The sequence below is a fragment of the Panicum virgatum genome, chromosome 9N, assembly GCF_016808335.1.
Source record: "Panicum virgatum strain AP13 chromosome 9N, P.virgatum_v5, whole genome shotgun sequence".
Classification (NCBI taxonomy): Eukaryota; Viridiplantae; Streptophyta; class Magnoliopsida; order Poales; family Poaceae; genus Panicum; species Panicum virgatum.
The window spans coordinates 54,010,134-54,079,471 of record NC_053153.1 but is presented as its reverse complement, the minus strand read 5'-3'; the positions used below and the strand labels follow the sequence as shown (position 1 = coordinate 54,079,471).

The 69,338-nt window shown below is 46.7% G+C and overlaps 6 protein-coding genes, 2 long non-coding RNA genes and 4 other non-coding genes across 13 annotated transcripts; 9 read left to right on the top strand and 3 right to left on the bottom strand.

Moving 5' to 3' along the window:
• Positions 1 to 9,089: 9,089 nt before the first annotated feature.
• On the top strand, positions 9,090 to 9,160 carry TRNAG-GCC. The gene has a single exon. It is a non-coding gene; the product is annotated as a tRNA-Gly (tRNA).
• A 7,873-nt stretch (positions 9,161 to 17,033) lies between these two features.
• Positions 17,034 to 17,133, top strand: LOC120693613. Its single transcript, XR_005683072.1, has one exon. It is a non-coding gene; the product is annotated as a U6 spliceosomal RNA (small nuclear RNA).
• A 10,839-nt stretch (positions 17,134 to 27,972) lies between these two features.
• On the top strand, positions 27,973 to 30,300 carry LOC120691872 (60S ribosomal protein L44). Its single transcript, XM_039975073.1, has 4 exons — positions 27,973 to 28,138; positions 29,469 to 29,648; positions 29,786 to 29,860; positions 29,935 to 30,300. The coding sequence occupies exons 1-4, from the start codon at positions 28,136 to 28,138 to the stop codon at positions 29,992 to 29,994; spliced, it is 318 nt and encodes a 105-aa protein (XP_039831007.1). The 5' UTR covers positions 27,973 to 28,135; the 3' UTR covers positions 29,995 to 30,300.
• LOC120693649 lies at positions 29,209 to 29,283 on the top strand. The gene has a single exon (XR_005683106.1). It is a non-coding gene; the product is annotated as a small nucleolar RNA R66 (small nucleolar RNA).
• Positions 30,301 to 32,027: 1,727 nt separating the features above from the next.
• Positions 32,028 to 34,340, top strand: LOC120689117. The gene is made up of 3 exons (XM_039971453.1): positions 32,028 to 32,466; positions 33,694 to 33,740; positions 33,846 to 34,340. Exons 1-3 carry the CDS (start codon positions 32,028 to 32,030, stop codon positions 34,026 to 34,028), a joined length of 669 nt encoding a protein of 222 aa, XP_039827387.1. The 3' UTR covers positions 34,029 to 34,340.
• A 5,543-nt stretch (positions 34,341 to 39,883) lies between these two features.
• On the bottom strand, positions 39,884 to 40,709 carry LOC120689116 (the record flags this gene model as incomplete). The annotated part of the gene is made up of 1 exon (XM_039971452.1): positions 39,884 to 40,709. A coding segment is annotated over one exon (540 nt), but the record flags the coding sequence as incomplete, so codon positions are not given.
• A 563-nt stretch (positions 40,710 to 41,272) lies between these two features.
• LOC120691870 (probable xyloglucan galactosyltransferase GT19) lies at positions 41,273 to 43,215 on the top strand. Its single transcript, XM_039975069.1, has one exon. It carries the CDS (start codon positions 41,349 to 41,351, stop codon positions 42,711 to 42,713), a length of 1,365 nt encoding a protein of 454 aa, XP_039831003.1. The 5' UTR covers positions 41,273 to 41,348; the 3' UTR covers positions 42,714 to 43,215.
• Positions 43,216 to 45,018: 1,803 nt separating this feature from the next.
• Positions 45,019 to 45,089, top strand: TRNAG-GCC. Its single transcript has one exon. It is a non-coding gene; the product is annotated as a tRNA-Gly (tRNA).
• Positions 45,090 to 45,248: 159 nt separating this feature from the next.
• On the bottom strand, positions 45,249 to 47,747 carry LOC120691871 (flavin-containing monooxygenase FMO GS-OX-like 5). Of its 2 annotated transcripts, none has more exons than XM_039975070.1 (7): positions 47,035 to 47,747; positions 46,735 to 46,805; positions 46,503 to 46,655; positions 46,318 to 46,400; positions 46,067 to 46,202; positions 45,780 to 45,953; positions 45,249 to 45,607 (listed from the first exon to the last, which is right to left on the bottom strand). In XM_039975070.1, exons 1-7 carry the CDS (start codon positions 47,558 to 47,560, stop codon positions 45,428 to 45,430), a joined length of 1,323 nt encoding a protein of 440 aa, XP_039831004.1. In that variant the 5' UTR covers positions 47,561 to 47,747; the 3' UTR covers positions 45,249 to 45,427. The 2 variants fall into 2 exon arrangements, with proteins under 2 accessions (XP_039831004.1, XP_039831005.1); XM_039975071.1 differs by having other exon boundaries at positions 46,067 to 46,166; positions 47,035 to 47,704.
• A 1,488-nt stretch (positions 47,748 to 49,235) lies between these two features.
• Positions 49,236 to 50,190, top strand: LOC120691176. Its single transcript, XR_005682128.1, has 2 exons — positions 49,236 to 49,415; positions 49,505 to 50,190. It is a non-coding gene; the product is annotated as an uncharacterized LOC120691176 (long non-coding RNA).
• A 7,174-nt stretch (positions 50,191 to 57,364) lies between these two features.
• On the bottom strand, positions 57,365 to 59,122 carry LOC120687777. The gene is made up of 4 exons (XR_005680833.1): positions 58,457 to 59,122; positions 57,847 to 57,954; positions 57,638 to 57,697; positions 57,365 to 57,456 (listed from the first exon to the last, which is right to left on the bottom strand). It is a non-coding gene; the product is annotated as an uncharacterized LOC120687777 (long non-coding RNA).
• A 2,603-nt stretch (positions 59,123 to 61,725) lies between these two features.
• LOC120690168 lies at positions 61,726 to 65,555 on the top strand. The gene is made up of 5 exons (XM_039972716.1): positions 61,726 to 62,127; positions 62,237 to 62,378; positions 62,598 to 62,687; positions 62,764 to 63,091; positions 63,997 to 65,555. The coding sequence occupies exons 2-5, from the start codon at positions 62,346 to 62,348 to the stop codon at positions 65,142 to 65,144; spliced, it is 1,599 nt and encodes a 532-aa protein (XP_039828650.1). The 5' UTR covers positions 61,726 to 62,127; positions 62,237 to 62,345; the 3' UTR covers positions 65,145 to 65,555.
• Positions 65,556 to 69,338: the final 3,783 nt, after the last annotated feature.

Genomic DNA, 69,338 nt, shown 5'->3' with positions numbered 1-69,338 from the left:
GGCGGCGCAAAGTCATCTTCTTCTTCATCGCCATCTCTAGACATATTCAAGAAGGAATCAGCTGTCCTAGCCTCTTCTTCACCGATTTGCTGGGTGGTGTTGGCTCTCATATCTTCATTTATTGCGTCCATCATGTACTTTGCGGCCGCGGCGTCATCATCGAAGGGGGTCCATCCTTAACTGAAACTGTAAAAATGTATTAGATTATGTGTCCATCCTTAACTGAAGCACGAGAATTCAATTATTTGAATGAATATGTGTGTGTGTTAGTGTGTGTGTGTGTGTTAGAGTCTGTGTGAGTGTGTGTGTGTGTGTGAGTAAGAGAGAGAGTGTGTGTGTGAGTGAGTGTGTGTGAGTGTGTGAGTGTGTGTGTGTGAGTGAGTGTGAGTGTGTGTGTGTGTGAGTGAGTGTGTGTGAGTGAGTGTGTGTGGGTGTGTGTGTGTGTGTGAGTGTGAGTGTGTACAAGTGTGAGTGAGTGTGTGTGTGTGTGTGTGAGTGTATGTGTGTGTGTGTGTGAGCAAGAGACCGAGCGTCAGTGAGAAGGAGACAGCGAGAGTTAGCGAGAGACCGAATGTCGGTGAGAAGGAGAGAGCGTCGGTGAATGAGTGAGAGAGAGACCGAGCGTAAGTTTGTGTGTGTGTGTGTTAGAGTGTGTGAGTGAGTGAGTGTGTGTGTTATAGGGAGAGAGCGAGAGACCGAGCGTGTGTTTGCGTGTTAGCGCGAGTTTGCGAGCTCGAGAAGTAATATAAATGACACCTTTGAATTAAGAATGAAGAATACATGTAATTAAAGTCTTTGAATGACATAACTAAATAATGAATACATGATAATAGAAATTCTCTATTTCCTTCTCAATTTCTCTAATGCATTATACACTCTCTAATTCTCTAATACATTATACACTCTCTATTTAAATAATTAAAAACATTTCTTTCTCTATTTCTCACTATATCTCTATAATTAAAGGAAACACTATATCCATAATTGAATTCTAAGAATATCTCTATAAATCAATTCTACTTAATATACAATAAAGAAAACATTATATCCATAATTGCATTCTAAGAATATCTCTATAATTGAATTCTAGTTAATATCTAATAATGAAAACACTATATTCATAACTGAATTCTAAGAATATCTCATTCTACTTAATATATAATAAAGAAAACACTATATCCATAATTGCATTCTAAGAATCAGTGTTTCAGAGAGACACTACTTCGGGATTTAGCGGGCTATAGCGTACTATACCGGGAATTAGCTGGCTATAGCGGACAATAGCAATATTTTTAGAAACTAACGCTAAATCTTATAGCCCCTTATTTAATTCAATTCTAGTTAATATATGATAAAGGAAACACTATATCTATAATTGAATTCTAAAAGTATCTAATAACTAAATTCTAGATAATATCAAATAATGGAAACCTTATACCTTAATTAAATTCAACAAAAATATCTCTATAATTAAATTGTTGTTAATATTTACTAATAGAAATAATTGATATATCTATAATTCTATAGTAAAAGAAAAAAAGAAAAAAATGGCCGGCGGCCCATACCACGTCGGGGACGACGTACGACGCGGTGTTGGCGTCGAGGCGGGCCGGCGGGTGGAGTAGCGTCGAGGCGGCGGCGCGCAAGGGACGGCGCGGCAATGTCGAGGCGGAGCCTGCGGCGCGCAGGGGAGGAGGCGGCGACGTCGACGGACACGGTAGCGTGCAGGGGAAGGGCGGCGGCGCACAGGGTTTCGGCCGGGCGGTGTCGTCGAAAGCTGCCGGGGGGGTCGAGGCGGTGACGGCGGCGCGTAAGGGACGGGGCGGCGGCATTAAGGTGGAGGCGGCGGCGGCGCACCGAAGCAACGGGCCAAGCGGGGGCATCGAGGAGGCGCGGTGGTAGAGGATGATTGGCGGCACAGTGGACGATGATTGCCGGCGGCGTCGAGATGGTGCGGCGGTGGACAACCGGGCGCGGCGCGGAGGGGCGGTGGAGGATGATCGGCGTCAGAGGGGGCGGCAGACGATCGGGCAGTGGAAGCAAGAAGTGAGGAAGAAGAGAGAACAGGGCACAACCTTATATACCTAAAGGCCTTTAGTACCGTGTGATAAATCCACCCGGTGCCTAAGAGAGCCTAAGGCACCGGTTGGTAAAGCACCCGGTACCTTATGTTACCCATAGGCACCGGTTAAAATATCACCCGGTACCTTAAGGCTCCTACGGGCGGGAACTAAAATATGCCTAAGGCACCGGTTGGAAAGCCAAAACTGGTACCTGAGGCAATTGAAACATATGTATTTTAAACCTTTTTCCGCCTATAGGATCAAAATCATCGAGTAACTCAGTGGTAACCCTGACCATTCTGTGAGCCGCGGCCCGGGTTCGACTCCGCGTACCTCCCTTTTATCCCCACATCTTTGGTACCGGACGAATTTATCAACCGGTACCAATAAGATATTCACAATTTTGTTAAATGCCTAATAAATCTATTAATTGCCTAATAAATCATTTAATTGCATAATAATTTTGATAAATGCCTAATAAATTAGGTAAATGCACAATAATTCCATTAATATCCTATTAAATTATTTAATTGCATAATAAATCTGATAATTGCCCAATAAATTTGGTAAATGCACAATAATTCCATTAATTGCATAATAAATAAGATAATTGCCTAATAATTTTGTTAAATTCACAATAATTCTATTAATTGCATAATACATCATTAAATTGCATATCTAATAATTGCCTAATAATTTTGTTAAATGCCCAATAAATCTAGTAATTGCCTAATATTTTTGTTAAATGCCCAATAAATCTAGTAATTGCTTGATAAATCATTTAAATGCATAATAAATCTGATAAGTGCCCAATAATTCTAATAATACATCATTAAATTGCATAATAAATCAGATAATTGCCATAACAATTAGAGATAATCATTAATCACATGTTCATGGAAAATATTACAAGACATAATCATTCAACTAATGAAATATTAACAATAGTTCGCTTTACAATCGTCCCTTCATTGTGATCCTGGTGTGCGTAGGGAGCCTCCTCTTTGACTAAAAGAATACGTGTGTCAACCTCCACTGCGAACGGAGTCATATCTACAACCTTGTTGTATTCTTCTTCATCTGTGACATCGTCGACTCCCACAATTTTTCTTTTTCTTTTGCCTGCCAGAACTATGTGGCGCTTTGGCTCATCTCCCGCACCTAGAAAACTTGATTTATTTCTAGACTTGTCCTTTCTCGGTTTGCTAGACATGTCCTCCACATAGAAAACTTGAGTGACATCTTTAGCTAGGACGAATGGTTCGTCTCGATAGCCAAGCTCTTTGAGGTCTACCGTTGTCATTCCGTACTCGTCGATATCGACACCTTTTCCTGTCAGTTTAACCCATTGGCAATGAAATAGAGGGATCTTTAGCGGCCATAGTCGAGTTCCCAGATCTCTTCAATGTAACCAAAATATGAGTTCGTTTGGCCACTAGCGTCAGTGGCATCTATACGGACACCACTATTTTGATTGGTGCTCTTGTTATCTTGGGCTCTTGTATAAAATGTGTATACATTAATTTCATATCCTTGGTCCATCAGAATTGAATTTGCCGAACCCCTGACCAGCTAAGCTATCTGCTCGTGAATTTCATTGTTGGCCATGACTTCCTTCTGCAACCAGATGACGAATGTATCGTTATTATGTTTTGTAATCCATGTCTCAGACTTCAAAGGGTACATGCTTCGCACAATTTGCATGTGCTCCTCCATGTATGCTGCAGAATTGTGAGATGTGCTTTACTCAACGTGGCATGATCTGTGGCATTTACTGATTTTCTTCCAACTGTGCCCTTTCCAATCAGCCGCCCCTCGTGCCGTGATACTGGAATCCCAATTGGGCAGAGTTCTTCCACATAGTCAACACAAAACTCAATTACCTCCTCTGTGATGTAACCCTTCGCAATGCTTCCTTCTGGACGAGCCCGATTATGAATGTATTTCTTTAGAACTGTAAAGTATCGTTCAAAAGAAAACATATTATGAAGGAAAATAGGACCGAGAATACCAATCTATTTGACCAAGTGAATTAGTAGATGCGTCATAATATTGAAGAATGATGGAGGAAATATCATCTCAAGACTAACTAAACTTTGGACAACATCCTCTTGTAGCTTGCTTAGACTCGACGGATCGATTGCCTTCTGAGAAATTGTGTTGAGAAATGCGCATAGCTTTATGATTGTTGCTCGAACATTAGCTGGTAAAATACCTCTAAGTGCAACTGAATTAATTGCGTCATCAACACGTGACAGTCATGGGACTTTACGTGTGCGAATTTCTTCTCTTTCAGGTTTAGTAGCCTCTTTATGTTTGAAGAGTAGCCTGATGGGACCTTGATACTGTTTAAACAGTCAAACATATTTTGCTTCTCTTCCTTAGTAAGAGTGTAGCACGCAGGACCTAGATAATGACGTCATTTATCCCTTTTTCTGGATGTAGGGCGGCCTGTTGTTTCATACATTGAAGATCTTGCCATGCTTCCAGTGTATCCTTTGGCTTACCATAGATACCAAGGAAGCCTAGAAGTTTCACACAAAGATTCTTTGTTAGGTGCATCACATCAATTGTGTGGCGGAGCTCTATGACTTCCTAATAAGGTAACTCCCAAAAAATGCTCTTCTTCTTCCACATAGGTGCACATCCATCATTACTCTACACTGATCTGCTGCCAGGTCCTTTTCTGAATACTACTTTTATATCTTTGATCATTTTAAACACTATTTTTCCACAACGGTGCCTAGGTTTGGTACGATGATATGCCTTTCCACCGTAGTGAGCATGCCTCCTCCTTAAAGGGTGTTTGATCGGAAGAAATTGACGATGACCCATATATACATGATCTTCCATCAGTGCTTCAGATACGAGCTGTCAGTTTCTTCTAAACAATAGGTGCATGCCCTATAACCCTTATTGGAATGTCCAGAGAGATTGCTTAGTGCTGGCCAATTGTTGGTGGTTACGAAAAGCAATGCACGAAGGTTAAAATGTTCCTCTGCGTACGCATCCCATATACGAACACCCTCCTCTTTCCACAACAATAGAAGATCATCAATCAGTGGTTTTAGATACACATCTATATCGTTACCAGGTTGCTTCGGGCCGGGGATAAGCACCGGCATCATAATGAATTTTCGCTTCATACACAACCAAGGAGGAAGGTTGTATATACAGAGCGTCACAGGCCAAGTACTATGGCCACTGCTCTGCTCACCGAAAGGATTCATGCCATCCGTACTTAAGCCGAATCTTATATTCTTCGCATCATTTGCAAATGTCGGGAATGTTCTGTCCACCTTTCTCCACTGCGACCCATCAGCGGGGTGTCTCAACATATTGTTTTGCTTACGTTCTTCTTTGTGCCATCGCATCTTTGTGCCATCGCATCAATTTAGCATTCATTTTGTTCATGAACAAACGTTTCAGACGTGGTATTAGAGGGAAATACCACATCACCTTGGCAGACACCCTCTTCTTGACACACATCCCCTCAACGTCGTCTGGATCCTCACGAGGGATCTTATACCGGCATGCGTTGCATACAGGGCATGAATCCAAATTTTCATACTCACCTCGATATAGGATGCAATCATTAGGACAAGCATGTATCTTCTATGCTTCTAATCCTAAAGGACAAACAACCTTTTTTTGCCTCGTATGTTGTCTCCGGCAAGGTGTTACCCTCAGGGAGTAAGTTTTTTATAAGTTTCAGCAACTCTTCGAATCCCTTGTCAGACAAACCATTTGATGCCTTCCATTGCAACAATTTCAATGTGGTACCCAACTTCTTTTGGCCTTGTTTGCAATTTGGGTACAACAATGTTCTGTAGTCCTCCAACATAAGCTTCAGATCTGTCGATTCCTTTTCTGTTTCGCAAACTTTCTCAGCTTCACGCAACATCTGACTCAGATCATCTTCTACAATGTGTCCTTCAGCATCTTCTTCAGGCTCGCCCATTGCAGTGTCAAAAAAAAGGCACCGTAATTGCCTGTAAAGTCAGGAATCCTATCATCTTCTTCTTTATTATTATCTAGCATAATTCCTCTTTCTCCATACTTGATCCAAACATAGTAGTTCGGCATGAAACCACTACTGCACAAGTGACTGTGGATGGTTCTTGATGATGAGTAATCCTTCTCATTCTTGCAGTTTTTGCATGGACAACGAACAAAACCACCGTACTTGTGTTTCTCAGCAACTTTTATGAATTCAAGCACGCCATCAATGAACTCCATTGAATGCTGGTCCGTCATGTACATCCATTGCCGACTCATCTGGATTCACATTTCATTTATAAACATTGTCAACATAAACCATTTATTAATCAATATTGGAAGTAAAAATAATAAATTAAATAAATCAATGATTGATTACGAAACAAATTGGAGTGTCATCAAAATTATATACTATAAATAGTTATATTATGCCTAATATAACAATAAAATAACCCAATTTCTAACTACATCTAAATAAATAGTTATCTTATGCCTAATAATTTATGTAACAATAATATAAAATCATAAAACTAAATCGGGCCCAAAATACATCTACAAATATTTGTCATGTGTACAAACTAAATCAAATGCTAACTACATCTACAAAATTAATTTGCTAAAGTATTGAAAACAATATTACTAACCTTTTAAAAAAATTGAAAAATTTCGCATCCCCTCCATCAATTGCCATGAACAGTGAGTTCACGACAGTTTGGAGGGGGAAGGGGCGGGTTATTTATAGTGACGGCACAAAGGCACCGGTTGGTGTTGAACACCGGTTGGTGTTGAACAACTGGTGCCAAATACTAGGTATTGACACCGATTGACATTACCAACTGGTGCCTTTGTTATGGGCCCCTGGCGGCACTGGGTCATCGCAAGACCCAGTGCCATTGTCAGCGCATTAGGCACCGGTTGGTGCCACCGTCCGGTGCCTATTCTTTCTTAAGCTTTTGATACCGGTTGGTGGCACCACCCGGTGCCTATACGCAAGTTTTGGTACCGAGTGGTGCTTTAACCCGATACCAAAAGACCTCCCTTTGAGCGTAGCTGGCCAAAGGTACCAGCTGCTGTTGCAGCCGGTACTGATGTGTGACATGAGTACCGGCTGCAAAAGCAGCTGGTACTTTTGGGTAGTATCTTTGGCCCATTTTCTAGTAGTGGAAGGGCGGCCCGATAGGACATACGCGATGGAGGACGACAGCGTTGAGATGTACGATCAGGGATTGAGGGTAACCGCGAACATCATCTTCGGTTGTGTCAGGACATTTTGGTGCTGTGAAAGTGTAGCAACTGATCTATTCATGTTTCAAAAATTTTGAGGATGGAAAAGTGTGTGTACATTTGCTGTTTTTTATCAATGTACAATTGCTGTTGTTATAAAGAGTGGTCGATGTAATTGCATTTTTGTGTTGGATAGATGAGTGCCATTTTCAATAGGCAAAATTATGTTCGTAAGGCCCTCCACAATGCACTAGTGATACCTAGAAAAATTGGACCCCACAGCAAGTAAATTGGCACTGGTGCCACAAGAGCTGTAGTGTGCAAAATTTCAAACATCGAAGCTATCTACAGCTCTGGTCCCGCTGGAAGAATAAAGGAAAAAGTCCATTTTTGGCCATCCAACTATTGCCCAAGTTTGATTTTGGCCATGCAACTCCAAAACCGGGTATCCTTGACCATCAAACTCTCAAAACCGGTCAGATTTGGCCATCCTGGTGGTTTTTGGTGTGGTTTCGCTGACGTGGACACCACATGGTGGTGGGGCCCACCTGTCAGCCCTCCTCTCCCCCCTGTCTCTCTTTCTTCTCTCCTCGCCCTCTCTGCTCCTGCTCCTGCTCTGCCACCGAGCTCGACGCCGCCGAGCCGTACTCCTGCCCGAGCTCAGCACGTCGCCGCCGGACCTGCGCAAATCCGACCGCCGCCATGGCCCCACGCCCCGCCGGCGAGGGAGCTCCGCGGGGATCGCGCCGGCGCCATGGCCACGCGCCCAGAGGTCGGCCGCGGCCATGGCCGGGCGCCCCGAGCTTGTCCGCCACCGCCGCCTTGGGAGGGTGCGGGAGGAGGGAGGGGGCGGAGGGCCGAGCCCAAGGTCGCGACCAGGGAGTGGGGAGGAGGAGGGGGCGGAGCTCGAGCAGGCCTCGATCTGGCGCAGCGCGGCCCGAGAGGAGGGGGCTGCGCTCACCGCCGGCGGCGGCGGAGGGAGCAGGCCGCACTGCGCCCCTCCCCGAGCTCCAGCCCCTCCATGTCGCGCCCCACCGTGGCGCGCACCGGCGGCCCTGCCCCGCCGTGGCCGCGAGGAGCCGAGCGGGAGCGGGAGCAGGGGAGGGGTGGGATGGGGAGCCGGGGTGGAGAGAGATGGGGTGGGAGAGGAGAGAAGGGAGAGGGGGGGAGAGGGCTGACAGGTGAGCCCCACTGCCATGTGGCGTTCACGTCAGCAAAACCACACTCAAAACCACCAGGATGGCCAAATCTGACCGGTTTTGAGAGTTGGATGGTCAAGGATACCCGATTTTGGAGTTGCTTGGTCAAAATCAAACTCGAACAATAGTTGGATGGTCAAAAATAAATTTAAAATATTGTTACTCTGCTTCTGACCGTTCCGTCAAAGCGGCAGCACACAAAGGATGAGATAGTAGGCAAGCAATAAATACTTCTTTATTGAATGGGCAAATGCACACCGGAGCTTGTTCTTGCCTCACTCCAAGTTTTCTGAGCATCACTAGGAATTAGCATTGTTGACCACAGCGTGTGGAGTGAAACTCGAATCCTCTCTCTTCTTTTCTAGCATCACTCAAGCCTCACATTGTGGAGGACCCAAGTGGACCACCGTTCTTGTAAAAATTCATATCTCGATTATCCCCGTTAGAGGCCATGAAATGGAACCTTGCGGCACCAGGAAAAATATATTGCATATACGGTATGAGAATAGTGAAAATGATTCTACAAGTATTTCCATCTTTGTGCAGGGTGAAGGCCGTTTTGTCACCGGACTTGAAATCCTTTAACAAAAAAGATTTCACAGAAGCACCAGTGGTCTAGTGGTAGAATAGTACCCTGCCACGGTACAGACCCGGGTTCGATTCCCGGCTGGTGCATTTTTTCTTTATTTTAGCTAATGCCGAAAGTAATATCACCAGGGAAATCTTACTCACCGCATATGCCCGCTCCACACTTTCACTTGCAAAATTGTTTGCTCTGTGATTCTTAAGGCAATGAAGATCAGTCTCGTGTATACATCGAATGATCAATGGAGGTGCTAAACTGCTAATCCCACTCATCGAGATAACTCTCAGGACGAACTGCCATGTTAATCCCATTGTGTTCATCTGCTTCCTCCATTCTTCAATTGGTGGATGGCTGCATTGCTCAGCAAGCCAATCATCATACTCAAACTGCATACAAAGCAAAGATATCAAGGAAATTTCAAATGTATCAACATAGGAATATCAATATGAAACCGTACAGAAGCCATGTCACAAATCTTTTTTTTCCCTATGTAGGAGAACTGCTCATCAATGCTTCCTCACCACCAGATTTTATTATTGACATACATATCTAGGATATCTGGTAGTTTGAAAAGTTATGAGTGTATCTTTTAGGCCATCAACGTGCTTCTAGTTTCGAGTAGCAAGCTTTCACAACTTCCATCATATCTTCTTTGGATGGAAGCACGATCCGCCCCGATAGAACTCTAGCGACCCACTAACTTTGGATTTCAAACAGTGGAAAAGGAATAACCTGGATGGAACAGGGGTCGAAGGTTTTTCTTACGATCGCTAGGCAACTTGCAACATACAAGTGCATCTGAAGTTCTTAGTTCTGAACTGACAAGCAGCAGTTCGCAGCAAAACTGACCTTCCATGGCAATCCAATGAAGGAGTTGAGGAGCCACTTCCGGTGGGAAAACATGCTTGCATAGTGGATCGATGCGGTTGTCATCCACAGTGATAGTGCTGCCATCTCCAAGGAATGGAAAGTCATACAAGTAGCTAGCAAACATTGAAATAGAGGAAACACATGATCAGCTTTAGGCAAAGTACAAGATGGAGCTCTTCGTGGTATCATTCGGGCATCTCTCTCATTCTATGAGCATATTCCCTCACTTCATCACTCATCTATTTGCCATACGTACCTTCTTCATATATGTGAAGTAGTATACTTGACTAACTCAATTCTTAGAAATCGCGAATCACTTTATTTGTTCAAGAGATTTTGACCTTTTTACGTACCTTAACTTTTCTTGCTATAAGGAAATATTCGCACAATATGTTGTATCTATCTATCACATAAAGTGTATATGAAGATTATTAAAAAAACATAACACCAACAAACTATTCTATGGAGGATTTAATGCTTTCCATTTTTTACTAATTATTATCCGCTAACGAAACTAGCTACATTTCGCATGACATCACGCTACATTTTCTTCATCGCAACTTTTCTCAAGAAAAGTACTACCTTTGGTCAAACAGAACTGAAAACTGTTCAGATCTTTTCGCCATAGCGTGCCGTACCTGCCTCTTTTGGCTGTTGGAAGAATGCCAGGAGAAACTACGGCATTGTTTAGATGCATAAAAGTGAACATGTAAAGCACTGTAGCATTTTCGTTTGTATTTGGTAATTATTGTCCCGCCATGAATTAACTAGACTCAAAAGATTCGTCTCGCAAATTACAGACAAACTGTGTAATTAGTTATTTTGTTTAGTTACATTTAATACTTCATGTATGCATTCAAAGATTCGATATAATAGGGAATCTTATAAAGTTTTGTAATTTTGAAAGTAACTAAACAAGAGCTACAGATAGTGACCCTAGCCAAAAACTAAGACATGACGTGGAAGAAGAAACGTGTGCTCCCATTAAAAAAAAATAACTCCTCAATTGCATGGCCGTTGGAGGAACGCCACAAATCCCTCAATTGCCTGCTGTGTCGCCACAGGACATCACAATCAGACAACTCCAACCGTTGTCGACATCAAGCTAAGGTAGTTGCATCATGTCATGGTCATAGAGTCATGAGAGCTGCACCCACTGGTTTTATATTTTTCTAAGAAAAACATTCACTTTTTTTTTTTCTAAAGAGGGTGTGGTGGTGGTGACTATACCAGAATTTTACTGCCATTTTCCCTTGAGAGGAATATATGTATCATCAGCTATTTTTTAGTGAACGCATATGCCTTTTAGTTTTTTTAGTGATTTGTTTGGCGAAATATTTTCTAGTGGATATAACTTTTTTCCTTTATGTTTGGATGTGCCTTTTTTTATGTTTGACTGTACTACCTGTTCATTGTGCACTACTTTTATTTTTGAGAAACTGGGATTATATTCATATAAACTTCTGATAGTTTACATCCCATAACTTACAAAGACAACTCTGAAAGTAAAAGAAAATATAATCTAGTCCTTGCAAGTTCCTCCCGGTTGTCCTCATCGCTGACGGTCGAAGCTGCCGCCTGTGAAGCTGACCACCTTCCCGACGAAGGACATCAGAGAATTTCAGTGGCACCATAGTAGCATATCGGAGACACCAACATGCCTTTTGAACGCTGAACGAACAAGCCGACCAAGATGGCTAAAGGCCATCACATCGCCGGATAGCAAGGGATCTGACGCTTCAATCAACAACAACCCCGGCGCACCAGACGACGAGACATCCCGAGCGGTGGGAAGGAAACAACCAGAAACGGTGGGAAAAGAGAACCAACCCGATTTCTCAAGCTGGTAGACATAACCCGCAAGGGGTATTCCAAACCTCCAGGTTCCAGCAGCCACCATGTCGTTGATTTCAAGTCTGGCAACTCGATAGACATTGTGGGCACAACCATCATCGACACAGACGCCACCAGGAAAATCATGGAGGGACCAAAAGATGATGCCCCTCTTCCAAACGGCGAACGGAATAGCGTCGGAGGTCACTGTCTCCAGAGACCGAGCTGAAGCCGACGTCATCGCCGCGGAGGAAGGAATGGAGTTGGACTCCGCATCTGGAACATAGCTACGGAGGAAAACTAACCCTAACCTAATCAAACCAAACAAACTACATCTATATGTATGAACAATCCTCTCACCAGAGGTCCACGACGTAGAGGTAGTCTCCGCCGCTGGCCAACTCTTACAGGAGCCACGCCGCGCCGGCCAACACCCACGATGGGTAGAAGCCGCATCGCCGTGCAGCTCCCGCAGGAAACGCGATCCGCCGCTGGGCTCACTCCGCGAGGGGCACTCCCCCCGGCCGAGCTCGCCCTGCGTGGCGGCACGCCGCCGGCGGAGCCGCTCCGCGCGTGCCTCGGTGGAGGAGACCATGAATCGCCTAGAAGTCGCCGGTCTTTACTGTAGCAGGAGGAACGACGGTTCGGGAAGCTAGCCATTCATTGTGCACTACTAGTTTTTTTTTAGGGGTACTAAAGCTTCCATTAATTAGGAACAAAGTACGAATTACAAACGCCATCCGGCGGATCGAAGAACCACACATGCCTCCCTAACGAGTTATACAGAGAACTTCTTGCCAAAATGTGTGCGTCTTGATTAGCTTCCCTCCTTTCATGGACGAAGACCATCTCTTGGAAAGAAGCCGCTCCCTCCCTGATCTCCTTTATGATATGGCCATAAGCCCCCAGTGTGGAGCCTGACAAGCTTCTCACTGCATTGCTGCAATCACTGGCCATTTGGACTCGGCGAAAGGAAAGATCATTTGCTAAAGCTAGACCTTCCCTGCATGCCAAGATTTCCATAGTTTCTGGATCAGTAATACCTTCTATAACCACTGAAGATGCTCCAAGAAAATCTCCCGCTCCATTTCTTGCAACAGCTGCTACAGAAGAGAAAACTTTATTTTTTTTGATAGAGCAGCATCTACATTAATTTTCATCAACCCTTGTGGAGGGGGGATCCATCTTGGAGAGCTGAGTACTGGTCGCTCTTTTACTTCCTGTTGTGTCCCTGATAGAGAGAGATCAGATATGAACCTGTCCACAAAGCAACGTGTTGATAACGGACTCTGAAAGGAATTCTCATATATCGCCTTTCTCTTGGCGTGCCAGATAGCCCATAGTGTTACCATTACTCTTATGGTTTCCTCCTGCGGTAAAGATGAACTTGCTGCTACTAGCCAGGCCTTTGCGTTCTGCTCGTGAAGGTTGCACACATATTCCATTGTCTCCTCCTTTTCTAGCGCCCAGACGCACTTGGCCATGTTACATTCAAGTAGGGAGTGCTTCCATGAATCACGTGCACCACATATTTGACAAACATCTTTTGGTGCCATATTCCGTCGATGGAGGATGTTTCCCGTCGGAATCGAATGTTTCACCAGTCTCCATAGGAAGACCCTGATCTTCGAAGGGACCTTGATCTTCCATAGAGAGGTCCATTCCTTTTCATCGGCCCGTACATCTGATCTGCTGGGGATACCCTCTAGCCAAGCTCTATTTGTTTCTCTATTTTGCACCAGCATACGGTAGGCCGAACGAACCGAGAAAATGCCCGTCTTCTCGTAATGCCATGCCCAGAAATCCTCCAGCCTCCTAGTGGTCAAAGGAATAGAGCCGATGATATCCGCATCCATTGGCGTAAAGAAATATTGAAGCTTCCCTCGATCCCATGACGCCGATGTATGGTCCAATAACTCACTCACCATTTGTGGTGGATTTGGCCGTGGGCAGGCCAGTGGCCTGAGGTGACCATCTTTTGGTAGCCAATTCATGCTCCAAATATTCATTGACTCGCCTGTCCCAATCCTTCTAATGATACCCTGGTGCAACACTTCCTTCCCCTCCAAAATCGCACGCCATACCTGAGATGGTGCAGCACCTAGACTCGCCTCCAGGAACTCGCTTCCGGGGTAATAAACTGCTCGCAGGATGCGAGCACTCAGGGAAGCCGGGAGAATCCTCCAGGCTTGACGAGCAAGCAATGCCAGATTGAAGAGTTCTATGTCTCTGAACCCCAGGCCTCCCCACTTCTTGGGCTTGATCATAGTATCCCAAGACACCCAACATGTCTTCCTTTTGCCCTCTTTACTGCCCCACCAAAAACCACACATGATGCCATTTAAGTGCTCACACAATCCTTGTGGTAACTTGAAACAAGACATAGAGTACGTTGGAATGGCTTGTGCAACTGCCTTGATTAACACTTCATTCCCTCCTGCTGAGAGAGATTGTTCCATCCATCCTTGTACTCTCTTCCACACCCTGTCCTTCAGGTATTTAAACGCCCCATTGGTCGAGGCACCAACATCAGAGGGCATACCCAAATATTTTTCGCTAAGAGACTCGTTTTGGACAGCCAAAATATTTTTTATTTGCTCCCTAGTGCTGTTCGGAACTCCCTTGGCAAAGTGGATTGATGACTTGTCGATGTTGATTTGCTGACCCGAAGCTTGACAATAAATATTCATCACATCAATGATCTCCTGAGCACTCGCAATATTTGCTTGAAAAAACAGCAGGCTATCATCCGCGAAGAGCAGATGGCTGACCACCGGAGCTGATGGAGCCACCTTAATACCATTAAGTGCTGATGATTGAATTCTTGAGTTTATAAGGCACGAAAGGCCCTCTGCTGCTAAGAGAAACAAATAAGGCGAGATCGGATCTCCCTGACGGATCCCTCTTGTTGGATTAAAAGAGTCAAGTCGTTCACCATTTAATAAAACTGAGAAAGAAACAGTAGAGACAAGCCGCATTACCATGTTCACCCATAGGCTATGGAATCCTAGGCGGATCATGATAGCACGTAGATATTCCCAATCCACACGATCATAGGCCTTTTTCATGTCAAGCTTTAGAGCACAACAGCGAGACTCGTGCGCTCTCTTCTTCTTCATGAAGTGCAAGCACTCATACGCCGTGATCACGTTATCAGTAATGAGCCGACCTGGGACAAAAGCCAACTGCTCTTCAGCAATAATCATAGGCAAAACCATCTTCAGTCTGTTGGCCACCACCTTTGAAGCAATTTTGTAGATAACATTACATAGACTGATCGGACGGAATTGACTCAGATCATCTGCATTAGCCACCTTCGGGATTAGCACTATTAAAGTGTCATTAACACAGGATAGATCATCCTGGCCCCTCAGCATCCTCAGCACCACCTCCGTCACCTCCCCTCCACAGATATCCCAATGGCGCTGAAAAAAATGTGCCGGAAGTCCATCCGATCCTGGTGCTTTCGTAGGAAACATTTGAAACAAAGCCTCCTTGACTTCCTTCTCCTCAAAAGGAGCTAGCAACTGATCATTCATCTGTGAAGTTACCTTGGTTGGAACCGTGTTCAACACAGTATCCATATTTGTCGTACCCTCTGCAGTGTACAAGTTCTTGTAGAAAGCGTAGGTTAACTCCCCCATCTCTTGTGCCAGCTCAGTTACCTGCCCGTCCGGCCTCTTGAGGCACCTGATCATATGCTTCTTCCTTCTTTGGCTCGCTCTCAGGTGGAAAAACTGAGTGTTCTTGTCACCCGCTGCTAACCATCGGATCCTCGACCGCTGTTGCCACATAATTTCCTCCCTATGGTTCAATTCAACAATGCGGTCAGTAATTTTGATCTCTCTGTGTGTCAGTCCAGTCCTAGCTGGGTCAGCCTGCAACAATTCCAGTTCTTCTTTTAGGCGTTTCAATTCAAGTCGGACATGACCAAAGGTTGTCCTTCCCCACTCGTCAAGCCTTCCCGTCACACCAGACAGTTTCCGTTGCAGGAGCTGCAACGTACTAGCTTTCCCTCCCTCCTGCCAAGTATTAATCATCCATGGGGCAAAATCATTGTGTGATTCCCACATAATTTCATATCTAAACATCTTTTTTCCCCTTGCCTTGCGGCGCCTGTCCGGTCGCCATTTCATGAGGATTGGCGAGTGGTCCGAAGCAGCTGCCGTCAAATGATGAACCACAGCATCTGGAAAACGAGAATTCCACTCTGGTGTAGCTAGTGCTCTGTCCAAACGGACTTGGCAGTAAGAACCACCTGCCACCCTCTTCTCGAATGTCCAGCTGCGACCTTCGTACCCCAGGTCATAAAGGCCGCAGACGTCAACCATCTCACGGAAACCTGCAATTTGGGCGTAGATGCGCTCCTGTACGCCCACATGCTCCGATCGATGTAGCACCTCATTAAAGTCCCCGATGCATATCCACGGAAGGCCTGTCGATGACTTTATATGTTTTAGCATGTCCCAAGTTTTGAACCTCTCACTTGTCTGAGCTTCACCATAAACGCACGTTAGTCTCCATGGGTCACACCCTACTTCTGTTACAATAGTATCAATATGATATTGCGAATACGGTAGAAATTCCATCTTTATATTATTGTTCCAAAAAATTCCTAGGCCGCCACTGCGGCCGTTACTGCTTATAGCAAAAGCATTATCAAAACCCAAAGAATTTTTAAGACCTTCAACACGTGCTTTGTGTACCTGAGTTTCGAGAACACAAAGCACGGACGGGGCAACACTCTTCGCAAAATCACGAAGCTCCTTAACTGTCGTGCTGTTGCCGAGGCCACGACAGTTCCAACTAAAGCAACTCATTGTGATTGGCGGTCCTCCCCGAGGGAGTCCGCCTTGTTCTTGGTCAGAGAAGGAGTTACTTCTTTCTCAGTCGCCTTCTTCATGCGCTTTTTATCCCTTGGTGAAACATACTGCAGAGGGGGTGGTGGGACTTATGACTTCCTACTGTCCTGCGGAGCTGCCATAAACAGCTGTTTCTGTGCCGTAGGAGAGGATAATGAATGTGTCAAGGGCCACGCCACGTAAAGGGCCCGCTCCTTTCCTCGGCACCAAAGCCCACCATCCGTCTCTTGCAAAGATGGGCCGCTCTGAATGATCCAGCCCACCACGCGGGGGCTTGCGCTCGGCCTGCGGAGGCGTTGCGCTTGCGCGGAACGAACAGGTTCCGGAGTTTAGTCCCAAACTTCCGAGCTAGCTCTGCTCAGACCAGCTTATAAACTGGGGCCTCCGCGTCTGCTACGTCTTTTCGGAAACATCCGATAAAATTAGAATGATGTAGAGAAGAGTATGGTTTTTGCGCAAGAATGACACGCACAAATTGAGAAACGGTCCAATTTTTTTTTGAGAATTTGCGCGTCGGTCCCTGGCCCCTAGCCGTCTGTTTTCCCTTGCAAAGATGCCCCTGCCGTATTCTTTTCAGACCCTCGCGAGTAGTGCTCTATTACAGCCTTGTCCGAATTGTTTTGCACATTCACATAGCAGTCCCTGGGTGCTATCTTTTCCTTGCAGATATGCCCTCAGCTTGTCTTTTTGGGCCACTTATTCGCGCTCCTGTCCCCAAATGCGACTTCCCACTTACAAATATGCCCCTGACCTTCTTGTTTTAGGTCCTTTTGGTTCCAAATAACGTTGCAGCTGTGCACATCTCCAATTCAAAACTTTAGGACATTCCCTTTTTATGTTTTGCCCAGAATGAACTGTATCCATGGATACTGACTTCTGTACATTATGGTCCTCCGAAATCAGCAAACAAATTGTGCGCAGCCGCCTCATTTCTTTTTTCTCTTGGTTCTATGCATCCTAATTTTCGTTATGTTTTTCATGAGCAAACACACGGTGAGCTCAACTTTCTTAACACGATTCTGCTCAGAATTTTTTTCAAACTCAATCTTCTTTACACGGTTCTCCTAAATCTTGTTTGTGGTTCATTCTCCTGGAAAGTCGTTCATAATTAGAAAAAATTAAATTCTTCGCCAGTCCAAGTGTTTCCTTATTGAAAATAAGTGCCTAAATCATATATAAACGTGTATAATATATTTCCCTTCAGCAACAGTACACTATGTTATTGGCAAATGTACAAGATTTAATTTCGCATTATACTCGATGGGTGGTGACTATTTCAAGTTCACCACATGTTCCGGTCAAAATTTTCACATGTTCCGGTCAAAATTTTCACAATCTCGAGCGCCGCACGCACTTCATCGGATTGAAGCTGCCATGTCGACGCGCAACCGTATGCATGTGGCTTGAAGCAGAAGGCTTGAGTGAGATCCCAGCCTTACACGTTCTTTGGGACGCATACATCATACAGCACCTGCCCCAGCACCCCATTCAGGCTCAAGCTCTCCACACTTGGCATGTTGAATAGCTCTGGCTTCGGTCCCTCTCACTGCTTTCATGGTACTCCATGGAGCTGGGTAGGAAGAACTGATTGGTTGGATCGATCGGTGACCGTCTTAGCCTGTCGCTAGAGGTTGCAGCAGTTCTTTGGTGATTGGAGATGGACGGAGGCATGTCGCCGTGTTCACTTGTGCAGTTGTGCCCACCTCATATCCCTTAAGTTGTCTTCTGCTCATGTAAAGCGCCGATGCTTTCATGAGTAGCTCAGACACAGCAGCTCGGTATTCCTCAGGGTGATACCTGTAGTGGCCTGGATAACAAGAGAAGAGAAAGTGTTATACGCCAAAGGGTGCTTAGCCTAGCGGTTAAGACACTCGAGCAGCACTCCACAGGTCCTGAGTTCGAATCCCCGTGGGAGCGAATTTCAGGCTGTGGTTAAAAAATCCTCTCGCCGGTCCCGTGTGCCAAAGCACTGGTTAAGAGCCGGCCCAGGTCGGCCTGAGGACCGTGTATGGCCCAGGCAATTCCCAGAGGTTACGATTTCCAGTGTCAGGGCGGGGTTGGGATTCGGGGATTTTCTCGGTCGGGGAAACCGAGGCTTCTTCTTAGCTTAATACCAGTGCGGCGGTCTTTCCCCACCCGACCGAGTTTTTTTTAGAAAGTGTTATACTCATCAGTTGCATCCACATTTTTTAGGCTAGGCATATCAAGCATCCCTATGAAATCTTTTACATGCAGAACATCTGAACAGAGTCATGCCTACTGAAAATTTCAGATAACTGAACTGTTTGATGCCACCAGTACTAACAAACTCTTGCAAGAGGGAGGTCTTATTTATGATATGGGTCATGATTTAGATTAATGAGCCAATTTTTGTGCAACACCTGATTTGCTAGACATTAGTGCATTTAGGGAACATCATGCACAAAATTCTTTACCATTCCGTCTTAAGAAATTTGTAAGAAAGTACAGCAGCGTATCCAGTAGTTCTTAATGTTGATCTCCAGTGAGGGGATAGGGATTGACATAAAGAAATGGGGGAACTCTAGCTTCAAATTGTCAGTTCAACTTCTGCACACGAGCGCAAATATTTTTATTAGACGTACACGAGGTCAAATGTTTCCCCAAACCATATCTTGACATCTGGATAGATGGAAATGAGCTCCAAACAACATGCACAACTCATGATGGCTTTATGACGTTTTAGTTTACAATAGGCGGGGAGTAACGTTTCTTTATGTCTCCAAAGAAACTTGTTTTTCCTATTTCGGAGAAATGTTTTCCCATTGAAACTAGAACATAGCTGCTTACTCCCTCTGTTCTGAAATATAAGTCATTCTGGCATTTTACCAGATTCATTGAACATTCTCTGAATCTAGACAAACTGTATGTCCAGATTCATTGAACATTTTATGAATCTAGACACAGTAAAACACTCCTAGGATGACTTACATTTCAGGACGGAGGGAGTATCAGTCAGATACATAACCAATTCTAGCAAGGTGTACAAGCACCTTTACACCATACATGGTTTCCACCTTTTTATAATAAAACATTTTGCTATGGGTGTTGACAATCAAAATTGGCATAAGCTAGGCTAGACCGGTCTAACAGGTGCCGGTAAGCGGTTTGAACAGTTGGCCCGGTTTCCGATCGAGCAAAATACCGACTGGATTAGGACTCTTAAAGATTTAGATCTGTAAAATGATTCCTTGTGGGATAAGTCCACCCCACCCTATAAATATGAAGGGTCACGGCCGATTGAGGTTATCCAATCGATCAATCAATACAACTTTTGTCTTTTATTTTTCTCTTGCTCTAGCTTTTCCAAGCTACTACTTGTTGTTCCTCCTTCGTCTCTACGTCGATTGAGGGCGTTCTAGGTGGCCTGCCGACCCTAAAACAATCCTGCGTGCACCTGCCCCGACGGGTCTTCCCGGGCTAACGTTCGAATGTTTCGTCACTGATCTCGCCGGCGGCGACCGGTCTGACCTCTCCTTGAGACCGGTCTGACCGGTCTGTGCGTCGGCGCTGCAACGCGCGCCACTGCTCGCTGCACGATCTAGTGCGTCCGTGTGTTGGCCCTAGTTTTGCTCCAACATACTTTTTGGCGACTCCGTTGGGGATAGAATCAATCGGCTGCTAAGGCTGATAAATTTTTTAAACCTAGTGATGATGATGCCGCCAACATCAAAAGGTTGACTGTTCAGCAACTTTCGGCCGAACATCAGAAGGCTCTTGATGACATCCAAAAGAAGATCAGAGAAGAGAAGGAGAAGGAGATCCGGAAGCTGGAGGAAGAAGTCATGAAGCAGTACATCTCACACTTCTCCATCGACCATCAAGGGAAGGTCACACCGGATGCCGTCTTCGATGCTTCACAGTTCGAGGTACAATTCGATGAGAACGAACAGCCTGCTCTTACTTTAGAAATAGCTAATGCTATAGATGATGTTGTTTCTTCTCATGTTAATAATAAGTTTGAATTTAGTGGTCAAAATTTCATAGTATATTTGATGATCGATTTAGCCGGATAGAATTCCATCTTGGTATGAAGCCTATCGGTAGTGATAACAATGCATCTACATCTAATACCGATAGGGCAATGGATGGTTCGGCTAATTGCAAAAGTCCAACTAATAATGCTTTAGTGATTAATTCGGCTAGCCAGCATAACCGAATTAATTATAATTCAACACCTCATGCAAATGTGCCGTATGGAGCAACAAGTTCATTGCATCATTCTACACCGCCGAACTTTGCTCAACATCATGACACACCTATTGTAAATCGGCCTATGGCCGATGATTTTGGATCTGGCAGCATTAAAGATGAAGTGATTAAAATCTTTAGACAAACTTTTGGTATAGATCCAAAAGGAAGATGCCGATCATATAAAAAACCATACCCTGAAGAATATGAGCATGTTGCATATCCACAGGGTTTTAAAATTCCTGAATTTGTTAAATTCATTGGTAATGATAGTAGAACTACATTAGAGCATATCGGCCAATTTATTATATAATGTGGTGAAGCTAGTACTAGTGATATTTACAAATTGAGATTATTTCCTTTGTCTCTATCGGGTGCTGCATTTATTTGGTTTACTTCATTGCCACCCAATTCAGTTCGCACATGGGCCGATTTAGAGCAAAAATTCCATGATTATTTCTTTAATGGTGAAATTAAGTTGAAATTGTCACATCTTACATCGGTTAAGCAAAAGATACATGAAGGTGTTGCTGAATACATTAGAAGATTTAGAGATATTAGAAACGGATGCTATAGTTTGACAATTTCTGATAGAGATTTAGCTGATCTAGCTTTTGCTGGTTTACTTGATTTTCATAAAGAAAAGTTAGATGGACAAGAATTTCTAGATGTTAGTCAAGTTCTGCAAAAGACTATGGCTAATGAAAGATGAGCCAGAGAAGCTAGAAATTTGCAAAAGTCCAATGAAAAGCCTAATCGTCCTGTTTATGTTCTTGGTTGTGAATCAAATTGTTCGGACGATGAAGGCAATAATGTTTATGCTGCTGAATTTATTTGGCCTTCTAATGATAAATCTTGCACTTGCGGTTCTCTCAAGCCGATTCAGAAAAATCGGCAAGATAATATTAAGTTTACTTTTGATGTATCCAAATGTGATCGCATATTTGATGAGTTAAACAAATTGGGATACATCAAATTATCTCATGCTATTCCGCCGCTTGATGAATTAAAGCGGCATGTTATTCCGTCGCTTGATTGCAAATGGCATAATTCGTTCTCTCATGCAACCAATAATTGCAACATGTTTAGAAAGCAAATTCAATCGTCCGTTAATGAAGGACGATTGATTGTTCCGCAAATGTAAATTGATAACAATCCTTTCCTTGTGCATACTGTTGAATTACACAATCCTAAGATTTTAATTCGGCCAAATAAAGCCGAACCAACAATGGGGAAGAATGTGGTCATTGGTGAACCAAGATCTTAACAGAAAAAAAAATCCCTCGAAGCTTCATCAAAAAGTTCAACACTCGGGGGGCAAGATCAGAAGAAGGGTGCCAGGTCTGTACAGACCGGTCTGGTGACCGGTCTAACCAGTCCCTCTGGAGGTTCAGTGCTCGGGGGGGGGGGCACGAGCAGCGAAAAAAGGACGGGTCTGAAAAAATTCTAGAAATGCCAAAAAGGAAAGGCCGCGTTTCAAGGAACTCTTGGCCAAGTATGAGGAGAAAGAAGCTACTCAGAAACAGAAGAAGCGACCAGATGAAGCTAAAGATACAAATCCATCATCGAAGCATCGTGAGCAATCAGCTTCTCATTTGCAACAAGGCAATAATGTTTCTGCGCCATATTCATTTGGTGGGCTGGTTGCTCTATGGTTCTAGTCGTATCCTTACTATTACACACATTTGGATTATAATAGAATGGATATGCGTCCATACTTTATTCAATATTCCTCTACATATCCAAGTTATGGTGCCTCTCAAAGACCGATTGTTGCTAGCGGTAATCTGGTCAAAAGCAAACCTAATTGCAGCCAAGATGGTGAGAAAGATATGAAGCAAGATAATCAGTATTACAATCGAGGTGGTGTCCCTCAGGCTTGTCTCACACCCAAAAGAGAAGGCTACAGCGGATGCGCAAGAAAGAGTCCATGGAACAGCAAGCGGAGGTTGTACCAGCAAGGTCGGCGACCATGAAGCAGGTATGGAGGCCTAAGCAAGGTTTCGTCATCAGCTTGAAGGAGAACCAAGATACGGCCAATAGAATTTATCGCCATTAGAATAAAATATGGCCGATGCATGTTTATCATCGTCCTTCTGATAATTTTGGTCCAGAGCCTTGTTTTTGGCATGCTAGCATCACAAAGAAAATAGGGGGACATATATTGACAACCAAAATTGGCATAAGGTAGGCTAGACCGGTCTGACCGGTGCCCGTAAGTGGTCTGACCGGTCGGCCCTGTTTCGGATCAGGCAAAACGCCGGCCGGTCAGACCGGTCTACCTGGAATCCGAGTAGAATTTGGACTGTTATAGATTTAGATCTGTAAAAAGATTCTTTGCGAGATAAGTCCACCCCACCCTATAAATATGAAGGGTCACGGCCGATTGAAGTTATCCAATCGATCAATCAATACAACTTTTATCTTTTTATTTTCTTTTGCCCTAGCTTTTCCAATCTACTACGTGTTGTTCCTCCTTCGTCTCTATGTCGATTGAGAACGTTCTAGGTGGCCTGCCGACCCTAGAACAATCATGTGTGCGCCTGCCTCGATGGGTCTTCCCGGGCTAGCGTTCGAAGGTTTCGTCACCGATCTCGCCGGCGATGACCAGTCTGACCGCTCCTTGAGACCGGTTTGACCGGTCTGTGCGGTGGCACTGCAACGCGCGCCACTGCTCGCTGCACGATCTAGTGCGTCCGTGTGTTGGCCCTAGTTTTGCTGACGCGTCCGTGTGTTGGCCCTAGTTTTGCGTCAGCAATGGGGAGAGTCATAAATGAGAAGTGTGACAGCAGGTTGACATGGTTCAAATGTATCAACATAGGAATATCAATATGACACAGCACAGAAGCCATGACACAAAGTTTTTTTCTTTTCCTATGCATCAGAACTGCTCATCAATGCTTCCATCACCGCCAGATTTCATTATTGACAGACATCTCTAGGATACCTGGTAGTTTGAATAAGTTATGAGTGTATCTCTTAGGCCATCCACGTGCTTCTAGTTTCGAGTAGCAAGCTTTCACATCTTCCATCATTTCACATCTTCCATCATTTCTTCTTTGGATGGAAGCACAATCCTCCCCGATAGAACTCAAGCGACCCACTTACTTTGGAGTTCAAACAGTGGAAAAGGAATAACCTGGATGGAACAGAGGTTGAAGGTTTTATATCTTAGGATCGCTAGGCAAGTTGCAACATACAAGTGCATATGAAGTTCTTAGTTCTGAACTGACAAGCAGCAGTTCGCAGCAAAACTGTTCCATGGAAATCCAATGAAGGACAGTTGAGGAGCCACTTCCGGTGGGAAAACATGCTTGTATAGTGGATCGATGCGGTTGTCATCCACAGTGATAGTGCTGTCATCTCCAAGGAATGGAAAGTCATACAAGTAGCTAGCAAACATTGAAACAGAGGAAACACATGAGGCTGTCCACACCGGTGCACCTCTATTTTTCTCCTCTAAAAGGAATATTCTTGCCTAGTCATCGAGATTCTCTTCTCTATTCCCACTTCTCCCGCACTCGTCATACTCTATATCTCATCTTCTATATCCTAGTCACCTATATTTCTTACTCAAATCTATTCTACCCACACCTTCTAGACCCAATGACGAGTGGGACCCACTTATCTCTCCCACCTCTCCCCTCCTCTCTTTCCATCTCTCTGATTCCCTGCTCCCTCGCCGTTCCCTCTCTCTCTCCCCTGCCCCCCTCTAGCTTCCTGCTCCCTCCGCGTCCCCCGCTCCTCCCCGGCGGCCGTGGTGGCGAGCAGTGGCGGAGCCAGAAATTTTTCATAGAGGGGGCCGGCCCAACATATCGATATAATCTGATGGCTAACAAATAAGAATATAATATATATTCTCGACAAATTATTCACCACTCATAACTCGTATTAGTACAAGTATTGGCTACCAAATAACATAAACCAAGACAAAAAAAATAACAAGAAAAAACTGAATGATTTAGCGTACACAAGCTATAGATTAGCAATATCACGAGTCACTAGCTCGCCGCAGCCTACATGATTAGGACCTATGGAGGACTAGAGTTGGAGGCGGCATCCAGCCAAGGTGTTCAGCATCCAGAGCGGCCGAGCATGCTTGGAGGCCAGATGGTCGTAGCAAAGTGAAGCCGTGGGTGGTTTGTCGTCTATCGTGTGCATCGATACATGAAACCATCGTGCAGTAGAATTAGGGATTTGGGGATATTAAGGGCGGCCTATAACCCTGGTGAGGCACATGCAAGTGAACAAAAAGATTGATCGCTTCGGTCTATGTTTACTGTAACTACAACATGCATTATCTTGTCTATTGTATATGTAAGGTGATGCAAAATTCTAGTTTTTCTAGGGTTAATTAGTAGCTTAACCATGCTCTGTAACTTGTATTGGGTCAACAACAACTGTATTAGGTCATTGACACCTTCAAACAGAGGTAAAAAATGTTTTGCTGCGCCGTTGAGGGGGGCCACGGCCACTGCTGGCCCCCCCTTGGCTCCGCCACTGGTGGCGAGCTGTGCTGCTCGAGCTCCGCCGCATCCGGGTCACGAGCCGAGTAGGGGCAGCCAGCGGCGAAGGAGCAGGGCGGCGCGGCGGTGGGACAACGTTGGGCGGAGGAACATGGCGTGCGGTGGTGCGCGGCTCCCGCCGACAACAGGGCCGGCGGCGCGGCGCCGGGGAAAGGTGGCGCAGCGGCGGGGCGTGGCAGCGGGGCAACGTTGGGCCGCGCAGGGGCAGCGCGACGGCCCTCGACGACGCATAGGGCCGGCGCGGCGGATGTAGCGACGTTCCGGCCGCGCCGGCGCCGGAAGGGGAAAGGGAAGTGGCCGGCGAGGAAGAGGACAATGCAAGGAAGCTCACTGACGGCTCCAATCGGGCGGAGGAAGACCGGAAGGAGGGGATCGACATGCGGGGCACAGCTTCGAGCAGATCAGTAATGGCGGCCGGCGGTGGAGGAGCCGATTCCGACCGGGAATCGCTCGGGTGACCGGCCGCCAAGGTGGAGGAGGGGCCGACGCAGCTTCTTGCGGGAGGAATCGAGGGAGGGAAGCCCGAGGAGGTCGGAATCGATGAACCACGGCGGCTCTGCTCGGCTCCGAGGTCCGGCGGCGTTCCGGCGAGCTGGGCGGCGACGGTTGGGCCGGTGAGCACCAGGGGGTCGAGGGGATGCGGTTTGAGGGCTTGGTTCAGGCCGAGGGTGGTCGGAGGAGGGGGCGCAGCGTGCAAGGCCGGTGGCGGCCATGGCAGGCTACAGCGCGGGCCCGCGCCACGTCTGCAGCTAGCGGGCGCCCAGTACCCCGCTAGATTTGGCGAGAGCAGCGCTCGCACACAACGGTAGAGGGAGCTTTACCGGGTGCCGCTGCAGCTCTTCCACCCGGTAAAAGCTACTGGAGGGAGCCCTCCCGTATGCCGCTGCGGGCAGCCTGATCAGCTTCAGGTAAAGTAGCACAAGGTGACTTGCTTTTGTAAGATAAGAAACGATATTGCAGGGACACTGCAATTCTTTATACCCAGTTCAGTGCATGATGACATCGGCTTTGATTGAGCTGCCATCCTGGAACACCACACTACCAGTGGCGAATCTAACCAAAAAATGTAGAGGGGGATCATGTCCACTTTCTTCTTCTTTCTCATCTTCTCTTCTTCTTCCTCCCCCTCTTCCTCCCCTCTTCCTCTTCATTGTTTCATCCAAATAATAAAGGAGAGGCTTAGGGGGTATCCATGGGTATTAGGGAGGTAGGGGGGCTTAATCCCCTAGCCCCCCATGTGGATCCGCCCCTACCATCCTCCTCTGCACGAACGATCTGCTGTTCGAGCATTTAGTTTTAACAATACTAAAGTGGCAGCTCCTCAATAGATAACATCTTGGGTGAATGGGCCTTTTCTTGGACCTCGAAAAAACTTCTTGGTTATTACTTTGGTAAGATTTCAACTCATTAACACACCCTCTCCAAACCTCTCCGACCGCTATAGTTGAGAGAGGCGAAAGGGAGGTGACTCGTGCTCCCGCTCCCGAAATCTATCTATCTATCTATTTATATTTATATACTATAAAGATCGAAAACAATTGAAAATATTATATTTGGCTGGATTATAGCATGGCAAGTTCGATTCAGTGCTGCTGCATTTTCAATTTTTTTTTGTCTATTTTTAGTTGAATATTAATTTTTTCAGCTTGGGATATGGAGCCTGTGTAGGTGTGCAAAACATAGTAGATGAGACTTCCTTAAAAGGAGTACGCAGGACGTCCTTGCCACTAGATTATTTCTTCACGAGAATTTATGGTGGAACAAATCTCAAGCCAAATTACTGAGATATTTAAACTAACAATCCCTGAATTAATAGGCATTCATACTTAGCCAAGTGGGAATATATGTTTGGTTAGCTCTTTACATGACGAGTTCGATCCACGGTGGCTGCATTTCTATTCTTTTGGCAATAGTTTTAGTCAATTCTTTTCAGCTTGGAATATGGGAGGCTGTGTATATAGGTGTGTAAAGAGAGTACATGGGCCTTCTTTTCTACTAGATTATTTATTTACGTGAATTTATGGTGGATGTCTATAGATTTTCGCAACAAATCTCAAGGCAAATTATTGAAATATGTATTCACTTTTACCAGTTAATAATAATAATATATAGTCCACATTTACTATTCTTTACATATAGTTTGACACTATAAAACTAGTACAGACCAATCACTCCATACCATATACTCCCTCTGTCCTGAAATATAAGACATTCCAACATTCTTGAAGAGTCAAAGTTTTTCAAATTTGACTGGAAGAATGTTGGAAGAATGCATTACATTTCAGGACAGAAGGGGCATGTGATACAAGACAAAATGATCTAATTATTAACTACAAAACCAGAGCACTAAACCAAGAATAGGGTAGCACAAATACAACTTATAATTCTAGAAATTTATTTTCTAAAATTAATTTTAAAAAATAAAGTATGATAAAAAATACAATATGCTGCATATCACAAAGCCAGAAAAACCCAGATGGCTTGAAATTTATTAACAAATTTTGGTGTAAAAAACTGTCAAAAGATATTTGCATCTGCATCTGGGCCACCACCCGGCAGGCTTCGCACGGTCGACGAAGCCCAGTCCAGTGAAGGCAGCCCAACACTGCCCGAGAGCCACCCAGGACGGAGTAAACCCTAGCCGCAGAGGGCGCCTCACCACAAAAGCGGACCTTCCCCACGCCGCCGCCACTCGCCGCAGCTTCACGCCCGGATAGGGAGCACCACCGCAGGAGCCCGAGCCCTCCCTTCCGCAGCCGCCAAAATGGTATGCCGCCTCTCCGCCCTCTCTCTCTCTCACTCGCGCGAGGCTGGAGAAATACCCCGTCCTTCTCGTTTGTTCCTGCGCCGACCCGTGTTGATTTGCCCGATTCGATTAGGCGGAAACCCGTGCTGTAATCGCTCTCAAGTCGATGGCTAGAATCATCCTGTAGATTAGGGAGTGCACGAGTGGTTTCGCTTCGCTTTCTGCAGGTGGATGTCTGATTGGGTCTGTTACTTAGTCTGATTCTAGATATATGTGGATACTAAGAGCATGTTCGGCTGGTAGAATGAATAGTGCTCGGCTGGTAGATTGAATAGTATTGTGTGAGAGGAAATAAACCGTAATAAGCCAAGGCTAGATAAGCCGAACAGGCAGTAAGACCTAGATGCCTTTTCTTTCTTGTGAACTGTCGCCGTTGTCGTTTGATAGGTTACGTGCTTGAGGTCGTCAGATTGGTGGCGTTACACAGGTTGTTAGATCCTGTGACTCCTTACGACAAATTTCTATTAATATTAGATATATTGTGGTTATTTTTTTCTTTGGTCTTAGGTTCTTGTTTGGGTAAGGATTCTTGTTATATGTCCACTGAGAATTTGTTTATAGATCTCTCATGTGCAAATGCTGCTTATCTGTGACTTGAAGTGGTAGCGTAGGTTCTTTGCATAGTTTTCAGCAAGTGCTTAGAATTTTATCCGTTTGCCTAGTTGTTTCGCATTTCCATATTGCATGATGGGCTATGTTCCATCTCAGATATTTTATCATTATTCATAGCTTTTGGATGTCTCAGATCACATATGTGCTACTTGAAGTGTTTTTAAATAATCCCTCCTAGTGTATTCAGGTCTCCCTTCTAGTTTATTCAGAGTTTTTTCTGCAAAAATTCTAGTTTATTCAGATTGGGACAAAAGGTCTTTGTACTCTTTACCAGTTTGTGCTGAAATGGATCTTCAATATCAATAATTCAATATGCTGCCTACTGTTTTCTTGTTTAACTTTATCATAATTGCATTATTTCAGCACATTGGTTTACTTTTAACTTCTTGTTTTCACTGCTTGATGTTTGATATGCTGGGTCCTATGATGGCATGAAATCTTTGAGACCTGATCAGTATTGCATGATGACAACCATAAGCATAACTTTTGATGACCCAATTGATGTTACAATTTGAGTTTTTATATCGTTTACCTGCCGTTGACCATGTTCACAGAGCTCTATTGACTTTAGCATGGAATGTTTGGAATTGGTTTAGATTCTATGATTTCTGTTGCCATGTATCCATCAAACCTCACATGATGATTTGACCTGTTTGTTTTTGTTTCAAATCTTATATAGGTGAATGTTCCTAAGACCAAGAAGACCTACTGCAAGAACAAGGAGTGCAGGAAGCACACTCTCCACAAGGTGACTCAGTACAAGAAGGGTAAGGATAGCCTTTCTGCCCAGGGAAAGCGTCGTTATGACCGCAAGCAGTCAGGATATGGTGGTCAGACCAAGCCCGTCTTCCACAAGAAGGTACTGCAACTTAGTTGATATATGATTGTTCAATACTTCCATTGTCTATGTGAAGACAATTTTAAAAATCCAGATGTTTAATGCTATTCAGTTTCCATAAACTATTCATAACATGAAAAATTGTTTTCTATACTCAGGCCAAGACCACCAAGAAGATTGTGCTGAAGCTGCAGTGCCAGAGCTGCAAGCACTACTCCCAGCACCCGATCAAGGTACTGTCTCATTTCTCTTGGGCAAAACATACTGTTATGTATTTGCTCACTCTCTTCTGATTTCTCTGTCGCAGAGGTGCAAGCACTTTGAGATTGGTGGAGACAAGAAGGGGAAGGGAACATCTCTTTTCTAGATTGCTCGCCGCCTGTCTGGATTCTGAAGTTGTGGTGTCTACCACTTTTTTTAGAGCTGTCGTCAAATCTCAGTGTTACTAGTGTTCTTAAAGCGGACCATGCTTATGTATCCAAATTCCAATGCCTGACATTTGCTCCGAGTGTTGGTTGACTTTTGGCTAAATGATGTTTTGTAGCTTAATCTGTTTTCTGTCTTCGATTTTGGCAGCCTTCATGTGAAGTTGCCTGAATCTGTGCAGATGTATGTCTCGTCTCAACAGCTTCAGCTTGCATATAGTTTGCCTGATATGTGTCTCTTGACTGTAGGCGCCTTGGCTTCTAATAGCAAATTGTTTTTGGTTTTTGATTTGGTCTCTGAATGTCACATCTCTATCTCGCCGAGGATTCGCGCAGGACGTGCCTTAAACCAAGAAATGAAATGTCCCGAGTGTCGTGTAAAAGAAAACAATTATAAGGAACGCATATGTAATGTTAGTTCTTGTACTAATGTGACACCACTGTCTAGAGGCCTTGTTTAGTTGTCTGTATTTTTTTTTTTTTTGCGAAAAAGGAAGAACATCGTATTAAAAGAGGCAAATATCAGGTACAAGTGCTTCCCTTTTTACGAAAGGGCCCGTACATAGTTCTAGAATTACACAGAGGTCCTTCATCTTCTTCCTCAATCCTGCGTTCCTGTGCATCATCTGAAGAAGCGTTGCTTCACACCGGCAACCACCACCATCGGCACCGCTTGGCCAGATGAAGAAGCTGGCACCACACATAGGAAAGCCGCAAGAAATTCGCGATAGCAGACCAGACCCTCCTCGCCAACTTGACTGCTTTGCCGAACGCAACGCAACAGCTTTCAAGAAGAGCACCAGGGGCTCCAGGCAAACCGAATAAGGCCGTGGAAGAACAGAGCGACCCAATCGGAAGGTGAATCCGCCGTCGACGAACCCGCCGACCCGGATAAAGAAGCCACCCCAAGGGGAGCACAAGAGCTCTATTCCCAGAGAACATAGCACAGACCTGCTCCATGAATCCTCCGCCGAGTCGACGTCGTCGCCGCCGCCGACGCCGTAGAAGGCCAGGAGAAGCAAAATCCACTCGAAAGTAGCGCCGGAAATGACCAGGAACCCGCAGTCATCGCCATCTCTACCACCGGGGAAAGGAAGCCGGCATGACGCCGCCGCCGACGGCATCACCGGAACCCTAGCCTACTAGTACACACCCTAATACTAGTCGCTATATACCGTCGGCCATCGATCCGCCCGATCCACTCCCAACCGGCGCCGGAGGGCCACCGGAGGGAAGAGGATCGAGCGGATCGACGTCGAAAACGTCGCCCCCCGCCTGTCGCCTCTCTCGGTTTACTGTAGAAAGGGGAAAACGGGAGCAAAGAGACCTCACGTTGTCTGTGTAAAATTGTAAAATGAAATTTTTGCATATTTGAAATATTAAACATAGACTAATTATAAAACTAATTACAGAACTCGTTTGTAAACAGACGAATCTAATGAGTCTATTTAATTCATGGTTAGAGCATGTGTACTAAACAAGACGAGAATATCTATGAAGCATCACATCAGTCGTTGTGAATTCTTTTTGCATTTTTCTCGCTGACATTTGTTGCACTCTCTTGCTTTTTATTGAGAAGACTGCTTTTCATTTGTTGCACTAGTTCCGCCTCAGGTACATTCTAAACCAACTCTGATTTAGTATTTTGTTCATGTTTATTAGTGAGAATAACATGAACACTAACATATATTTTATCCTCACAAAACCACTCATTTATATTATGAAATTGATAATAATATTGAAAATTAAATATATCGAAAATTGACTATATTTCTAACATGAAGACCTGACACTTTCTAAAAAAACAATTTCTAACACGACAGCTTGCCATGGTCATTATCACTCCAATCCCCTCTCCTCGTGTTATTAAATTTGAAGACCAGTCCGTCTCCCAAACAAAATTATTTTGTAGAGTTATAAATGATTAGGGATTAACGTTTTCGTAGGTGAATAAAAAAAATCTCGACCTCCCCCAATGGGTCTCCATATTCTTCTTAGGGCTAGTTTGGGAGCCTCAATTCCCACCGGGATCCCGGCCTTTTCCCCGGGCAGGAGGCCCACGTGGAAATTTGGCCGGACTAAACTTTCCCGCTGTTTGGAAGCCCAGGCCAGGGGGCTGGACGACCCGACCCTCGCATTTTCCCCGGGGAGGCTCGTCCCCACCTCTTGGGTCCGGGCACGTCTTCCCCGTCCTCTCGCGAGTGACGCGAGGCGAGCGTTGTGTCTCCGGCTCTCCACCGCGCCGCACCCAGCCTCCCCGCTCTGCTCCTCGTCCAAGTGCTGCGGCACCAACCTTGCGCCTCCCCGTCGGCGCCGCCCCTTCGTCTCCCTATGTCCCGCGCCCCTCGGAGGTGAGCCGGTCCGCAGCTTCTCCTCTGTCGTCAACTCCGCTGCGACCTTCGCCTCGGCGCACGGTACGGCGGTCCTCTTCCCCACTGTCTTGCCCCATCTCCTCCTCTAGAACGACGTGGCTTGGTAGTTCTGCTTGGTTCGTGGCTAGCAACTAGTCGAGGCGTTGAAGAAATCATCTTAGATCCGTGTTTTCCCTGTTCGTAGATGGCTGGAAGGTGGCATTTTCGTGTAGATCTGATAGGTTTGGTTGGTTATCTTGTCATGCTTCTGCGATTTGTGGGGATCTTAGGTCGTTGATCGGAAATATGGGGGTTATTCTTGGCTGTCTGCCTAGAATTAGCTAGCCAAGGCTGTTTTGGCGTTCTTGGCTCATTGTAGTGCTTCCTACTGCTGCCTTGTGCTACTTAAAATGTACCCATTTTTCTTGGCTCATTGGAGTGCTTCCTGCTGCTGCTGATTTGTTCAATCAGATGTTTGTTTAGGAACCTATTGCAGTGAGGTGATTGTTCCTTGGTAAGATAAATTTACAAGGAGGTTGCATATTCATTGAACTATAGATGTCAAAACGGCTGTGAAACATGGCTACAAATTCAACAGCTACTTTTGTCCCGCTCTTGTTCCCAGTAACTTTTCCTACCTGAAGAAAATTTTGTGCTTCTCCATCCATAGCCGATCCCTGGGTAGGTTACTACTTATTTCTTGGCTATCTCTGCTGCAGCAATTATCCTGCTAGTACTTGTTGCTCCTTTTGTTTTCTGTTATCAATTTTGGTAACACAACATGTTTCATCAAGTGGTTTCTTGAAAAATCGTAACACTGAAATGCTACAGAATTACCAATGCATTAGTGGAAGTGACAGATACAAATATTCTATTTTCAGTGGAAGTTTCATCAGTTTGATGTACAATCCGGTTATGAATACTCTTGTGTGTAAATCTTGCATTGTTTGTCCGGTTGAAGTTCAGCATATATGTCTAGTTTTGTTCTTGGGGGATTAATTGGTCCATTTTAGATAGTGTTATTAGAATATATTCAACTTGTGGTTTGGGCTAATATTTTCTATTTGGGGTGTTTTCTGGCTTTCCATTGCTGGCATATTTTTTTCTTTACCTAGTACTTCATTGTTTCATGTGAAAAAAGGTAAGCCTAGTACTTGAATTTTCTAGCTACAATTCAATCGGTGTTAGTTTTGCTTTTGGCCAGACTGCTTCTATTTCATTAAATAAAAAATTGGCAGTAAGGTAGATTACTCCTCCCTACCTCTCATTGTATTCTTGGCGGCGGAGCAGCAGCTGAAGCAGCTCCGGGCACAGTGCCTCGTGTTCCTTACTTTCAGGTAACACACCAAGCGCCATCAACTCGCTCACTTACGCAGTTCATGTTCATTATGGGCGTCATCCTGAGTCAGCGTGAACAAATAACCCTGTTGGTGGACAAGCAGGTAGCAATAACGGTGGCGGTGCAGGAGGAGACCGGCAAGGAGCCGATGGTGACGACTGACGACAGCCGTGGTGAAACCGGGATGTCGTTCTCTGCAGCGATTGCTGGGTTGCCACCACCTATGCTTCTTGGCCTGTCCTCACTGCAGCTGTTGAGTCCCCAGGCGGCTGAACCAGAAGAGTGATAGATGGAGGAGTGAGCAAAAAATACAGCGATTGAAGGGGATTGCATCAGAATTGTCTCGCTCCTAGCTTCTTGCCCTTTTTCAGCAATATCGTCAGCTTCAGATTCTAGAGATCAGATGCCTTGTGTAGTTTCCTTACAACTCATGAACATGATTGTATATGCAGGATTTGTACGGTATGATCTCCCTAAATTCATATATATGATTCTAAACTTATGATAAAATGCTAGGTTTGTTCTGCCTATCTCCTGTATACAAATGCAGTGATGGATCAACTTATCATGTATTTCGATGCAAAATTTAATAGATTAAGTACAAAGCTTGTTTGGCTAGACATAGTGATCTGTTAGATTCAAGAAGTGGCCCTACGTTCGTTTCATAACTTAACAACTTCATGGATTGTTAGCTTGTGACCCTGCGCAAACATATAGCTTCTCCCAGGCCCCGTTGGTGGGTTTGCCCCTCGCCACCTCCTTCCTCCAAACAGCAACGGGTGGTGGGGGAGACCCGGGGAAGCGCCTCCCAGGGAATCCATTAGCAAGTGAAATCCCCTCCGGGGGTTCCCTTCCCTGGGCTAATATTCCACCAGCTCTTGGAAGCGCTTTTTCCTTTTTTATATTAAAAAAAATCAAAATTTCAAAAATATATGTCCGTTTTGAAATATTTCAAAATTATCCCCGGTCGCCCTATGGGGGCGACAAGCCCTAAGTGTAATTTTTTTCTTCAAATTTGCAACGAGGTCCCTGGCAAAAAAAAATGCAAGGGGGGCATGTCGCCCCTCCCCCCTCGGGCGACCGATGGGCCCCGCCTACAGGCGCGACAGAGGGGCCTGTCGCCCCCCCCCCCCCCCCCCTCGGCGACCGGGGCTTGCTCCCCTATAAGCATCGAATAGTCATTTCAAGAATCGAATCTAGCTTTTTCAGTGTTAGGTCAGCTAGCCTCTTCACTGTGTTGTCATGTAGGCTTTTTATGTGCATTTACACTCCACACTCCGGGTATCAGACCTTTGTGCGCCTATAAATACTCCGAAGTTTGTGAACTCCTAGCAGCACTCAAACACCAAAGCTCATTGTATACCCAATGTCTGGAGGTGGGTCTAGCGGGAAGAATTACTACGGTTTAAGAAAAGGAAAAGGGGGAAGAAAAGGAGACCCCATAATATAGGAGGGGCCTCTTGGACCTGATTCTTTTCCGGAACCAGTGTTTGAGTTTCCGTCATAGCACAAGAGCGAATTTACCAATGAAACTCCTTTTCGACAATACGATAACCGTAGAGAACCGTGGCCAAAATGCAGACATGGTGAGGACTGCTTAGTGCAGATGTGCACCGACGGGATGGATGGCGGTCGGCGTTTCTTTAAATGTCCACACGCATGGGTAATACTCGGTTGTTTTATTTCTTTATCTTCAATGAGACACCTTACATGAAATTTGTTTTGCAGTCTTCCGATGCTCCAGAAAACTGTGGTTTCACTAGGTGGGTCAATCCTGCACCAATTGATTCTGTTTAGGAGTTCATCGAGTACCTTCAGATAAAGATCTTTGATCTAGAATGCAAGGTGAACCATTATGAGGAAGTGAGCGAGGGTAACAAAGACGACGAAGATGATGATACCAGCAATGCTGTCGGTTCACATGATGAATCATGCACTATTCCTTACTGCAACTGCCCTTGTCACAAGAAAAAGGGCCCTGCGCCTCCGACACCACCGCCTGCACCACCTGCAATGGGTGGATACTGCGGAGAAGGCTCAACGCAGTTTGTTACGTGGGAGTACGGCTACTAGGACTACCCTAGTGCTAGTGACATGCTAAATCGTTGTGTTTGTTATGTTTTTTTTTAAATTACCTAAGGCATGTTAGGTTAGTACAGAATCTGTTTACCGTAGTTTGCAACGGATTCTGCCATGCCACTGCATGTGTGATGTGTGTTTCATTATCGTTGTATTATGATGTAAACTTGATGGTTCACATTATGTAATGCATTTCTTAGTTCTTATTTCTTATCGTTATATTAATTAAATGTGTGCTTTTTAGTATTCTAGTAACATGAAAAGCTCCGAAAATATTAAGTACAAGTTCAAAGATTTCATAGATTCCCAGCTACAACTGCAAATTAATGGTAAAAGTTACAACACACAGAGTCAATCTCTCAACTGAAAACATAAACAACTAATTGCAGTGGCATGTGCACGCGACAAAGGTAATTTCTTGTTGCATCTAAACCTACCATGCCTTATGGAATGTAAAATGCCGGGATTACATGGTACTACTCTACTGAGTGCACCGAGGATATTTGCCCTTCCTAATTGCTTCGGGGCCGGCTTCCTTCGCACGGCGTGCCCTCTCTCGCTTTCTCTCCCTGTCAGCTTCACGTTCGGCCGCCGCCTTACGATCCACCTCCTCCATCCTCTTGTGGATCTCTTCTTGCTCTTTCTTGCGCTTCTCCTCTTGCTGTTCCTCGTGCTTCATTCGGCGCCAATGTTCTGCAGCCCATCTTGCTTGTTGTTCCACAAAGTCCTTTGCCTGCTGCGACTGCACGGTGTCGAACCACTGCATAAAATCACAAAGAGACGGAGGAGACTTTGTCCAATAAAAGTTAGAATCATAACTTAATGTTAGGTCACAAAGAAAAATAGCGTATGTTGTCCTGCTACCTTGGCCCGGTCTTTGCCGTATCGCTTAGGTGAATCATATTCGTAGTTCTCACACATAAAGAACCTCATGCCGTAGTCATCTACTAAAATCTCAGATTGCATGAATTTGCATAACGAACCGCAGAAGCACATTGGCACATAATTCCTTCAGGTACGGTGGCTTCACACTTGCTCCACGGAATGTAGGTTGATCCTGACGAAGACATTGGCGCTATAGTGTGGTGCGCCAAATGACGAACAATGATTTAAATAATGCACATATCGTATATCAAATCGATGCGTGAAAATATAGGTACTGTCATAATTCTATTGTCTTATACTGCACTATCAATAAGGTACTGTCATAATTCTATTCTAATGCATAATTAATTTAAAAACAAGTCTGTAATAGTACTCAAATTGTAATACTAAACGAGTGTTCTAAAGAACCAAATCTAATTCGGCTAATCCGCTAATTAAATTAAATTGTTATACAATATCAACGGATTCATACGGAAGTTACCGGTAGATCACAAGTGCGGAATTCGGCAGAGCTTCACAGCTTTTCTTCTCCTCACCCCTCTCTTTTTTTATGAATTTTTAGGCTCAAATGACAAGAGAATGGCGGCCAGGGCTTATATAGGGAGGGAGGACCCTGTCGCCCCTGGGGTGGGCGACAGGCCCCTGTCGCCCGTTTGGGGGACCCTTGTATTTTTTTTGGCTAGGGACCTCGTTGCAAATTTGAAGAAAAAAAATTACACTTAGGGCTTGTCGCCCCCAATAGGGCGACCGGGGGTAGTTTTGAAATATTTCAAAATAGATATATATTTTTGAAATTTTGATTTTTTTTAATATTAAAAAGAAAAAAGCGCCTCTTGGAAGCCCACCTTCCCGGCTTTTTCCCGGCCTTTTCCCCGGGCAGGCGCCCCACGCGGAAATCTGACCCGGCTCATGTTTCCCCGGCCTTTGGAAGCCCACCCGCCGCCTTCCGTCCCGGCTGCGCCGCCCTCCGTCGCCTCCCCGGATCTCCTCCGTCTGCCTCCCCGTCCAGCCACCATCGTCTGCCTCCCCGTCCAGCACCGCTCGTCCGTCTCCCCGTCGAGCCGCTGCGCCGTCCGCGCTCGCCGGCGACCCGGACTACCTCCAGGACCTCTGCGTCGCCGAACTCAACCCCGGTAAGCTCCAGCCTTTGCCCTGCACCTTGCCGCTACATCTTTGCGCGACGCCAAAGATGTTCAGTGTTGTTCGCATAGTTGCTTGCTGTTCAGGGACAGATCCAGAGAAGGCATGAGAACAACTCCATTACTATTTCCCCCTTGTTCCGTTGTGTAGAATCAAAATCCATCCAAAACAAAATCAAATAGCCACATGCTACCGATACGTAGTCCGTTGTCCGTCGACATGAAGTTCGTAGCTTGCTGAAACGGCTGGATTTTGTTTTGTCAGACCCCAAGATTGAAGCCAGGTTTTACTGAATTTTGTGTGCTTGCTAGTTGCATCAGATTACTCTTTGCAATTTCTTTATCAGATTACTTTTTCCATCAGAACTAGGCATATAGATTTGGCGTAAACTTGTTCTAAATTGTGTGTTTTCAGATGCATAAAAGACAGTTCACTTGTAATTGGAAAAACGTAATATTCAGTGTAATAATTATCTGAATCCAGATGCACATTGACATTTAATATCCAATAGTATCTGCAACTTTTTTCTAGTGGTCAATGCAGAAGTTTCAGAACCTGAATGCAGAAGTTTCAGCGTTTTTCTTTTCTTCAATTTGTAGGCAAGATTTCCGACTTTAGCAACGCCAATGTTGCCGTTGATCAGTACCACCTTTTTAAGGTTAGCAGTTCTCTTCAAGAGTGGCATATATGCAATATATGTCATGTGCCAATTATTTTTATGATGGTTTTGGACTTCTGTTTTTCAGGAGGATGTACAGCTCATGGCAAACATGAGAATGGATGCTTACCGGTTTTCGATTGCCTGGTCGAGGATTTTGCCAAGTATGTGGCTTCAAACCAGAATAGCAATGCTCCATAGATATAGCAATGGTCCATTGATATATTTCAGCTTCTTCCATCTGAACATGTTCACTTGCCGTCAGTTACTATTGTTATACTCATTTTGGCCTTGAATTATTCTTGTTGCTTCAGATGGTACCGGCCAAGTCAATCAGGCTGGCATCGACCACTACAACAAAGTGATTGATACAATAGTATCAATCAGTTAATTTATCAATTTCGGTGAAATTGTCTTACCGTTCCCTTCAAAATCACATTATTTTCTTTCTCTGGTTCAGGAAAGCATTAGTTCGATTGTTTGACAAAGTTAACAGTGGTTTACTGAAGGAAGGCAAGAAGCTATCCGAAAGGATACTAGACATGCATCAGAAAAGGTATCAAAATAAACGATTGATGAACATAATATGAGTACTAAAAGACAATTACCTGTGCTTGTTGTTTTATCTTTGATCTTGTTTGGCTCTTCAGACAAGGCTCTCCACGGAAACGAAAAGGTCCAGTCTCGGGAACAAAGGGCAAAGACAGGTTTCGGTCAGAAGAGGCGTTTTATGAGAATCCTCTTCCCGACTGCCTGTGTCAACCAGGGTCTCCAGACAGCGATGATTCTCGTCAGCATCTAAGCCATGGAGCTGATCGTCTTTGTGTAGTACACTGCAAGAGCAACTACCCGTACATTCTTTTTTCCGGCTGCAATTCCTGTGCAAGTATTTGTAGTTGAATGTAACTAGGAAACTCACTGAAGATACAATAATATGTCATATAATCTTCTGTCAATTGCCCGAGCAGAGATGCAGTAGCCCAGTTTTTCAGTGTGGGATTGGACTACAGTTTTTACAGTCAACAGTTTTTCAGAGCTTCTCCACTTCTTAGAAAAATGATAGTTCTAGCTTAGTTGCCAAAGGAACTTCGAATGTGGTCTTTATGTTCCGTTTGTAGTAAAGTGCTATTGTATTAAGAAAGAACTATGTATTTGGAGAAAAGTGAAATAAACTGTAGTCCAACAAGTTTACAACCATATGATCAGTCCAACAAGGAGCAAAGCTTAGACTTGTCATTTCTCTTCAAGATGATCAGTCATCACAGTCAACACGTTTAGAATTAACCAAGCAACCATTCAAGAAGCTCAACAGGATGAACAGAGAAATGTAAATAGGGCGGCATCAGACCAACTGGCATTTCACTCCAAGCTGCAACTGCTGCATGTCTGAACCAATATCAAGTTCAGATTTCACAAGGACATTCTCAAACGATGGGCAATGCAAGGATTCACAAGAACACAAGCACATGAATACAGATTAGATGTCATTACGCCATTACTCATGAGAAGTTCATAGCAAGATCATCAGGAGTCGTCGTCATCACCATCATGAACCAAAACAGGACGAACTGAAAGGCGAACACGGCTACTACTGGTTCTTGAGCACTGCTACAACTGAACTACGAGACCTGGACCGATCGTCCGATCGGATTCCATCGCCCTCCCCTACTCGACCTTGACCTGGAACACGTCCTTGCGGTCCTCAACCTTGATCTTGGGCAGGTTGACCTTGAGCACCCCGTCCTTCATCTCCGCCTTGATCTGGTCCATCTTGAACGCGTCCCAGGACAGCGCGATGCAGCCGCCGTACCGCGCCGGGCCCTCCTCGTCGTCGTCGCCGGTGTCCTCCCCCGCGATCACCAGGCCGTCCTGGTCCGCCCACACCTTCACGGGCGGCGCGGCGCGTACCTGCGGAGAAGAACTAGGGGCCGGAGAAGTCGCGCACGCGGCGGCAGCGGCGGCGGTCGCAGAAGACGTCCTCGTCGCCGCTGGACTCCTCCTCGTAGTAGTCGTCGTCGTCGCGGCGGAACCGCGCGCCCCCGGTGTTGAAGAGGGCAAGAGGCGGCGGGCGGCGGCGACGGACGCCGGGCGGAGCGCGATGGGGACGCCAAATGCTGCCCGGGAGGGCACCCCCGCGGGGAGAGCGCACCCCCGGGGTCCGATGGGCGCAGGGGGGTCCCCCCTAGGGGAGCGATGCCCCGGGGATTAACCCCCCCCCCCCCCCCCCCCCCCCTTCCCAAACTAGCCCTTAATGTTACGTTGGTTACTTCAATCTGAACCAACCAACGTCAATCGTCAAGACAACCATACTGCAGTAGACAGAAGAAATTGTGCCTACATCTATACCGTTTGACCAAAGCTCAAAGGTAATAAAAGTCATATATGTTGGTTACAAGATCCTCAGTACGTATGAAATTATGAGTTCGACTTCTCATGGAATCGAATTTTTCAAAATTTAATGGCGTTGTGCTTCCAGTGATAGGTGATGTTCTCGTCGACAACGAGGCGCCTGGGGTGACATCGTCAATTTCGAAAATTTGCTGGCTCACTCTTCGAAAAAGCTCATATAGATAGGATTTGCGTACGTGTGTTTATAAAGGATGAGTGTACGTGCGTTGTGAATATCTAAATTGTACTTTTAATCGAAAAAAATGTGCCATCTCGGGGCGGAGCGGTGCCAAACGAGCCCTTAATACAACGTCATGACAGGTAGCAACTCCCTAAATAACGGCTTTTTACAAGCACGGTGAAATCGGCACCACCCCCATCCACATCCACAAACCCCGTTGTTTCGGTTACACGACCACCTCCTCGACTCTCTCCCTCGGTCGGCCACTCCCCAAAATGGCCAATCCCCTCTCGCTGTTCCTCCTCTTCCTCCTCAACGTCGCCGCCGCCGCCCGCGCCGGCACCGACGGGCCGGACCCCTGCGCGGGCCGACGGATCCACATCCGCCGCGTGCCCCCTCGCTTCAACGCCGACCTCCTCCGCCACTGCGGCGCCGACGCCTTCCCGCTCTCCGACGCGTCCGCGGCGGCCACCTCGGCCCCGCCCTGCGAGTCGCTCGCCAACCACGGCCTCGGTCCGCGCACGCACCCGCGCAGCCGCTCCTGGTACCGCACCGACGCGCGGCTCCTGGAGCCCTTCTTCCACCGCCGCGTCCTGGAGCGGGGCTGCATCGCCGACGACCCGGCCCACGCCGACGCCGTGTTCGTGCCCTACTACGCGGCGCTCGATGCTCTGCCGTACGTGCTCGACCCGGAGCTCCTCGACGCCTCGGCCCAGCACGGCGTGGAGCTGGCCGAGTTCCTCGCGCGGGACCAGCCGTGGATCCTGGCGCGCCGACGGGGCCACGACCATTTCCTGGTGGTGTCGGGATCCGCGTGGGACTACGCGCAGCCGCCGGACGCGGAGCCGAGGATGTGGGGCACGACGTCGCTGCTGCGGCTGCCGGAGCTGGCCAACTTCACGTTCCTGACGCTGGAGTCCCGCATATGGCCGTGGCAGGAGCACGCCATCCCGCACCTCACGTCGTTCCACCCGGCGTCGCTCCCGCACCTACGCGCCTGGCTCGCCCGCGCGCGCCGGTCCGGCCGCGGCACGCTGATGCTCTTCGCGGGCGGCGTCTCGCGCCCATCCCGGCCCAACATCCGGGGCTCCATCCTCGCCGAGTGCGCTAACCGCACCGACGCGTGCGCCGTCGTCGACTGCTCCGGCGGCAAATGCTCGCACGACCCCGGCCGGTACATGCGCGCCATGCTCAAGGCCAAGTTCTGCCTGGAACCGCCGGGGGACACGCCGACGCGGCGTTCCACGTTCGACGCCATCCTCGCCGGCTGCGTGCCCGTGTTCTTCGAGGACCTCGCGGCGCGGAGCCAGTACGGGTGGCACCTGCCCCCCGCGCAGTACGACGAGTTCTCGGTGCACATACCCAAGGAGACCGTGGTGTTCGGCGGCGTCAGCATCGCTGAGACGCTCGAGGCCGTGCCGGAGGGCGAGGTGCGGAGGATGCGGAAGCGCGTGCTGGAGATGGCGCCGAGGGTGGTGTACCGGCGGCATGGCAGCACGGACGAATTGAAGGGGGTCGTGAAGGACGCTGTCGACCTCGCCGTGGATGGTGTCCTGCGGAGGATTCGGAGGCGGACGCGCGCGCAGGAGGGGCTGCCCGATAGGATTTACGCGATGGAGGACGACAGCATCGAGATGTAGGATCAGGGATTCAGGGTAACCGGGAACATCAGCTGTGCGATTGTACAAGAGAGATTCCAATAGAGATTTATTTCGTGTCCCAAATGTGTCCTTGCTGTTGGAGCATCGAGAAGATGATGGATTGGACAAGAGAGATTCCAGTAGAGATTTATTTCGTGTCCCAAATGTGTCCTTGCTACTCCAGGAGGTCATGTGCAACGAGTAAACGAAGCAATGTGTTGGGAAACAAGCACAAGAATTGAGAAATATGGCTAGTGCTGATGAAGTGGGAGATGAGTTCAGAATTTGGACAAAGTCATAGCTATTCGGATCTTTCAATTCATTACATAGGCTCTGCATTTTATCTGAATTTTACCTGATAAAGAAGTTAACAAAAATGTGGAGCTTATAGTGTTGAAGATGATAGGGATTGTTGCTAAGTGATGGACAGATTCAACTTTGTGATTGTATGCTGCTGTTGCATTGGTACCAGATTCTATCAAGTGCTTGTTACCTTCCCTAACATGGATTCACTGATCTTATTTCCTTGCACAGGTTGCTGCTTGTTTAATCTTAAAATGGGTTCTCATGATGGTGAGGATGATGAGTTGCCACACTCCCCTCTGGTGCCACCAAATGCGGTGCCGATTAAAGCTGATGATGTTTTGGGATTGATCTGATTGTCATGTTCGATATGAATAGGTGAAGTTGAAGTATGAGGATGATCTACCCGTTGATGGGAAAGTGCTAGGCAGAAAGGTGATTGATAAACTGCAGCAGACATATCACTCTGAGCTTTCTAACAAGGACTTTGTATATGATGGAGAAAAGAACCTGTTTACAGTTGGTGCTCTTCCATAAGTAAACAATGAGTTCACTGTAGTTTTGGAGGACCCGTCTACTGAAAGGTTAGTTTGATTCCTTGATCTGCTTTCTTGCTGTTTTTTCCTACAGAATTGTAATTTGTATTGCCATATATTTTTGGAATTGTTTGCGGTTATAGGAGTGCTGCCAATGGGAGCCCTGAAGGGAATGACAGTCCTGGAGATGTTGACAGGAAGAGAGTGAGGAGATCATACCAGCCAAAGAATTACCAGGGTGAGAAGCTGATAGCTAAGGGAGAAAGGAAGTGCCAGGGCCAACAAAAAAAATCTTTCTTACTGCTAAGGGAGATTCTTTCGTTGGCCCTTGCACTTTCTTTCTTCCTCTCTCCCATCCAATGAGCTAAGTGGACTGCACAGTTCTGGGCGCCCTTTCCTTTTAGCCACTACAGATTTTACAGCCATTGTTAGATTTTAATGACCACCTTAAAGATGAATCTGTGTTGGAAAAAACACTTACATTTCTTGGCCGTGTTTGGTTGAGGGTGTAAAAAATTTCGCGGAATCTTTTTGGCCCTTTGACCACTAATTTAGAGTAGTAAACGAAGTCTAATTACAAAACCACCTCCACAACCCCCCGTGTAAATCGCGAGACGAATCTAAAGAGGCCTTTGACCGCGTGATTAGAGGATGATTACTATAGCATCACTGTAGCAAATCATGTATTAATTACTGTCATTAGATTCGTCTCGAAAAGTTACACCCATTTCTAAAAAGGTTTCGCAAATAAACTTCGTTTAGTACTCCATGCATGCATTCGTCTTTTTGTGTAAAAATTTTCGCGGAAAGAACCAAACACGGCCCTTATTGGTAAGCCCATCTGTACTAATCTGTGTTGTCACCTTAATAATGATTGACAAACAGAACACAGACTGTACCAGATGCTTGTCATCTTCGGTTGCTCCAGGTCATTTCCGTGCTGTGCAAGTGCAGCAAGTGATTCATTCATGATTCAAATTTCTGAGGGTGGAAGAGTGTGTGTACATTTGCTGTTGGAGTATGGCGACGTGGTCGATGTAATTGCAGCTTTGTCTTGAATAGATGAGTGCCATTTTCAACAGGCAAGATTATGTTCGTGAGTGTACCACCGCCCTTGTATAACAACTAACAATTCATACCTTACTCTCCCAGTTAGGGGCAATGAAATGGAACCATGCGGCACCAGGAAAAATATATTGCCTATACAGCATGAGAAAATGAAAATGATTCTACAAGTATTTCCTTCACAAAGATTGCCTTTTGTGCTGAATAAGCAGAGATGAGAGTGAAATGACTTTGATGTAGTGCCCAAGTTCTTCGTAGGGTGAAGTTCGTCTTTTTAATTGCAGTTTTGATTTATGATTAAATAAAGCAATTTTCACAGAAGCTGGCATATTGCCTTTGTGCTGGATGAATGTCGTTCTGTCATCGAACTTAATTGCTTTAATAAAGTTAATTTCGCAGAAGCACCAGTGGTCTAGTGGTAGAATAGTACCCTGCCACGGTACAGACCCGGGTTCGATTCCCGGCTGGTGCATCTTTTTTTTTTTTTGCTCTTCTTAGTTAATGAAAACAGTAATATCACCAGCGAAATCTCACTCCCCGCATATGCCCGCTCCACAATCTCACTCCCCGCATATGCCCGCTCCACAATCTCACTCCCCGCATATGCCCGCTCCACACTTCACTTGCAAAATTGTTTGCTCTGTAATTCTTAAGGCAGTCTCATATATTCATCGAATGATCAATGGAATGCTAATCCCAGATGTATGGCCAAGCCACACCAGGTAACTATTTACACAATCATCCTTATTGTAGTGCAGATCAGTCTCAGGCACATTTATTGAATAGGGGATGATAATAACGAAAAGGATTCTACAAGTATTTCTTGAAATCTTCATTTGCTTCGGCCACTAGATGGTCATCGTCCCACTCATCGCGATAACTCTCAGGACGAACTGCCTTGTTAATCCCATTAAAAGTGTACATCTGCTTCCTCCATTCTTCAATTGGTGGATGGCTGCATTGCTCAGCAAGCCAATCATCATACTCAAACTGCATACAAAGCAAAGATATCAAGGAAATTTCAAATGTATCAACATATGAATATCAATTTGACACAGTACAGAAGCCATGTCACAAAGTTTTTTTTTCCTATGCAGGAGAACTGCTCATCAATCCTTCCATCACCACCAGATTTTATTATTGACAGACGTCTCTAGGATACCTGGTAGTTTGCAAAGTTATGAGTGTATCTCTTAGGCCATCCACGTGCTTCTAGTTTCGAGTAGAAAGCTTTCACATCTTCCATCATGTCTTCTTTGGACGGAAGCACGATCCGCCCCGATAGAACTCTAGCAACCCACTTACTTTGGAGTTCAAACAGTGGAAAAGGAATAACCTGGATGGAACAGAGGTCGAAGGTTTTATATCTTAGGATCACTAGGCAAGTTGCAACTTACAAGTGCATCTGAAGTTCTGAACTGACAAGCAGAAGTTCGCAGCAAAACTGACCTTCCATGGCAATCCAATGAAGGACAGTTGAGGAGCCACTTCCGGTGGGAAAACATGCTTGTATAGTGGATCGATGCGGTTGTCATCTACAGTGATAGTGCTGTCATCTCCAACGAATGGAAAGTCATACAAGTAGCTAGCAAACATTGAAATAGAGGAAACACATGATCAGCTTCAGGCAAAGTAGCACAAGATGACTTGCTTTTGTAAGATAAGAAACGATATTGCAGGGACACTGCAAGTCTCTATACCCAGTGCAGTGCATGATGACATCGGCTTTGATTGAGCTGCCATCCTGGAACACCACACTACCATCCTCCTCTGCACGGTCGATCTGCAGTTTGAGCATTAGTTTTAACAATACTAAAGTGGCAGCTCCTCAATAGATAAAAGCTACCGCATCTTGCTCGACTCACCAGGAGAAAAGGCTGTTTACCATGGAATGAAGCCACAGATTATTGTAGCCAGGCTGCTTCTCACAGGTGCGAACTGGTGCTGACCTATCGGCAATATGGACCTCTTTTGCAGTGTTTGCAACGTCTCTTGAAATGTCAACTGCGCTTGCTGAAGCCCCGATTATGATCACTACCTGTCATTGCAACAGATAGTCTTTGTTAACCATGGAAATACCTGCCGGGAGCATAGATCAACAAGACGAAAGCACGCACTTGATCAAGGAATGGCTCGGGCACACGGTAATTGTGGCTATGCATCTGCTTCCCTGGCCAAGCGTCTACACCTGCCAAAGTTTGATAGTGTAAAAATTGATTACTGAAGGCAATAACCATCTGGAAATTTGCAATGGCTGTTACAATTTGTTACAGATTTCTAGCACCCTCATGGATGATCCAGACATTACAATTACATGCACGACGCCGTGAGGATTGTAGGTTATGCTTATGCAGTTTATTCCAGAACCTGGTATCTTAATAGTTCAAGATTGCAAGTTGTGAAGCGCCGAAATTAACCTGGAATGACGGCGATGCGCGGCTCCGTGTAGTGCCCGTTGCAAACCACGACGGCGTCGTACACCTCCTCATCGCCGCTTCCCTTGTCCCCAAGCTTCCTAGACGTCACCGCCCATCCCCCGCGGTCCTCCCTCCGCACCCTGAGCACCTCCGTCTCGAACCGGACGAGCCGGAGCAGATCGAACCGCCGCGCGAACGCCTCCAGGTACCGGAGCACCTCCTCGTGCCCGGGGAACCTGCGGTCGTCGGCGGAGCCGGGCGCCTCCGCGGCGAAGGGGAAGTCGAGGAAGCCCATGGTCTCGCGGGGCAGGTTGGTGCGGAGCGAGGCGTAGAGGCTGGAGTGCGTCGCGGCGGCGCCGAGCGGGTCGGAGGGCGTGGCGGGGGGCGCGTAGAGCCAGGTGCCCCCCACGGCGGCGGCGCGCTCGAAGACGACGGGCGCGTGGCCCTCGCGGCGGAGCTCGCGGGCGGCGGCTAGCCCCGCCGCGCCCGCGCCGATGACGGCGAGGCGGAGGGAAGCTGACGGCATGGGAGGCGGGTGGCGGGCGGTGGCTGGACTGGACGGTGGGAGAGTTCGAACGGTTTGGATCCTCTTGTTTTTTTTCTCCTCTTTGGTGGAGGTGCTGCGTTTGGTTACGCCATGGACCCTGGGTGGTGGTGGTGGACTGGTGGGTGGTGGCCGCCGCCGCCGGTGCTCTCATCTCATCTCGCTCGTCGTCACGCGCGCGGTCTCTCTCTCTCTCCACTCTTTTCTCTCGTCCTCTCATCGGCGTTCGCCGGCGGCGGCCGACGCAAGCAGTCTCCAAGCAATCAGGCCCACTCTCCTTTCGTGCTCTACTTTTACACATTGGGCCGTGAGGTTGCATGGGCTAGGAGCATAGGAGAAAAACACTTTGTATACTGGTCCGAAGTCCAGAATAGGTAAACGCCATTTTGACTTAAAAAAAAAACTAGACGCCATTATATCTAAAAAAGAACAAAAATGAAATATTTGTATACCATTTGCTTTTTCTTCAATATGCAAAGAAAACAGGCTCGAATCCTAGGTCTCTCTCGCACACACAAAAAGCTCCTGCTTGTGGCTATTTCACATTTGCATGTGATGCACGCTCATCTTGGGGGTGAATGGGCCTTTTCTTGGAGCCCGAGAAAACTTCATTAGTTTGTTAAGATTTCAAATCATCCACAGGGTCCTTGAGGGGATTACACCTAGACAGTTATTAGTAGCAAGGTGGTGGGAATGGCTCAATTTTCAAGCGGTTATTAGTAACCCGCGTATTTGATTAGACGGGATAATCAACGAGCTGCAAGCATCTCTAACAGATTACTCATATCCCATATCTAAAACATATTCTCTCTTCATTACCAATAATTACTTTTGTGTTTTAGGTAATAGTTGACTACTAAAATGCAATCATCAAGAATAATGTAGAGGAAAACCCCCTACATTTAGGGGAGAGGGAGGTACATTTTGGTGATTAACAAAAACTTATAGTAATGGGGATTGGATTGATAATCTGCTAGAGCACCTTTATCACCAAACATTATTTTTTTAGTATTTGGGAGAGGGATGAGTAATCTACTGGAGATACTCTAAGATGCATGCAACATGATTTATGCTCCTTCCATCTCAAAATAAATTTTCATTTAGCTTTCAAAATTTATTTTGCGGAGAGTGTTCTTTTAGATTGTAGTAAGTCCATCTAGTCAAAGCAATATCAAATACCATGAAAGAATCGTATAAATATGGGCATTGAAAGTTTTCAAAATTAAAGAAAAATAATGTGTAGCTAATCAAATGTTTAAATAGATATTACTTTTCTAGTTATGATGCATTTGTATTTATTGAGAATCTAGGGAACTAAATAAATAATTTAATTTTTAATTACAACTGCTATAATAAATTATGGTAATATTGTCATTTTCCGCTAATAATAATGTGTCTAAATTTTTTTCAAACGAACATGTATTTTGGGAAAGAGGGAGTACGCTGGTAGCAAATTCCTTTCCACTGCGTCTACGCGTAGATTCAGTGCGCTCCCATTTATACCTATGTATGTACACCACCTCGTATCCGCAGACCGGCTGGTGCTGCCGTACAGTAGGCGCTGAGCACCAGAGGACGGGACCTATACGGCCGCTACAGCGTGCGGAAAGCACAGGATGGGTGTTGTGCGCGGCGCCTCCTGCGCCGCGCAACTAGCCCTGCCTGGCCCCACGTGGAACGGGCTCCCAACGCGCGGAGGCGAAACCCGCGGCGCCGGAGGAAGGGAGCGGAGAGCACGCGCTGATGACTGTTGCGCTGTCTCGTTGGATCGCGCGGGTCCCGCCCCGACCCGAGTGTCCTGACTCGTGACGTCGTCCCTCCCACCGTCGGAATACAGGTATCGTCATCGCTCTTTTATCATTTTGCAATGTATTTTTCATTTTTTTTTCTGAACGTTTTGCTAGGCGTGTTTGACTTGGAATACAGGTACCGTATCTTGGAGATAGATTCCCACGCCTCACCCACACCCGTCGGCAGCTATGGCGATGATGCCGGTTCCGTCGTCATCTCCGGTGCTACCTTTTGGTGGATTTTGTTTCCTCTCCTCTTCCCTGGATGTGGTGACAGCGTTCGTGTTGGCGGAGCATCCGCGCGAAGACCCAAGGATGAGGTCAGTGGTCTTCCTATTTGCGTTGGGGAAGGTTCCTCTGTGCTCCCCCGTGGGCTTCTTCTTCCGGGTCGGCGACCTTGTTGCCGGTGCCGGATCTTCTGCTGGGCCATGGCTTCCACCTGGAAGTTGCTTCACCTCTGGTAGTCTGTGGCGGGATCTACTGGAGGGTTGGATTTCTTCTGCTTTGTTTGCAAGATCGCCGATTCGCGTTCAGCATTTTAGATCCATCTTGGCGGGAGCTCCGGGGTGGTGGATTTTGCGGCTTCATCAAGGTTTGAGGTCTTCTGATTGAGCAGTCGAAGTTCTTGGTGTTCGGGATGTTCAACCGGGCGGGACGGTGCAAACGAGGAAGAAGAACAGTAGTCTTAGGGCCTGCTGTGTAATTTCTCCTTTCTGCAAGGGTCTGGTTGTAAAAGGGGGGGGACGTACTGTGCTCCTGTTTAATATATCTTCCCTTTTCGCAAAAAAAAAGTAGTACCCATAGCAAAAAAAAATTGAGAAAGGTACTCGTCTCTTGATGCAAACCAGTGCTTTCAAATCCTCCACGACGTGATTAATTAGGCCGCCATGACCGGATTGTTTCGTTTGCTGTCACTCCATCTGTATTTCCGGTATCCTAAAAAAAACATGATCTGCGGGGGGTAAGACTGCCCCCACGGCATTGTTTGAGAGGTAGAATGACCTTCTCACAGCAGGTCAAGAAAACCCCCGAACCCCTGCCCCCACCCGTACACGGGAGCCCGTCGCCTTGTGAGTTAGGCCGGACTCCACAGTGCTTTGGACATGAGGCAGGCGAGGGGGTTTTTTTAACCTCAACCTGAAATTCGCTCCCACGGGGAGTCGAACCCAGGACCTGAGGAGCGCCGCTGGGTTACTCTAACCAACTCAGCTAGATGCCCTTTGGCATTTCCGGTATCCTCATTCCTCAACCTTTTCAGTTTTCACAAGCCTAGTCGTCAAGATTGAGATCCAAGAGCTTTGTAGGAGTCGTCAAGATTCAAACTACTAAGTAAAACGCATGTATACTACTTGTAAAAATTGCTAATGTCACTTTCGTTTGGCGTGCATGCACAATCAAGAAAACCTGAGTCAACATATTTCCTTGCTGCTTCAATCGTATCCCTTTTTCCATACGCCTTTCTTAGCTGTCAGTGCTACAACACTTGACATACCTTTCTTCAGAGTTGGAAAGAACGCACTACCAAGGCCTTGTTTAGCTGCGTAAACTTTAGGGTGTAAAGTACTGTAGCATTTTCGTTTGTACTAGAAACTCCACGCAGTCTTGCTGCGCGAGACCTGATTTGTACCATTTATTTGTATTATTTAAAACTTTATTTGATAAATAGAAGAAGAATGTAATTAGGTTGATATATTTTTTTAAATGTTGCTATGTATGTGAGACGATTAGGTCAATTTGTTCTCTCCTTTTTTTTGGTTTTGGTCACAGGTTATTGCTGCACTATCTGTTAGTAGGTTGAACAACCCGTGTAGTGAAACAACTGTATAGAATTAGCATGTAATGATGTATTTTTATTTTATCCTCATTTTTAAATATGTGTCACAGGCTAAGCACGTTTTTGGCCATCGGGGTCACACGGGGAATGTATTGTCATCAAGATTCTTTATTCTATACCAAGTGTCATAGGCTGTGAGATCCACGTGTCAGTTTTTTTTACCCCTCTCCCAACTGATGCCTTCCTCCCTCCCTGATATTTTCTCTCTCTCCTCACACCTTCTCTTAGCTCCCTCCCGGCATTCCTCACTCACTTGGGCCCTCCCGGCGGCGGAGCCGAGGACGGCTGGCGGCGTGCGAGGCCGGCGGTGAGACTCATGCGCAAGATTGGGCCTAAAGTGCATAATGCGCGCTATCACGGACGTTCCTAAAGTCTTTGTATCTCGTGTTGTTTTTTCACCTTTCTACAAATCGTTGGCATCCGAAGGCACACTTGGTTATATTTCGAGATTTATTAATGTGTCAAACCTTCAAATATTTGTTCCATGGCCCAATAATCCACTTACTTGATACATACGATGGATGTAATATTCTTTTATCTAGTTGATCATAACTTATTTGTTAATTGGCCATCGATCTGAATAATGAAATTTGTAAATTTAGTAGATTGAGATTGTAGAGAAGAAGAATTTACTTATTTTATTACACCAAAATATAATAGTCCTTGCAGTTATATTACAATGAAAGATATAATATTATGCTAAAGAGTTCTAGCATTTGTTGAGATGACAGCTCTCAGCTTCATAGTGTAAGATAGAAATCTGAGACATACATATTGTTATTACAGCGAAACAAAAGAGTTCCGTAAGATCACAGAAGGAATGGAGATCATTTGTCATAGTTTGTTTGAGGCTTAGCAATCCCTGAGGATAGGGATGAAAGCGGTCGGGATCGGTCGGAAAAATACCCTAACCATTTTCATTTTCAAATTTTTATTCGGAAACGAAAACGGGAACGGGAAAGCTCGGTCGGGAAAACGAAATTGGTTATGCGGGATATCAGAAACGGTACAATCCGATCGGAAGCATGTCGATAACGGTCGGGAACCGGTGCTCAAAAGCGGGAATGAGGAATCATGTAACCCCTCCGAATATTCAACTCGACACAACGGTCACAACTATTCATAATATATGGACAAATAGAATATCATAATATATATAGAAAATGAAAAGAAAAGGAAAAAGTAAGCCAAACCATTCCATTCCTCCAGTTAGAATTTATGGGCACATGCAACAAGCACAGACCAACAATCATTTCAATGCAAATATAAATTCTGCATGTACTCTGTAACTAAATAATATCGGTGGTATGTTTATAGCAGTATAATAGTCGTGCATATACCCTGAACCATAACACGAGCTCCAACAATTTGGCCCATACCTACCGTAGCTAGCAGGCCATGGCCGCTGGCCCACGTGCATGCAGGAGCGGGGCAGCCAGGCAGCAGGCAGCAGCACAGCACGACGATTTAGTCCCACCTTGGCCACAGAGCATTGCAGCATGCGCTTGTGAACTAATAAATTAGACCGAGGGCTAGCCAAGTTGCTGAACAATTGAGTAAACGGGAAAGAAACGGGAAGAATTCGGGAATTCCCGTGTAAAAAACGGGAACCGAAAATTTGTTCAGGAAAAAGCTTCCACAGATTTCGTTTCCGAATTTACCGGATTTTCCCGAATTTTCCTGTAAAAATGATATTTGATCGGTATATATGGTATATGGTGTCAGTCAGTACGGGATTTTCCATTTCCTACTTTCATCCCTACCTGAGGAACTATTGTTTCCCAGTATAACCATAGCTCATAAAATGGCATGAAAGACCAACTCTGAAGTTCAAACCAATAGGTACTCCATGCATACAGGCAATCAATCAAAACTAATACCTGATCTGATGCATATTGCAAGTGATGGAATCAGCAGCTTAAGACAACAAGACGAAGCAATGTCAAATGTAACAGATGTTCCTTTTCATTTCTGAGGAAACCATAGACCTGTTTCAAGTTTCCTCTAGATGGCTGTGCATTTACTGCTGTCAGTACCCAGGACTGGGGTATCCCCTCTTGCTGTGTCTAGGCAAGAGTCTTGTAGTTATCCTTAACTACATCCAGCAGCCGAACCCCTGCGGTCCGGAGCCCTGCTCACCTGACAGCGGTCCCGGACCCGTCCCCTGGTTGGGAAAGGTCCGGGAGCGCCACGTGTTCCGGGAAAAGCTGACGCTCAGCCCGAACGGCCGGAAGCTCCGGACCTCCCGAAGGGGTCCGGACCCCCAGGGAATCCCGGACCCCCATGGGGTCCGGGACCCCCTGTATAGTAACCGGACCCCTCTCCAAGGGAAGGACTCGACACCCCGCCTCGGGGTGGTCCGGGGCCGCCACGTGTCAGCAGGCCCAGACACGTAAATAAGGCCGCTTGGTCTCCATATTAAGGCCCACCTACCACTGCATTCATTGCGACAGGAGGACGTCCGCATTGATGTAGCAGAAGCCGAGGCGATTCTTTGACCAGTGGGCACTATTGATCGCGTATTACCAAGGTAGTGGAGCTGCTGGCGCCGTCCACGCCGCGCCTGCCAGTCTGGCATAACAGATGGATACGACGGCTCGGCTTCACCCATTATGACGCCTACGTAATAGCCTCCACAGGTCACGCCGCAAGTTACGTTCCCCCAACGGGCACCTTGCTGACACGACAAGAGAAGACCTCCCTTCGTCAGAGGGTTTGCAGGGCATGGAAGCATATCAGAGGAAAGATTCGCAACCACTGTAGCTGTTTAATTACTCTGCGCAGTACGCTGCACAGAGTCGCGTTGGGCCCACTTGTCGGGGCATCAACACCCTATGTATCCGCACCCCTTGGTCTATAAAAGGGGGGCGTCCGCTAGAAGAAGGCCAGGCTGGGTAAAAGCTAAGACCCGGCGGAGGATAGGTTCATCCCCAACCAAGAACAATACTACACTCAGTGGATGTAGGGTATTACGCTCCGGCAGCCCGAACCACTCTAGATCGTGTGTTCTTGCGTGCCTGCTTCAGGGTTAGATTAGCCTTACTGCCTAGTACTTCCCCGAGTCTCCCTCACAGGGAATAGGCGGGTGCGTTCCGCCACCCGGCTGTGGGTACCCTAGAAATCCCACGACATTTGGCGCCGTCCGTGGGGGGTCAGGCGCAGGCTGGATCTCCGGGCTTCAGGGGCTGTGTTCTTCCTCTGCAACGGCGAACGAGAAGATGAAGGAAGGCAGGGCGTCACCCATGCCATATGCCAAGGCACTGGGGCGCCAACGCCCGCAGTACGGCGGTGCACGGTAGCGGCGTTTGTTGTGCGTCGCCACTGCAACACCTCAGAGCCGGCGCAGCAACGCACAGCGGAGGCGCCGCTGGGCGCTGCCGCCCCTACGTCGGCTCAAGGTTTTCTCTCAAGCAACGGCCAAGCTTCCTCTCCGGCGGCATGACGTCGGCTCAAGGCTTTCTCTCAACATGGAGCCTGGAGCCGACGGCCATCCCGGAGGAAGTTGGCCGTGTCGTCCTGTCGCCGCCAGCACCGCCCGAGGAGCTTGGTGCTGCTGCAGACAGGGCCCCGCCGCCAGGCGCGGGGGCCCCTGGCGCTAGCACCAAGGACAAGCCGGCGAACGACCGCACCTCTCCGCGCTTCGCACCGGTCCTTCTGCTGCGCAAGGGCGCCTGACTTCCATCGGCAGACGACGGCGGCGGCAGGGGGCCTCTTCCATTCAAAGCCAAAGAATTTGTCTCATGCTACCTAAGCATATGACAGCTCTTAGGCAAGGAGTGGCCCCCCGGGCCCCCGAGGTGATGCTAGATGATGCAGTTCAGGCACATCTAGGGCGCCTTCGCCTCCGACGACTATGAAGAATTCAGGAGTGGCCGTACCACTTCCAGCCGGAGAAGAACACGCTGTATAGCATGCAGCCGTAGGTTACTCCTAAGAAAAGATTAAGAGAGTTACTCCTTTGTAAAAACGTGGCGCCTACGTGTGTGTCCAGAGCGGTCAAGGTCCGACCTTGTAAACCCGACCTCTGGCCCTATCACGCAACAGGCAAAAAGTGGTCCGGAGCGGTGGAGGTCCGACCTCGTAATCCCGACCTCTGATGTATACCGTGATAACCACAATAATAAAGGAGATTTATTTTCTTAGTCATATCTCGGCGCCACCCTGATTACATTCATTCGTTCTGATTGGCTATTTCTTGGTTAACCATCTTTTCCCCCAAAACAGAGTCTTTTCTTTTGCTGTTAGCAATCCAAGTTAAGTTGCCGGCTTGAACTCAGGTGAGGACGCCCCTCCTAGCTGGAAGGCAGTCCGGACCCCTAAGGACCTGCTCTGGAGAAGTGGTACTCGTATCCTGGGGTAGAGGAGCTCCGCGCAGCTTAGCCTGGTAATGTACCCTAAGTTTACGTACTTCGCTACCTTCTTACAAGTACTCTAGTAACCGAGACTGCTGTCTCTAGAGGTCCCGGGCTCCCTTCTAGTATAAGGCTTGGTTTCCTGCACCTTACTGTGAGGTCCGGTGAAATATTCCTTTGGTTCGTCAGCAATAGCTCAAGTCCACTCCGGTGGCCCGCTCCGGCGGAGACCGCTCGCCACGGTCGACTCAAGTCCACTCCGGTGGCCCGCTCCGGCGGAGACCGCTCGCCACGGTCGACTCAAGTCCACTCCGGTGGCCCGCTCCGGCGGAGACCGCTCGCTACGGTCGCCAAGAGCCAGGTCCAGGAAGTGGTGTTTGCTCCCTGAGCGGTCCGAGGTTTGTGTAGCCACTTAGCTTGGTTCCGCACCCTAAGCCTACACCTTCATCGCCCTGTGGAGAGCGCTCTAGAGCCTGAACCTGGCAACCGGTGTACCGGCCTCAGGGGTCCGGAGCACCCGCTCTTTGCATGAGCACACCGACGCAATCAAGTTTGCGTAGAAACACATCTCGTTAGTGGCCCCACCCGCGGGTTCGTGCCTCTCCCGAGGTGGGCCTGGGGGCCACTGTCGGTACCCCAGGACTGGGGTACCCCCTCTTGCTGTGTCTAGGCAAGAGTCTTGTAGTTATCCTTAACTACATCCAGCAGCCGAACCCCTGCGGTCCGGAGCCCTGCTCACCTGACAGCGGTCCCGGACCCGTCCCCTGGTTGGGAAAGGTCCGGGAGCGCCACGTGTTCCGGGAAAAGCTGACGCTCAGCCCGAACGGCCGGAAGCTCCGGACCTCCCGAAGGGGTCCGGACCCCCAGGGAATCCCGGACCCCCATGGGGTCCGGGACCCCCTGTATAGTAACCAGACCCCTCTCCAAGGGAAAGACTCGACACCCCGCCTCGGGGTGGTCCGGGGCCGCCACGTGTCAGCAGGCTCAGACACGTAAATAAGGCCGCTTGGTCTCCATTCACCTACCACTGCATTCATTGCGACAGGAGGACGTCCGCATTGATGTAGCAGAAGCCGAGGCGATTCTTTGACCAGGGGGCACTATTGATCGCGTATTACCAAGGTAGTGGAGCTGCTGGCGCCGCCCACGCCGCGCCTGCCAGTCTGCCATAACAGATGGATACGACGGCTCGGCTTCACCCATTATGACGCCTACATAATAGCCTCCACAGGTCACGCCGCAAGTTACGTTCCCCCAACGGGCTCCTTGCTGACACGACAAGAGAAGACCTCCCTTCGTCAGAGGGTGTGCACAGGTCACGCCGCAAGTTACGTTCCCCCAACGGGCTCCTTGCTGACACGACAAGAGAAGACCTCCCTTCGTCAGAGGGTGTGCAGGGCATGGAAGCATATCGGAGGAAAGATTCGCAACCACTGTAGCTGTTTAATTACTCTGCGCAGTACGCTGCACAGAGTCGCGTTGGGCCCACTTGTCGGGGCATCAGCACCCTATGTATCCGCACCCCTTGGTCTATAAAAGGGGGGCGTCCGCTAGAAGAAGGCCAGGCTGGGTAAAAGCTAAGACCCGGCGGAGGATAGGTTCATCCCCAACCAAGAACAATACTACACCCAGTGGATGTAGGGTATTACGCTCCGGCGGCCCAAACCACTCTAGATCGTGTGTTCTTGCGTGCCTGCTTCAGGGTTAGATTAGCCTTACTGCCTAGTACTTCCCCGAGTCTCCCTCACAGGGAATAGGACGGTGCGTTCCGCCACCCGGCTGTGGGTACTCTAGAAATCCCACGACAACTGCAAATTTGCAAATGAATATATACCAGCCTCTTCCTCATCTCCAATCTTGTGATGTCTCTTTTCATGAAAGAATGGACACAGTCAAAGCATCCTTGCAAGAAACAATTAATTCATGATGTAATCATGCATGACATACTAAATTGCATACGCAGGAATTAAATTTTTTTTGCATGAATGCAAATTATTGAGAGACTAAAATCTCTGTTGTACCATTTTTGCAAGAGAAGCAAAATCATATCTGCTGCAATCTTTGTAATCAAGGTTAGACTTACCCTTATCATCGAACAACAATGTCACTATTGCCAAGGAAACACAAATAATTATATCTTATCCTGAAGGGAACGAAAACAACAAATTAGAGCTCAATTAATTGAACAAACAAATGCAAGAAAGCATATGGCATTCTGATCCGTAGTGCAAGAAAGACAGAGGAGACAACCCTTTTGGGGGGGGGGGGTGGGGGGGGACTCTGTTAACTTACCATTTTGACAGCATACAAGTTTTTTTTCCAGCAAGAAAATTCCTCTTAGCAAAGTCAATTGCCTTCGAAAGATTTTTCATTGACTGAAAATCGGTCATCCTTTGAGCCCTATCATCATTACCAGCATGAAGTAAACAAATATTAGAAATTCTTATATAAAGGAAAAACACATATATAATTTATAGAATGGTGTGATTACAACAATAGATAGCTCAAGGCAAGAATTTTCTGATGAATTAGAAGGTAACTTTGAGGTGATGTCACAATTCAGTATGCAGTCCACAGTCCACACCAACTAAGGCATCTTCAACTAAACAAAAGTGCATAACGCAATAACTATCATAAATAGTGTGAGGAATAAAATATGAAGGATTCTAAGTGCAACTAAACAAAAGTACCTAGCTTAGTTTTTTTCTTGGAAAATGTACTTAGTTTAGTTTGCCACATAAATAGCTGAAATACAGAATGATTCTAAGTAAATGAATGCCACACAATTACATAGAATTGCAAATAATAATGTGATCCTTTATAATAGCAGCATGGTACAAGACAAATATTTGACAACAAAAATGCCATAGAAAACTTGCAAGAGTCCAATTAATCATTATACCTTGGAGAGTACATGATACCGCAAGGTTCGATGTTCCAATCTAGAAGAGAAGAGGACCATTATTGGGACATTGTGCGTCTGTTGTACTGGTACAGGGATCCGAGTTCATAGGCCACATCTTCAACTTTGCCAAAGAAATTCTCCTTTGCCAACAGAGCTCCAAACATCATGTCATCACCGGAGCATTCTGTCGAGCACCTTGCAGGCAGCAATTATGGCTTGATGTGAGCTGCAGTTAGAATCAGAAAATGGACAAATCTTAGGCAAGGCTGTGAAGTTGGGGATCAAGGGGGCATGGAGCAGCCCCGTCACTCCCATGGGCCAGGTATGGCCGCTGCTCCCTGGTGCTTCGTCCAGAAGCATGGCACAACCATGATGGAGGGAAGGAGATGACCGAGTGTTGGAAAAGGTCTTAATAATATGCAAGGCAGCGGTGCGCAGGCTCGCGCATGCAGTTGGGGGCGGCGGAGCGCCGGTCCTCGTGCACAGGCAGCAACGACTGCGGCACCGCACAGGTCCGCAGGCAGCAGCGATTCCCCATCTCCTCTCTGATCGCGCGAGGCGGTCCCTGCTTAGTTCGTAGCAGGTACCCTTTGGTAGGCAGCACTGAACTCCGGCGGCGGCACGGCGGAGCGGGCAGCACAGGCATCCAGCGTGCTAGCTACCTGCATGGTGGCCTGCAGGCTGCGAGGCTGTCGGCATGCCCGGTTGCAGTGGCGACGCGGAGGCCACGGCGGCGCCCGACAAAAATAACGGCTCACCACGCGGCCATCACCACAGCCAGCGGGGCTCGGGTTGAACTGCCTCAAACGAAGTCTACAGCGCCGCCCGCCGTCACGTTTGGCCCCGCCGCTGCCGCGCGCGGCGGCCGGCCTGCGCGGGCGAGGACTGCGCGCAGCGCCGTGCTGTCGTGCGCCCCTCCCCTGGCTCGGTCCCTCTGGCGGGGGGCGAGGCCTCTGCCGACCAGGGGCGCGGCGGCGGCCTCGAGCGGGGGCGCGGTGCAGCGGCGGCAGCCATGAGCACGGATGCGTGCGGCAAGCGCGGCGGATCCGCCGGCGGCCGAGATGGCACACGCCGGCAGCTCGATTCGGGTTGTGGGGCGTGCGGCGGCGGCCGGTCAGCGGGGCGCGCGGCGGCGCTCGCCGCGGTTGAGAGCTGCGCGCAATGCTGTGCGGGCCTGCGCTCCTCTGCTCCCGCCGTCCCTCCTCTCTCTCCAGTGAGCTCGGGCCGGGGGTGGGCGAGGCCTCGCGGCGCGCGGCCGGCGGCGCGCGGCGGCTGGCTCGTGGGGCGCGCGGCGGTGGCCGGTGGGATGTGTGTGGACTGCGGGTTGATTTCAGAAAATTTTAGGGTCTTGTTTGAAAAAAAATTTGAGGAGAAGAGTGGCCGGCGAGTTGTATTTCGAGGAAGTTCAAGAACTTTTACGTAAAATGACCGGAAAACACAAGATCCAGGCCGTCCGCGCGCTCGATCGGATGGCCGGGAGCGGCCGGCGACGTGGCGCGCTCCCAGGCCAGGGAATTGGCTAGGAATCGTAAGGTAAAGATTTGGTAATTATTATTCGATCATGAGTTAATTAGGTTTAAAAAATTCGTCTCGCAAATTACAGACAAATTATGTAATTAGTTATTTTATTTAGTTACATTTAATACTTCATGCATGTGTTTAAAGATTCGATATGATAGGGAATTTTATAAAATTTTGGAATTTTAAAGTCACCTAAACAAAGGCCAAAATAACATCACATGTGGCGTGGATTCTGGTCCGGTCCTGGAGAGAAATTTAATTGTGGGGCCCGCGGCACATTTTGGAATGAATGGTCCGGCTGAGCTGTGTTAGTACTAGTACTACTACTCCAGATGGGAGCCAATTAAACAACGGTGACCTGCTAATAAGCAAGTTGAGAGATACTAAATTAATACTCGCTCCATTCTCTATTAATAGTACTATTTCACCTTGACACAATAATCAAGTAAAATCAATCTTGCTTATCATCTAATTAATGTAACACAAGGCTTTTTACTAGTCCCCCATTGTCTTTGCTAGAAACTCCTCGTTACTTGTGCTATTTATTATCATGATCCTTATCAATAACCACCGTGTTCGGCAGGCTGGAGCTGGAGGCTGGAGCTGGAGTAGTGTGAGAGAAAAACACTGTTAACTGGCTGGTGGCTGGAGTCTGGAGTTGGAGGGATGGGAGAGGGATTCACTGTAGCGTTGGAGGGCTGTCTACCAGCCGAACGCAGTGAACAAATAGAACTATCATTTGTGAAAATTTAAATTTTAGAAATAGAACTATCAAAATAGAATGGAGGGAGTACATACTAAACGGATCATCTAGGCGTCGACAACAGCGACGAACCGAGAAGATTAGGATATAATAGTGCCATGGAAATTGTGGAAGTTTGTACTAGCTTGGATAGTTGGATTGCCGACTATACAAGCTGCCTGTCTGAGTGGACTAGGTCGGCCAAGATAGAAAACTTGGAATTCAGGCTTTGTTTCATTGTTTGGAGCGTGGAAAGTCCCTCCATGGATCATAAAATTTGTGAAGCAAGAGGGGGCTGAGGAGAGAAAACACGAGGGGCATTTTGGGCACGCATCCTGCCTGCCCCCATACACTTGTTCAGTCAGTCAGGTTGGTCCCAGTCCCCCATGACAGCCTTTTCCCTGTCGTGCGCCACTTGATTATTTCTGCGCCCTTTTCTTTCGCATATACGTACCACGTATTTGTTGCTGTGGCCAGTGGATCAAACCATCACCCGTCACTATCCTAAATCAGTAACCGTCGGGGACGTGAATCCAAATAAATGAAGCAAATAATATCTCGGCGACTACTTTCCCCGGAACACTCCAAGATGCTTTTGGATGCACGCAGATTAGGCTCGGATTTACTGTGGAACCGATTTGTGTCAGTTTATAAGCAAGATCTTTTGGTTTTGTTCGCGCACGCATATTAGGCCCCGTTCTCTTCCCAAAAAATTTTCTATAGTACCCATCATATCAAATTTTCGAACACATACATAGAATATTAAATATAGTTGAAAAAATAACTAATTATACAGTCTAACTGATTATCACGAGATAAGTCTTTTAAGCCTAATTAATTTATAATTAGATATTATTTGTCAGGTAACAACAAAATATCCTACAGCAATTTTTCACCTACTTTTCGCGAACTAGACAGGGCCTTGATACAATCCCTAACCAACCGACCGCTCTTTTGTCCTCCAAACTTGTGATTTCTCGGCCACACAGTGGCGGGGTTGCCACATCTCCATCCCCAACCCCCCACCTCTCTCCTTCCATGCATCTGCAGCGGTCACAGGTAAAGGAGAGCCCTGGAAAGATTAGATTAGCGGGGAGGTATCAATCCCTATCGCCATCTCCCGTTGCCCATGCACCAGTAAACCAAGCATAGAATAGAAGGTGAAAGGGGAGAAACAGGGGAGAGAAAAGAATAGGAAGACATGAGCGCCGGCTGACACACCGCACCCGGGCAGCCGCCTGCACCAGCGCCAGCACCAGCATCAGCCGCGACCGAGATTGAAAAGAATTCAGGAGATCCGAGGCCGAGTCCGAGGAGGAGGGGGGCGCACAAAAAAAGAATATAGGAAGCTGCAGGCTGTTGACGGCTGGGAAAATCGTTTCCTTTTTCCTGGTTATTTTCCGCTGTAAGTCTCTCTTTCTTTTCTTGTATGGTCTCCTTCTTGGTCGCAGTCGTGTACGAGTATGTACGTTATTAACAGATTGGTTGGTTCGATCTGAACTCAATTGGCTCAGGCCTCGATCGAGCTTCTTGCCGGGAAGGATAGCGGCTTTAGTGGATTTGGATCTCAACTGCCGTCCGCCGTCGCCGGAGCCCGCCGTGGCAGAGGGGACCCGGCGGCCAATGCTTCGTCAAGAACAGCCCTTCCCTGACCAGGTCGAATCCCGTTCGTTGCTCTACTTTTGGTAATTAAGCAAGGTTGTTATTCCTCAGGGGGGAACAAAAAAAAAAGGGATAAATTTGGTTAGCTGTACAGTTAAAGTTGGTTTCTCAATTATGTTTAAGCTATGTAAGGTTTAATGGTATTCGGGTAATTGGACGGTGAGGTTTGTTTGCATTGAGATGAACGTGATGTGATGTGATATCTTTCTACAGATGAAGGGCCTCCATAAGTTTTATGGACACTTCTGGAAGCAACCCAACAGTGCCCAGAGTAGCCTGCATCCCACTCATGAGCATATGCTGGTGAGAGGAATACTTAGATTTTTCTCCCCCATTAGTCCAAACTTATCTTGCTAAACAAAGGATTTTGATGCCCCAGATGAATTTGGGTTCGAGGGCCAATAAAAAACAAGAAGCTTTCGCCAATTCCAATAAGCGCAAATCGTCGCCCGATATTGTGGAACAGAATTCAGATGCTAGGATTTCGATTCGAAGAAAGTGTGATCCTTATCATGCTGTGATTGACTTGGAGAAACCAATGACTTCTGGTGATGCTGGGGAGATTGTTGGTTGCTCTGGTTTCAGCAACCTTGCGAACCAAAATGGCAGGTCTCGGGATCGTTCATGCTGTATTTCACCAGAGAATAGCTCACTTGCAGAGTCCGCTCAGTTATGCAGAGATTGGAATTCATCACGTGCAAACCCTGGTGAGTCTCCACTTCAACCTTGCATATGGCGCTAACATGTTTCAGAACTGCTTGGATGCAGACATGTTACTGTTATATTGTATGACATATTTTATGGCAATATCTATTAATTTCGTGCATATGGATGTATCAGTTGAACCACTGATGGAAATAATGTAGCGTTCAGTTATTGCATGCTTGACAAAGAGCATGCTATTGCTGCGTTGCTTGTTCATTGTCAACATACAGTTGCATAAATAGCTAAAAGTTGATTGTCTTTGCTAACTACCGGCAAAAATTGAGTGTTGAATAGAATGGAACCAATGTCATGTGACTAGTTAGATGATTTTTTTTGAAAGAATATGCAGGAGTTCTGCCGTTTAGATGATTAGATAGTTTACAATTTTTTCGAAAAAGAAAAACATCTATGTTACAAGAATGTGCTCTCTATCAATTCTATCCATGTTTGTATTCAAACAGTTGCGGCATCGTTTTAGGGAAGTTGTATTCCAAGCCAGCTCTTCTGGCTATTTCAATGAAAAGTTTCTAAAAGTCTAGGACAGGTCATGAACTGGAATGACATATTTGTTACTCTAATATACTTCTTGATCTATATATGTACAAAGTACTAACTACATTTTATAAACTTGTATTGTTATAGTTAAGGTGAGAGTTCCAATTAAGTTTCTGCAAATCAGAATATTCTCGTTGTAGTCTCATCAATTATTTGGACCTTTAGTTGATAATTGTACATGTCATGAATTTGACATGAGCACAAGTTCATAAACACAATGAGATTCTTGGAACATTTTTCTTGTTTTATTCTCGTTACTGTATTCTCTTATGCTATGCTTTGTTCATTGCAAGTATAAAAAAAAGAGCTACTCATAGAGCTGCGCAACTATTTTAACCTTGTGCATTTTCAGGTTCAGTTGGATCTAGTGACACTCCAGATTGCCAGTCCCCTATCAAACCAAATAATACTGAATCAAGGCATTCACTGATTGACCTGAATGTTCCCCAAGAAGAAAGCCTTCTTGTGTCGTCTTCTTTGTTTCATTCTTCCCCGACATATCCTGGAAATTTTTCAAAAAGTCCTAGAGAAGTTTCCGAAGCAGAATGTGGCTCTGGTATTGGATCAATGAGAGGATCTTCCATCAGTGTGATCACATCCAACCCAGTTGCAGATAGTTCAAGGGATATGGTAGCCGAATCCCCAATCCAACAGGAGGGCCTTTTTGACCTAAATGTGTCACTTGAAAATATTGACATGCCATTAGAAATAATCAGCAATTACAGAGATAAGGTTGTAAATAATGATGTAAGTAAAGGAATAGCACCCGATCATTCTTTATCCAGGAAAAATAACCTGCAAGCAGAAACTTCCAGCAAATATCTGGTTCATGGAAATGATCATATGTTGGCAAGCAAGGATGACAATAACGTGCATCTCCCAACCTCAACAAACAATGGTATCAGTAAGGTTCAGTCGCCAGAATCTGGAACCATTAACCGGGAACTTTTGGTCACTGAATCTCTAGTTGATAATAATGCTACAAGAGGATTTATATCCGACAACCAAGCATCAAATCTTCAGGAAGTTAGCATCCTTCAAGCTAAGGCCCATGATGATGACACTACAGCTTCTATTGCAGCTAGAACTCTTGTGTCCATGTTTCAGCATTCTGCACGCATTGCAGATTGCCCTGGAAGCAGCAGTAAGACATCAGCTCAGAATGGAAACAATGAGCCTCAGCCTTCATTGGACTCTTTTGAGAAAATTGTGTTGAGTTTAGAGGAGATCAAAGATGATGGCCAATCCATCAATGTGACACCACCCAACAGGGAAGGACCAGCATGTGGGATCAAACTCAAGAGAGGAAGAGGGATGAGAAATTTTCAGAGGGAGATAATGCCTGGGCTTGTTTCTCTAGCGAGGCAAGAAATATGCGAGGACTTGGAAGCTATAGGTTATGAGCCAAAGAAGACCCGGTCTCGGAAAACCCGCAAGGGTCAAGGTTCATCTTCAACTCGATCAAGGCCACTCAAGCGTGGCTCCGCTGCCAGGAACTGACCAAGAGCATCTGCATTCCAGGACAGGGTTCTTACAAGGCAGGCAATTCCGCTCTTGTGAGCTGATCCTAACCATGTCTATATCCATGTGTACTGGGACCCCGTTTGTTACTGGTCATTTAGCTGTTAGCCTGGGATGTTCTTTACTTCCCTTTGTTTCCTTACTCCTAATTCCTAACCTTTGAAGTGATCAGGATGTTTATTGGAGCTTCTTTTTGGGCTATATATTTGCGTTTAGCAATGAAGGCGTAGTGATTTAGTGATACTGTTACAGTGGCCAGTCTCTAAATTCTAGCCCCTAGGTCAGAGTCGATGAAGGCAAAATGGTTGTATCCTGATGGTAGCCGAGCATTTTATCTTGAGTGACAGTGAAAAACAGTGCTTTCCTATGTCAAATATTTCTGTGTGCCTACGGACTCCTTGGTTTACTGTTTTACCCTTCCCTGTGAATGAAGAAAACGCTGTCTGTTAGTACAACTTGAACCTACAACCATTGGGGCCGTCCGGTCTAATGGTCCCGGTCGATTCGTTGTCCTTTGCAAAGCATTAAGCCAATAACAATGGCCATGCGCAAATTTTCACCAGAATCTAGCGCCTTGATTCCTTGTCCAGGTCGCCTGATGTTGAGAGTTGAGACGTCGCCATTGATCAGCAAGGGGCCATGTGGAAGTACAGGCAGGATCATAATGCCCGGTGTCACAACCCACGAGACATCGATCAGATCGACGGAGAGCTCGGCTCCACTGGACGGAGTACCAAGCGCATCTGTTCTACTTGATTTGCGCAGAGTAAAATTTATGGCGCGTCAGTTAACGCCATGAACTCAAATCCAGTCACAGTAGTCATGACGAGGTAGGGCAGGCAGGCATGATCCAAGCTGCTGGAAACGCTCAACTGCTCAAGTATGAGAGCAGGTATTACGGAGCCACGTTAGCCGGCGAAATGGAGATCCACATCAGCTCGATCCGACGTGGGAGAGAGAGAAATCAAGAGAGAGAATGAAGTCGGCGATTCACTCTATGCCAGTTGAAGCGGGCGATTTGCACTGTGCGCCTGCCAACGACCTCTCCCGTTGCTCCACGTTGCCGGCAGACTCTGCAGAGGATTGAATGGTACGTGGGATCCACCACCACCGCACCTTGCGTGAGCTGATCTGGCGTTTGAGACGCCGACGAGCGGGCGTAACCATAAGCCCTGCTCTGAGTCGATTCCTCCCTTTCGTGAGCGTTCTGCTGGTCGGCGCATAACTGCATGAGGTTGTTGGGTGCCCTACTTGCAACTGGGAGACATCGGGGGACTGTGGGCGAAGACCACCGATCTCGCCGCGCATCATGAGTTCATGACCCGAGCCACGCAACGCAGCAGCTGTAGTGGACGACTACTCCACAATCCAGGTTCCAGGCGACGCCCGTACTAATCTGCTCCACGATCCTCGCGCCGGCCATCATCTGCTCCACCCCCACTGCAATGAAAAGGGAAGGACACGGTCGGTGGCAAAGCCCAGCCGCATCATTGGGCGCTGGATTTACTGCCGTCGCCGCCGGAGGGACACGACACACATCGCTGTCCGCGATCACTCAGAGAGGAGAGAGCTCAGCTCGTGCTGCCGCCGGTCAAGGGAGCTTGACAGGACCAACACGAATTTATCATTCAGATTTCAGAGATGCGGCGCAGTGGCGTACTGACTGCAGGTACTCCGTACACGGTTACCCGGTGGTGATCATCACTGCGGCCGCCCGGCCGGGACCTGCGCCGGAATAACTGGCCCGGGCCCGGGGCCCAGAGAGGGAGGGAGCCGGAGCCCCGGCCGGCCCTGCCCTGGGTGCTCGCTCTGGGCTCTGTTTGGTTGCATGTAGCACAAATAGTACAAAAATTTTGACTAATAATTAGGGGTACTAAATAAAGACAATTTACAAAAATAACTTCACAACCGTGCGCTACTTCGCGAGACGAACCTAATGAGGCCTTTGACCGCACGATTAGAGAAAGGTTACTGTAGCATCACTGTAGCCAATCATCGATTAATTACTGTCATTAGATTCATCGTAAAAAATTACACTCATCCGTGAAAAAGGTTTTGCAAATAAACTTCGTTTAGTACTCCATGCATGTGAGATTCTTTTCTCGGAAATTGTGTGTACTACTCGTGTTAGACCGTCCACAGTGGAGAGAGCAAATGAAGGTGCAAATATACTGTTTGACACTGTAGACGTACTGTAGACAGTAAATATGTGAGGGGCCGTGGGAAAGGAGGAGGAGCAAATTTGCTCTTGCCGTTGTGAATAGCCTTATGCAACCAAACAGAGCCCTGGGCCGTGTTTGGTTAAAATGCATGTATTTACTGTAGCATTTTTGACCAAAATTTTAGAGCAGCAAACGAAGTCTAATTATAAAACCACCTCCACAACCCCCGTGTAAATCGCGAGACGAATCTAATGAGGCCTTTGACCGCGCGATTAGAGGATGGTTACTGTAGCATCACGGTAACAAATCATCAATTAATTACCGCCATTAGATTCGTCTCGAAAAGTTACACCCATCCCTGAAAAGGTTTTGCAAATAGACTTCATTTAGTACTCCATGCATACGAGATTCTCTTCTCGAAAAACGTGTGCGAAAATTTTACTCAGTAACCAAACACGGCCCTGGATGCGTCTGCAAGACTGCAACTCTGCATCAGTCAATTGTTTGGTTCATCAGTGTCGCTGTTTGACCCCACGAGGGCGCACAGCGAACCAGTCAGGAGCCGGGACCTGGAGTACGTCTCCTTCTCCTGGACTGGAGGGAGGTCAAGTCTACAGAGTACAGTGGTTACTGGTTAGTTAGCACTGACGGTTGCTTATTATTCAGTTGATTAAGAGCGGTTGGTGTCACCTGGAAGCATGATGAGAGCAGGCCAGTCGAGAGGACGCAGGCGCTGCGGTGTGCGTCGCATGTTGCGGTGTTCCCGGCCGGGGTGGCCGGCTCAGGACAAGCAGATCGCCGGAGTAAATGAGTGGCGTCGCTCAGTTGTTTTGCTCGGATAGATAAGTAAATGGCCATGTTTAGGCTGACCACAGCGGAGGGAGCAAGAGTAAATTTGCTCCCTTCTCGTTTCCCACGCCCTCTCTGTCTACAGTGCCAAACAGTGCATCTACAGTGTCAAATAGTATATTTGCTCCTTCGTTTGCTCCTTCCACTGTGGACGGTCTTAGTTCTTAAAAGATTTTCTACATTATCAATCCCATCGAATCTTCCGATACATGCATGGAGCATTAAACACAGTTGAAAAAATAACTAATTACACAATTTAACTGTAAATGATGAGATATATTTTTAAACTTAATTAGTTTATAATTGGACATTAATAACGAAATAACAATGAAAATGTTAGGATACCAAGATCGAAATTTTTTTGCGAACTACATCTGTCCTGTTTCCTCATTGTGCTCCTGCCTGCTACCGTCAAATAGAAAGAAATCTACTTGATCGTTCGTTCATTCATTCAGCATAGGATTTTGCGACTGTCAGTGAATCTCCTGTCGTCAGAGAGCACCCAGCTGTTCCAAAGAGAAGTCTCGGGAAATGCCGCTGCAGGATTCAGAGGTCAGAGCAAGCCTGGTTGTGGCGAGATCGCGAGGTTCCGATGATGAGCCCAGGATTCTCGCTTCTCGGCGGCAGATGCCGCGATCAAGTGAAAAAAAACGGCGTGGTGATTCTGGGTCATTTGAAGTACTAAATGAAGTACTACCTGAGAAAGGAAACACCACGGGAGAAAGGAAACAGTCGGCCTGTTTAGTTCATTTTCCAAAATAATTTTGCAAATGAATCTTGGTCATTTGAAGTACTAAATGAAGTCTATTTGTAAATTTTTTTTATAGATGGGTTGTAAATCGCGAGACGAATTTAATGATTAATTAATAATTAGCAGATGGTACTGTAGCATCACTGTTGCAAATCATGAATTAAGTAGACTCATTAGAATCGTCTCGCGATTTACAGTCCATCCATGCAAAAAGTTTTGTAAATAGACTTCATTTAGTACTTCAAATTAGTAAGATTTCTTTTCACTTTAATGTGTTTACGGCTTTTTTGCGTTTACATATAAAGAACTAAAGACTAACGATGCGGTGCCTACTGCCTACTACTTGTACCAATGATCTGTGCTTACAGAGGCGGTGGTCCATTGGACCATTGCACAATCACGGCCTCGCCC

Excerpts from the sequence above, each read along its gene's own strand:
- LOC120689117 (XM_039971453.1), top strand. The coding sequence starts at position 32,028 with ATGGGTCTCCATATTCTTCTTAGGGCTAGTTTGGGAGCCTCAATTCCC. Across the intron at positions 32,467-33,693 it reads GACCTTCGCCTCGGCGCACG|CAGCTGAAGCAGCTCCGGGC; the intron begins GTACGGCGGTCC and ends GCGGCGGAGCAG. Across the intron at positions 33,741-33,845 it reads CTCGTGTTCCTTACTTTCAG|GTAGCAATAACGGTGGCGGT; the intron begins GTAACACACCAA and ends GTGGACAAGCAG.
- LOC120690168 (XM_039972716.1), top strand. The coding sequence starts at position 62,346 with ATGCTTCGTCAAGAACAGCCCTTCCCTGACCAG. Across the intron at positions 62,379-62,597 it reads AACAGCCCTTCCCTGACCAG|ATGAAGGGCCTCCATAAGTT; the intron begins GTCGAATCCCGT and ends ATCTTTCTACAG. Across the intron at positions 62,688-62,763 it reads CCACTCATGAGCATATGCTG|ATGAATTTGGGTTCGAGGGC; the intron begins GTGAGAGGAATA and ends TTGATGCCCCAG.
- LOC120691871 (XM_039975070.1), bottom strand. The coding sequence starts at position 47,560 with ATGCCGTCAGCTTCCCTCCGCCTCGCCGTCATCGGCGCGGGCGCGGCG. Across the intron at positions 46,806-47,034 it reads GCGCATCGCCGTCATTCCAG|GTGTAGACGCTTGGCCAGGG; the intron begins GTTAATTTCGGC and ends AAACTTTGGCAG. Across the intron at positions 46,401-46,502 it reads ATCTGTGGCTTCATTCCATG|ATCGACCGTGCAGAGGAGGA; the intron begins GTAAACAGCCTT and ends CTCAAACTGCAG.
- LOC120691872 (XM_039975073.1), top strand. Across the intron at positions 29,649-29,785 it reads AGCCCGTCTTCCACAAGAAG|GCCAAGACCACCAAGAAGAT; the intron begins GTACTGCAACTT and ends TTCTATACTCAG. Across the intron at positions 29,861-29,934 it reads ACTCCCAGCACCCGATCAAG|AGGTGCAAGCACTTTGAGAT; the intron begins GTACTGTCTCAT and ends TCTCTGTCGCAG.
- LOC120691870 (XM_039975069.1), top strand. The coding sequence starts at position 41,349 with ATGGCCAATCCCCTCTCGCTGTTCCTCCTCTTCCTCCTCAACGTCGCC.